The 58,062-nt window shown below is 35.3% G+C and overlaps 1 protein-coding gene across 1 annotated transcript; it reads left to right on the top strand.

The window, feature by feature from the left end:
- Positions 1-425: 425 nt before the first annotated feature.
- On the top strand, positions 426-50,943 carry LOC149072417 (serine/threonine-protein kinase VRK1-like). Its single transcript, XM_089246815.1, has 2 exons — positions 426-1,466; positions 50,836-50,943. Exons 1-2 carry the CDS (start codon positions 426-428, stop codon positions 50,941-50,943), a joined length of 1,149 nt encoding a protein of 382 aa, XP_089102941.1.
- The last annotated feature ends 7,119 nt before the right edge of the window (positions 50,944-58,062 follow it).

Genomic DNA, 58,062 nt, shown 5'->3' with positions numbered 1-58,062 from the left:
ATAAGTCCCTCGAAGGTCACAACGTGGACATATGTACATGTCCATTTTTGTTTAATTTTGCTTATTTTTTGTGCATTTTTGCCTTCTATCGGTCTTTCTTTTGTATTTTGTTACGTGTTCTGCCCTGTGTCCAAAAATAATCAGTAATAAATTCAATTAAATAAAATGTATTTTCACACGGCAGTATCTCTCGCATGGTAAATCTGGTATAATATCAGCCAATCAGGGAATTATTAGATTTTTCTATCGCAAGTTGATCCGTTGCAAAGGCAAACAACACGTGAAGCCCACTTAAGCCCCAGATGCATTATTCCGGCTGCCGTCGGAAAAGTCAGACGCTTCCAGACGTGCTCTCGTTTGATCGTTTGGTAATTTGATCTGCCAAAATTTTGTGTGTGTGTTTGAAATAATTGCCAAGTAAGCTGATGGCGGATGATGAGATGTACCAGCCTCTACTCCCGAGGCCGTCGAGCGATTCCACTTTTGCCTCAATTCCAAAAGGATCGATGATATGCGATACGTTCTACAAGTGGTGGAGAATCGGAATGGAAAAAGGCCATGGTGGCTGTGGAACTGTGTACGCAGGCCAAGAAGCATTTCCAAGTCAAAAGCGGAAAAAGAATGATTTCCCGTACTGCATCAAGGTCGAACCGGTTGACCGTACTTCGTGCCACACCGAAAGAAGAGTGTACGAGGAAGCCGGGGTCCGAGAAAAGATAGATTCCTGGGCACAAGAACATGGATTACATCATCTAGGAATGCCAATATGCCATGGTTTTGGATCGTTCGAAATGGATGGAGAGGTATGGAAATTCGTTGTCCTTCCTCTTTATGGCAGAGACATGCGCTACTACCTAAGGCAATTCGGTCCGTTCGAGTTGAAAACTGTCTTGAATGTTGGCCTTCAAGTCGTGGACGTGATCGAGTATCTTCATTCGTTTGGGTACGTCCACAGCGACATCAAACCCGCAAACTTGTTGCGGGGTCGATACGAAGACAACGACTACCAAAACATATACTTGGTAGACATGGGTCTGGCCTTGAAATTCAGGACAGAGGAAGGAGATCACATACCGTATGAATCACAAACTGAATTCAGCACTCGCCGTGGTACAATGGAATACATGAGCCGTGATGCTCATTTTGGAAGACCTTACACCAGGAGGAGCGATTTCGAAAGTCTTGGATATACTCTCATGACATTGCTCAAGGGTTACTTACCCTGGAGCGAACTAGAACTTAGAAAACAAGTCTTAAATTGCAAAATGGCAAACATGATTCTTTCCTCACAGTTCATGGAAGAGATGTTCAGCAAAAACGTTCCTCCCGGATTCCAGGAGTACTTCGCGTACGTTTCCGACTTGGGTTTCAAAGAAGATCCGGACTACGATGCTGTTAGGAAGATCTTCCAGGATGCTCTGAAGGTAGTAGATCCTAAACCTGACGGGATGTTACGCTTCATTTCGGTAAGAAATTCACCGAAAATATCTAACCGCATTTCGAAGCGAGTATTCGAACTATTGGGTTCATTGTTCGAACGTATCGGCAATTCTTTCGCGAAATTGACAAAATGTTTCTTACGTCGGCAGTAAATAACCAGAACTTGCCGAAAACTGGACTGTTCACAACCATCTTTATCTCTCTGGAACTATAAATATAAGTGACTGATGTTTGATTTCAAAATGTAAGCTATATTTCCCACACGTCATTCATTTTAATTTTGCCATAGTGCTCCAATCATGTTGGAAAGATGTTTTACAGTACAGCAGGACTGGACAAATCGCAAAAAAAATCTAGACTCCTGAAAAAAAATTTTTATCACCAAAAACATTTTCACGCAAAGAAAAAGGTCCAAAACAATGCGTCTTTTGACTTTCTTCGGGCATAATGTTTTTTGATGCGTTTCTTTGGAAATTTGTAAAAAATTGAGTATTGGAGATATGGGAAATTTTATACTGGCGTAAGATGGTATGTCTAATCAAAAATAAGTATGAAAAATTTGAAAGGTTGTTTCCATGTTATTGTTTGGATAATGCGAGTTTTCATTAATCCGAAGGGGTGTCGGTCCCGTTCGCCTCTGTTTATCGAGACTCTACTGTATTTGAAATGATTCTTGTTAATTCCAAGCTTGATTGATAAATATTATGATAATTTGAGGATAAAATGTGTTTTGGGAAAAGAAACATTTTGGTAATTTCAACTCAAATAATCTCTGATAGATATTAATGGAAATTGAACAGTCAATTTTATATGATCTGAGTGAATCAGATATTAATTATCCTTGGTATTTTGATGAGCTAATTTTTATTGAACTCTCATCAAATTGAAGCGTTTAAAAATTTGAGGAATTTAATTGCAGTCACTGTGGTTATTTTTTTGCTATTTTCGTGGGAGACCTATATATTTCTGTGGTGTTAAGCTAGATATCATGTATTTTCGGTATAATACATGAATGATTTTCTTTTAAATACTGTTGTAAAACGTATTTTAAAAATGTAAAAACTGTTTTAAATATGTTGACTATTTTGAAATGTGTATTAACTATTTCAAAATGCGTAATGATTATTTTTTCATACCGATATAGAAATAATAAATAAATAATAAAATGAATTCGATGATTATGTGTAATTATTTTCGATTGAATCCATTTCATATTATTAAAAGTCACTTAACTCTTACGGGCCGATGAAACTGAAAAAACGATTTTGATTAATTCTGAATAATTCAGTACCTAAAAAAATTATTATGTATTTTGTGAATTTGTGTTTGTAAATTTCAAATATCTGAGAAAATATGGCCATGTTACGATTATTAGATTTTTGAAGAAAACGGTTTTTAGAAATTCTAAAAAAATATTTAATGATAAAACCCTTGAAATGTCTTTTAAAACAAAAAGAAATATAATTATCTACTCTCAAATTATAAAGTAAATTCAGAATAATTTATATTTTGATTGAAGCAATTTTAATGAGATATGGTAGAGAGTATGGTATGGTATGAGTAATGCGGTTATCTTAGCGTTTTAACTGTGAGTTTATTCCCTAGAATTTGAAAAGAGACGATAAATTAAGCAAATTTTGATAGAAAATGAACTGTAAAAATTCATATTTTTTAATTAAAAATATAAATAATCCAATCTAATTAATGAAGTAACCATGTATATTCTCAAGAACCTCGGAAACGACCAAAATTTCATTCATACTCTAAAACTGAGAGTATTCCTGACTTGAGCATTGACAAAACGCTCCATAAACTGCGAATGCAAGTTTTTTCGAGAATATAATTCTGACTATCGGGCTCACCACAGGTTCTTGAGCTTATGAGCTCAATGGTCTCGGGCCCATGAGTGAACCACCGAATATAAAGAAACAAATTTTCAGTTCCTAGCTGTTCATTATGACACATACTAGTTTGTTTCTGAAAATTAGAACGTCTCAGAAATTTTCGACAGCAGTTCAATTTAGGAAGCTGAAATTTACAGCATGGCTGTTTTTTGTATTGCCATCTTCTAACCTGCCGCGAGTGATTCACGTGAAAATGCACCGCAAGCCGCTCGAATGATCTGGACATGTGTCATGGGCAATTTGAGTTATATGGATATCGAGATCACTTGATTTTTGTTGATACAGTCAACCCTCGGTTTACGAACTTGATTAGTTCTCGAAGTCCATTCGTAACTCGATTTGTTCGTAAACCGAAACAGTTGTAAAAATCAATGTAAAATTAAAGAATCCGTTCCCGACATCCCAAAGTTTTTTATGGCCCGCATTCTTCTAAAAGTTGAGCACCCTTAGGCAGGGCCGTCTTAAGAGCATCATGGGTCCCCGGGTCAAGTGATTTTTCTGAGGCCCTACCAGGCAAATTCTTGAAAATTCCAACCAGATTTCATTTTTGTGAGGCCTTTTTTCTCTTGAGGCCCCCGGGCCGTGCATGGGTGGGCCCATGCCTTAAGACGGCTCTACCCTAAGGGAAGAACCTTTAGAAGAGTACAAAATTTTTTGGTTTTCTACTGGCAAAATTTCTTCCTTTCTGTTTTTTGGCCCACTAATAAAAAAAAAGTTTCCCAATCACTCTCTTAGACGATGGAAATGCAAATTTACATATTTAACTGCAATTTTCTTTGCATTGCGCTGGTTTTAAACTTGACTGTTCAGAAAGTGGAAGATGAGCGAAGAAATTGCGAAATATTTTCCAAATGCGCTCTCTAGATGGCAGCATCGTCAGATACTTCGCGTTAACCTTTAAACGTTCTGTGTTCCCAATTGGTTTTATTAATTAAATTTTTTTTTTCCCTGAAAGTATGAGATTCCAAACTTAATTACAAAACAAAAATTACAATTTTTTCTGCACTTATGTAATAAATTTACTTTTTGCAACGTACTGACTATCTGCCTCCAAATGACGAATTTCGTGAAAATTTTCGAAATTGTGATTTTCTTTGTTCATTTGATAATGCAGTCTAGAACATAAACCTGTTATTGCCAATTCAGTAAAATTAATTTTAATTGTCTTGTTTTGAGAATAAAATTTTTTAATGTTATTTTCACTTCATGACAGTATGACCATACGTCCCGTAGTTGCCGGGACAGTCCCGGTTTTTTCTGTTTTTCTGGCTGCCCCGAAGTTTTTGCAAAACAAGGTCGAGGTCTCTCAACACTATGATATGTTACATACTTTAACACTGGCATTTTTTATTAAAGTTAATTAAAATTTTTCAAAATTTTTGGGTTTTTTGATAAAAGTTGCACGTTGTTGAAGTTGAAATTCAAAAAGAAAGAATAACCAACTATTAAAATCCTGAATGCCCATGTTAAATTGTATAAAAATATTCATAGTATTTGAGAAAAAAGTGAGTGTCTAATGTGAATAGAAAATTTTTAAACGTTCCTTATATAAAGGAAGGAGATTTTCCCCTAGGAAAGCATGAAAAGCCAACGTGCACCAACACCCTTAAAAAGTTTGTTAGGCCACGATTACACTATAAAAGTTTTATAAAAGACCTTTTACAAAACTTGAAGAGAAAAAAACAACCAATAAGCCTATTGTTATATTCGCTCGAACGTAACCGATACGCTTAGTGGTTGCAATTTTAAAATTTTAAAGTTCTGTAAAGGATCTTTTATCAAACTTGTATAGTGTAATCCCGGCCTTACACAGGGCAACCTATGAATATTTCCTGAAAAGGACACTGGGACTGAATAAAAGATTTTTAAGCATTCACCAAATTCACCAACGATGCTTGGGTATTATGCATAATCACCGGTAAGAGTGATAAATTCATCAAACTAACCGAGAGGATAGGTGATTATACATAATAACCGATTTATCACATTTACCATAACATATGCACTATTAATCGCATCTGAATACCTGAATATCGAACGTCACCTCGACGGTGGTATTAACTTATCCGAGAATGCTAGTGTTAATGCGCATTACTTAGACGAGTTTAGTATGTTAGTGTCCCATCAAGGTACGGTTGGATGCAATTAATCAAACATGTCACACTCTCCGCCGAGTTCTGAGCATCTGTGCGCGTTTTGCATGGACATGAGGCCGTGTCATCTATCAATGTTGATTTGTCCTATTAAGTTAATGCGTTGAAACCGAAGAATGTTCACGAATCCACATCATCGTTGAGGCGTAAATGTTGATTGCTCGTGTTATTACGACCATGTTGGAGTCTAAAACTGGGATTTATCGCTGTTTACAGCTGAGACGCACTAGTGGGCGTGTAACAGGTGCGATTGCACCGGACCCGCGCTTTGAGCGGGGCTCCCGCACTGACGGTAATGGAAGTGAAAAAGCATATACCCCACATTGGAGAGTTGCCAAATTAACCCTTTTTTCATCCGAAATCATTGAGGAATCACAAAAAGTAGATTGTTTGCTTCAAGTGAGTGAATGCATTTTTGTTTCTAGTTGTGGGCCAAAGGGACTCAAAGCCCCTAATCAAGCAGGGGTTCCCCAGATTAGTGAAGGTTTTCATAAATTCTAGAATTAATTCTTTTATCAATTCTGGAGTTAATTCTTTCATCAATTCTGGAGTTAATTCTTTCATCAATTGTGGAGTTAATTCTTTCATCAATTCTGGAGTTAATTCTTTCATCAATTCTGGAGTTAATTCTTTCATCAATTGTGGAGTTAATTCTTTCATCAATTCTGGAGTTAATTCTTTCATCAATTCTGGAGTTAATTCTTTCATCAATTCTGGAGTTAATTCTTTCATCAATTCTGGAGTTAATTCTTTCATAAACATCGGGATTAATTCTTTCATAAATTCTGGAATTAATTCTTTCATCAATTCTGGAGTTAATTCTTTCATCAATTCTGGAGTTAATTCTTTCATCAATTCTGGAGTTAATTCTTTCATCAATTCTGGAGTTAATTCTTTCATCAATTCTGGAGTTAATTCTTTCATCAATTCTGGAGTTAATTCTTTCATCAATTCTGGAGTTAATTCTTTCATCAATTCTGGAGTTAATTCTTTCATCAATTCTGGAGTTAATTCCTTCATCAATTCTGGAGTTAATTCTTTCATAAACACCGGGATTAATTCTTTCATAAATTCTGGAATTAATTCTTTCATCAATTCTGGAGTTAATTCTTTCATCAATTCTGGAGTTAATTCTTTCATCAATTCTGGAGTTAATTCTTTCATCAATTCTGGAGTTAATTCTTTCATCAATTCTGGAGTTAATTCTTTCATAAACACCGGGATTAATTCTTTCATAAATTCTGGAATTAATTCTTTCATCAATTCTGGAGTTAATTCTTTCATCAATTCTGGAGTTAATTCTTTCATCAATTCTGGAATTAATGGTTTCATAAACACCGGGATTAATTCTTTCATAAATTCAGGAATTAATTCTTTCATCAATTCTGGAGTTAATTCATTCATCAATTCTGGAGATAATTCTTTCATAAATTCTGGAATTAATTCATTCATAAATTCTGGAATTAATTCTTTCATAAATTCTGGAATTAATTCTTTCATAAATTTTGGAATTAATTCTTTCATAAATTCTGGAATTAATTCTTTCATAAATTCTGGAATCAATTCTTTCATAAATTCTGGAATTAATTCTTTCATCAATTCTGGAGTTAATTCTTTCATCAATTCTGGAATTCTTTCATAAACACCGGGATTAATTCTTTCATAAATTCTGGAATTAATTCTTTCACCAATTCTGGAGTTAATTCTTTCATCAATTCTGGAGATAATTCTTTCATCAATTCTGGAATTAATTCTTTCATCAATTCTGGAGTTAATTCTTTCATCAATTCTGGAGTTAATTCTTTCATCAATTGTGGAGTTAATTCTTTCATCAATTCTGGAGTTAATTCTTTCATCAATTCTGGAGTTAATTCTTTCATAAACACCGGGATTAATTCTTTCATAAATTCTGGAATTAATTCTTTCATCAATTCTGGAGTTAATTCTTTCATCATTTCTGGAGTTAATTCTTTCATCAATTGTGGAGTTAATTCTTTCATCAATTGTGGAGTTAATTCTTTCATCAATTGTGGAGTTAATTCTTTCATCAATTCTGGAGTTAATTCTTTCATCAATTGTGGAGTTAATTCTTTCATCAATTGTGGAGTTAATTCTTTCATCAATTCTGGAGTTAATTCTTTCATAAACACCGGGATTAATTCTTTCATAAATTCTGGAATTAATTCTTTCATCAATTCTGGAGTTAATTCTTTCATCAATTCTGGAGTTAATTCTTTCATCAATTCTGGAGTTAATTCTTTCATCAATTCTGGAATTAATGGTTTCATAAACACCGGGATTAATTCTTTCATAAATTCTGGAATTAATTCTTTCATCAATTCTGGAGTTAATTCATTCATCAATTCTGGAGATAATTCTTTCATAAATTCTGGAATTAATTCATTCATAAATTCTGGAATTAATTCATTCATAAATTCTGGAATTAATTTTTTCATAAATTCTGGAATCAATTCTTTCATAAATTCTGGAATTAATTCTTTCATCAATTCTGGAGTTAATTCTTTCATCAATTCTGGAGTTAATTCTTTCATAAACACGGGATTAATTCTTTCATAAATTCTGGAATTAATTCTTTCATCAATTCTGGAGTTAATTCTTTCATCAATTCTGGAGTTAATTCTTTCATCAATTCTGGAGATAATTCTTTCATAAATTCTGGAATTAAATCATTCATAAATTCTGGAACTAATTCTTTCATAAATTTTGGAATTAATTCTTTCATAAATTCTGAAATTAATTCTTTCATAAATTCTGGAATTAATTCTTTCATAAACACCGGGATTAATTCTTTCATAAATTCTGGAATTAATGGTTTCATAAACACCGGGATTAATTCTTTCATTAATTCTGGAATTAATTCTTTCATCAATTCTGGAGTTAATTCTTTCATCAATTCTGGAGTTAATTCTTTCATCAATTCTGGAGTTAATTCTTTCATCAATTCTGGAGTTAATTCTTTCATCAATTCTGGAGTTAATTCTTTCATCAATTCTGGAGTTAATTCTTTCATCAATTCTGGAGTTAATTCTTTCATCAATTCTGGAGTTAATTCTTTCATCAATTCTGGAGTTAATTCTTTCATCAATTCTGGAGTTAATTCTTTCATAAACACCGGGATTAATTCTTTCATAAACACCGGGATTAATTCTTTCATAAATTCTGGAATTAATTCTTTCATCAATTCTGGAGTTAATTCTTTCATCAATTCTGGAGTTAATTCTTTCATCAATTCTGGAATTAATGGTTTCATAAACACCGGGATTAATTCTTTCATAAATTCAGGAATTAATTCTTTCATCAATTCTGGAGTTAATTCATTCATCAATTCTGGAGATAATTCTTTCATAAATTCTGGAATTAATTCATTCATAAATTCTGGAATTAATTCTTTCATAAATTCTGGAATTAATTCTTTCATAAATTTTGGAATTAATTCTTTCATAAATTCTGGAATTAATTCTTTCATAAATTCTGGAATCAATTCTTTCATAAATTCTGGAATTAATTCTTTCATCAATTCTGGAATTAATGGTTTCATAAACACCGGGATTAATTCTTTCATAAATTCAGGAATTAATTCTTTCATCAATTCTGGAGTTAATTCATTCATCAATTCTGGAGATAATTCTTTCATAAATTCTGGAATTAATTCATTCATAAATTCTGGAATTAATTCTTTCATAAATTCTGGAATTAATTCTTTCATAAATTTTGGAATTAATTCTTTCATAAATTCTGGAATTAATTCTTTCATCAATTCTGGAATTAATTCTTTCATCAATTCTGGAGTTAATTCTTTCATCAATTCTGGAGTTAATTCTTTCATCAATTGTGGAGTTAATTCTTTCATCAATTCTGGAGTTAATTCTTTCATCAATTCTGGAGTTAATTCTTTCATCAATTCTGGAGTTAATTCTTTCATAAACACCGGGATTAATTCTTTCATAAATTCTGGAATTAATTCTTTCATCAATTCTGGAGTTAATTCTTTCATCATTTCTGGAGTTAATTCTTTCATCAATTGTGGAGTTAATTCTTTCATCAATTGTGGAGTTAATTCTTTCATCAATTGTGGAGTTAATTCTTTCATCAATTGTGGAGTTAATTCTTTCATCAATTCTGGAGTTAATTCTTTCATCAATTCTGGAGTTAATTCTTTCATCAATTCTGGAGTTAATTCTTTCATAAACACCGGGATTAATTCTTTCATAAATTCTGGAATTAATTCTTTCATCAATTCTGGAGTTAATTCTTTCATCAATTCTGGAGTTAATTCTTTCATCAATTCTGGAATTAATGGTTTCATAAACACCGGGATTAATTCTTTCATAAATTCTGGAATTAATTCTTTCATCAATTCTGGAGTTAATTCATCCATCAATTCTGGAGATAATTCTTTCATAAATTCTGGAATTAATTCATTCATAAATTCTGGAATTAATTTTTTCATAAATTCTGGAATCAATTCTTTCATAAATTCTGGAATTAATTCTTTCATCAATTCTGGAGTTAATTCTTTCATCAATTCTGGAGTTAATTCTTTCATAAACACCGGGATTAATTCTTTCATAAATTCTGGAATTAATTCTTTCATCAATTCTGGAGTTAATTCTTTCATCAATTCTGGAGTTAATTCTTTCATCAATTCTGGAGTTAATTCTTTCATCAATTCTGGAGTTAATTCTTTCATCAATTCTGGAATTAATGGTTTCATAAACACCGGGATTAATTCTTTCATAAATTCTGGAATTACTTCTTTCATCAATTCTGGAGTTAATTCATTCATCAATTCTGGAGATAATTCTTTCATAAATTCTGGAATTAATTCATTCATAAATTCTGGAATTAATTTTTTCATAAATTCTGGAATCAATTCTTTCATAAATTCTGGAATTAATTCTTTCATCAATTCTGGAGTTAATTCTTTCATCAATTCTGGAGTTAATTCTTTCATAAACACCGGGATTAATTCTTTCATAAATTCTGGAATTAATTCTTTCATCAATTCTGGAGTTAATTCTTTCATCAATTCTGGAGTTAATTCTTTCATCAATTCTGGAGATAATTCTTTCATAAATTCTGGAATTAAATCATTCATAAATTCTGGAACTAATTCTTTCATAAATTTTGGAATTAATTCTTTCATAAATTCTGAAATTAATTCTTTCATAAATTCTGGAATTAATTCTTTCATAAACACCGGGATTAATTCTTTCATAAATTCTGGAATTAATTCTTTCATCAATTCTGGAGTTAATTCTTTCATCAATTCTGGAATTAATGGTTTCATAAACACCGGGATTAATTCTTTCATTAATTCTGGAATTAATTCTTTCATCAATTCTGGAGTTAATTCTTTCATCAATTCTGGAGTTAATTCTTTCATCAATTCTGGAGTTAATTCTTTCATCAATTCTGGAGTTAATTCTTTCATCAATTCTGGAGTTAATTCTTTCATCAATTCTGGAGTTAATTCTTTCATAAACACCGGGATTAATTCTTTCATAAACACCGGGATTAATTCTTTCATAAATTCTGGAATTAATTCTTTCATCAATTCTGGAGTTAATTCTTTCATCAATTCTGGAGTTAATTCTTTCATCAATTCTGGAATTAATGGTTTCATAAACACCGGGATTAATTCTTTCATAAATTCAGGAATTAATTCTTTCATCAATTCTGGAGTTAATTCATTCATCAATTCTGGAGATAATTCTTTCATAAATTCTGGAATTAATTCATTCATAAATTCTGGAATTAATTCTTTCATAAATTCTGGAATTAATTCTTTCATAAAGTTTGGAATTAATTCTTTCATAAATTCTGGAATTAATTCTTTCATAAATTCTGGAATCAATTCTTTCATCAATTCTGGAATTAATGGTTTCATAAACACCGGGATTAATTCTTTCATAAATTCAGGAATTAATTCTTTCATCAATTCTGGAGTTAATTCATTCATCAATTCTGGAGATAATTCTTTCATAAATTCTGGAATTAATTCATTCATAAATTCTGGAATTAATTCTTTCATAAATTCTGGAATTAATTCTTTCATAAATTTTGGAATTAATTCTTTCATAAATTCTGGAATTAATTCTTTCATAAATTCTGGAATCAATTCTTTCATAAATTCTGGAATTAATTCTTTCATCAATTCTGGAGTTAATTCTTTCATCAATTCTGGAGTTAATTCTTTCATCAATTGTGGAGTTAATTCTTTCATCAATTCTGGAGTTAATTCTTTCATCAATTCTGGAGTTAATTCTTTCATCAATTCTGGAGTTAATTCTTTCATAAACACCGGGATTAATTCTTTCATAAATTCTGGAATTAATTCTTTCATCAATTCTGGAGTTAATTCTTTCATCATTTCTGGAGTTAATTCTTTCATCAATTGTGGAGTTAATTCTTTCATCAATTGTGGAGTTAATTCTTTCATCAATTGTGGAGTTAATTCTTTCATCAATTCTGGAGTTAATTCTTTCATCAATTCTGGAGTTAATTCTTTCATCAATTCTGGAGTTAATTCTTTCATCAATTCTGGAGTTAATTCTTTCATCAATTCTGGAGTTAATTCTTTCATAAACACCGGGATTAATTCTTTCATAAATTCTGGAATTAATTCTTTCATCAATTCTGGAGTTAATTCTTTCATCAATTCTGGAGTTAATTCTTTCATCAATTCTGGAGTTAATTCTTTCATCAATTCTGGAATTAATGGTTTCATAAACACCGGGATTAATTCTTTCATAAATTCTGGAATTAATTCTTTCATCAATTCTGGAGTTAATTTATCCATCAATTCTGGAGATAATTCTTTCATAAATTCTGGAATTAATTCATTCATAAATTCTGGAATTAATTTTTTCATAAATTCTGGAATCAATTCTTTCATAAATTCTGGAATTAATTCTTTCATCAATTCTGGAGTTAATTCTTTCATCAATTCTGGAGTTAATTCTTTCATAAACACCGGGATTAATTCTTTCATAAATTCTGGAATTAATTCTTTCATCAATTCTGGAGTTAATTCTTTCATCAATTCTGGAGTTAATTCTTTCATCAATTCTGGAGATAATTCTTTCATAAATTCTGGAATTAAATCATTCATAAATTCTGGAACTAATTCTTTCATAAATTTTGGAATTAATTCTTTCATAAATTCTGAAATTAATTCTTTCATAAATTCTGGAATTAATTCTTTCATAAACACCGGGATTAATTCTTTCATAAATTCTGGAATTAATTCTTTCATCAATTCTGGAGTTAATTCTTTCATCAATTCTGGAGTTAATTCTTTCATCAATTCTGGAATTAATGGTTTCATAAACACCGGGATTAATTCTTTCATTAATTCTGGAATTAATTCTTTCATCAATTCTGGAGATAATTCTTTAATAAATTCTGGAATTAATTCATTCCTAAATTCTGGAATAACTTTTTAAATCAATATTTTTCATAAATTCTGGAATAACTTTTTAAATCAATTTTGGAATAAATTCTTTCATCGATTCTGGAATTGATTCTTTCATCGATTCTGGAATTAATTCTTTTCACAAATACTGGATTTTTTTCAATTCCGGGATTAATTCTTTCATGAATTCTGGATTTCCCAACAATTCTCATCAATTCAAAATTTCGATTAATTTTTGGGTTAACTTACTGACATAATTGTACTGATGCATATTTTTTTTGTATGGATATTTCCTGTATATATTCTGTAAATAAGCTTTGGATTTTTGGGATACCTATTCCTCTTCCCAACATACATAAAATCGGGGCTGAAGGGGAAAATTGTTAGGACGCAAATGGCTTTTGGCGTTTGGTAAATGTGGCCGTGGTATATAAGGACTAGTAATGGGTGGTTTACATCCACAGCATTACGCCGCCACGAACCGCTCAAAAACTAGCTTTTGAAGTGTGGCTCCTGGTAAGTAAAACGCCTGGAATATACCAAGCAGACTCATATCGCCATTCATCTTATAGTGGTAAAACCAGTTATCTATTTAAAGTTACGTCTAATCGTTAAAAAACCGTCATAGGGAACAACTATTGGCAGTTGCGATAATTAAATCATTCATAAATTCTGGAACTAATTCTTTCATAAATTTTGGAATTAATTCTTTCATAAATTCTGAAATTAATTCTTTCATAAATTCTGGAATTAATTCTTTCATAAACACCGGGATTAATTCTTTCATAAATTCTGGAATTAATTCTTTCATCAATTCTGGAGTTAATTCTTTCATCAATTCTGGAATTAATTCTTTCATCAATTCTGGAGTTAATTCTTTCATCAATTCTGGAATTAATGGTTTCATAAACACCGGGATTAATTCTTTCATTAATTCTGGAATTAATTCTTTCATCAATTCTGGAGTTAATTCTTTCATCAATTCTGGAGTTAATTCTTTCATCAATTCTGGAGTTAATTCTTTCATCAATTCTGGAGTTAATTCTTTCATCAATTCTGGAGTTAATTCTTTCATAAACACCGGGATTAATTCTTTCATAAACACCGGGATTAATTCTTTCATAAATTCTGGAATTAATTCTTTCATCAATTCTGGAGTTAATTCTTTCATCAATTCTGGAGTTAATTCTTTCATCAATTCTGGAATTAATGGTTTCATAAACACCGGGATTAATTCTTTCATAAATTCAGGAATTAATTCTTTCATCAATTCTGGAGTTAATTCATTCATCAATTCTGGAGATAATTCTTTCATAAATTCTGGAATTAATTCATTCATAAATTCTGGAATTAATTCTTTCATAAATTCTGGAATTAATTCTTTCATAAATTTTGGAATTAATTCTTTCATAAATTCTGGAATTAATTCTTTCATAAATTCTGGAATCAATTCTTTCATCAATTCTGGAATTAATGGTTTCATAAACACCGGGATTAATTCTTTCATAAATTCAGGAATTAATTCTTTCATCAATTCTGGAGTTAATTCATTCATCAATTCTGGAGATAATTCTTTCATAAATTCTGGAATTAATTCATTCATAAATTCTGGAATTAATTCTTTCATAAATTCTGGAATTAATTCTTTCATAAATTTTGGAATTAATTCTTTCATAAATTCTGGAATTAATTCTTTCATAAATTCTGGAATCAATTCTTTCATAAATTCTGGAATTAATTCTTTCATCAATTCTGGAATTAATTCTTTCATCAATTCTGGAGTTAATTCTTTCATCAATTCTGGAGTTAATTCTTTCATCAATTGTGGAGTTAATTCTTTCATCAATTCTGGAGTTAATTCTTTCATCAATTCTGGAGTTAATTCTTTCATCAATTCTGGAGTTAATTCTTTCATAAACACCGGGATTAATTCTTTCATAAATTCTGGAATTAATTCTTTCATCAATTCTGGAGTTAATTCTTTCATCATTTCTGGAGTTAATTCTTTCATCAATTGTGGAGTTAATTCTTTCATCAATTGTGGAGTTAATTCTTTCATCAATTGTGGAGTTAATTCTTTCATCAATTCTGGAGTTAATTCTTTCATCAATTCTGGAGTTAATTCTTTCATCAATTCTGGAGTTAATTCTTTCATCAATTCTGGAGTTAATTCTTTCATAAACACCGGGATTAATTCTTTCATAAATTCTGGAATTAATTCTTTCATCAATTCTGGAGTTAATTCTTTCATCAATTCTGGAGTTAATTCTTTCATCAATTCTGGAGTTAATTCTTTCATCAATTCTGGAATTAATGGTTTCATAAACACCGGGATTAATTCTTTCATAAATTCTGGAATTAATTCTTTCATCAATTCTGGAGTTAATTTATCCATCAATTCTGGAGATAATTCTTTCATAAATTCTGGAATTAATTCATTCATAAATTCTGGAATTAATTTTTTCATAAATTCTGGAATCAATTCTTTCATAAATTCTGGAATTAATTCTTTCATCAATTCTGGAGTTAATTCTTTCATCAATTCTGGAGTTAATTCTTTCATAAACACCGGGATTAATTCTTTCATAAATTCTGGAATTAATTCTTTCATCAATTCTGGAGTTAATTCTTTCATCAATTCTGGAGTTAATTCTTTCATCAATTCTGGAGATAATTCTTTCATAAATTCTGGAATTAAATCATTCATAAATTCTGGAACTAATTCTTTCATAAATTTTGGAATTAATTCTTTCATAAATTCTGAAATTAATTCTTTCATAAATTCTGGAATTAATTCTTTCATAAACACCGGGATTAATTCTTTCATAAATTCTGGAATTAATTCTTTCATCAATTCTGGAGTTAATTCTTTCATCAATTCTGGAGTTAATTCTTTCATCAATTCTGGAATTAATGGTTTCATAAACACCGGGATTAATTCTTTCATTAATTCTGGAATTAATTCTTTCATCAATTCTGGAGATAATTCTTTAATAAATTCTGGAATTAATTCATTCCTAAATTCTGGAACTAATTCTTTCATAAATTATGGAATTAATTCTTTCATAAATTCTGGAATTCTTTCATAAATTCTGGAATTAATTCTTTTGTCAATTCTGAAATAAATTCTTTCGTCAATTCTGAAATAAATTCTTTTGTCAATTCGGGAATCAGTTCTTTCATCTCAATTCGGGAATCAATTTTTTTCATAAATTCTGGAATAACTTTTTAAATCAATATTTTTCATAAATTCTGGAATAACTTTTTAAATCAATTTTGGAATAAATTCTTTCATCGATTCTGGAATTGATTCTTTCATCGATTCTGGAATTAATTCTTTTCACAAATACTGGATTTTTTTCAATTCCGGGATTAATTCTTTCATGAATTCTGGATTTCCCAACAATTCTCATCAATTCAAAATTTCGATTAATTTTTGGGTTAACTTACTGACATAATTGTACCGATGCATATTTTTTTTGTATGGATATTTCCTGTATATATTCTGTAAATAAGCTTTGGATTTTTGGGATACCTATTCCTCTTCCCAACATACATAAAATCGGGGCTGAAGGGGAAAATTGTTAGGACGCAAATGGCTTTTGGCGTTTGGTAAATGTGGCCGTGGTATATAAGGACTAGTAATGGGTGGTTTACATCCACAGCATTACGCCGCCACGAACCGCTCAAAAACTGGCTTTTGAAGTGTGGCTCCTGGTAAGTAAAACGCCTGGAATATACCAAGCAGACTCATATCGCCATTCATCTTATAGTGGTAAAACCAGTTATCTATTTAAAGTTACGTCTAATCGTTAAAAAACCGTCATAGGGAACAACTATTGGCAGTTGCGATAATATTGACTTTACAATCCATACAAATATGGTGCATGAGCCAATCCTGGGTTTCTAGGAGATCTAGGCTGAAGTTATTTTGACTGACTTTGCCATGAAAAACCGTTTTTGAGGTGTGGTCAAAGTGATTTTGTACAAAAGTGATAGGATGACCATACATCCCGTATTCGTCGGGACAGTTCCGGTCTTTCCCGTTTTTCTGGCTGTCCGGACTTTTTTTTTGCAAAAATGTCCCGGTTTTTCACGTATTTCCAACGAAGCCAACTTAACTTTTATTCTTCAAATCAACAATTAAAATTAACTTCCAGACTTAGAAATTACATTACTATAATTACGATTACAAATAATAACATTTATTTCACGCATTTGTCATGCTTTTTTTAAAATTCACTGCAATTTGAGACGTGCTTCATTTTCCTCGATTGGTGACTTTTCTGTGATTTAAGTGCGGGTTGGCGATTTTGCTTACTTTTGGCATCATTTTTGGTGACTATTGGCAATGTCCCGTATTTCGAAGCCCAATTGCACGTATTTTTCTCGAGCAAATATGGTCAGCCTATTTTATAATGGTACAGTGAAACTTCGATTAACCGCCATTCGCTTAACCACCAGTTTCTGTTTTACGGAAAAAACAACCCCAGGTTTTAAGGTCCAAAAAGGTCGGATCACTGCTACAGTTTGTGCATGTGATTGCCAGTTCGTGACTCAAGTTAGAGCTCATATGGACGAAAAGCAATTGGCGCAGGAAGCACTGCTGTTAATGGACATTGCTCCGACACAACCCTCTTGTGAACTCAAAAGTGATGAGGGCAGAATAACACGCCTCTTTCTCCCAGCGAATACAACTCCACTTATCCAGCTTATGGACCAGAGCGTAATTGAAAATATAAAGTGACGTTACAGAAAAGCTTTTATCGAAGGCTTGCTTTCATCTGATGATATGACTGGCAAAGAATTTTGGAAGGGATACAACATAAAAGACGCTGTTTTCAATGCCGCCACTGCCTTGGCTGGCCTTATATTGAAGTTTATATTGATCGTTTTGTATGTGTGTGTGTGTGTGTGTGTGTGTGTAAAATTAAATAAAATATGTATGTATTATTCACTTTTTTAAAAGATTTCATTTCCATTTTCTTCCCAAGCCCGCAGTGAAATCACGTTACTGTACATATTTATTAAGGAATTTCTGTTATCCGGTTATCCGTCGCAGCCCTGGTCCGGACGGTGACGGTTAATCGAATTTTTACTGTAATAATTTTTTTGTGCGCAGTTTAGAAAGATGAAGACCAATGATATTCATTCAAAATACAAAAATAAAACACCAGTTCCAAGGCCAATATAGCCCTTCGTCAGTGGAAATAGCCTCTTATAGAGCAGGCCACTCACTGAATTCAAAGCACGTGATCGGGGGGGGGGGGACCAGAAGCCGACGCGTGATAGTGATGATGGCTGAGTAATAGGCCAATAGTAATTAGGACCAGATAGTTGTCTGGTGTTTTATTTTTTGTTTTTGAGCGAATATCATTGAACTTCATCTTTCTAAGATGTCTTTGACTAATTTTCCCGTAAAAAAACAGGTTTTTGAGTCGTTTGGCGCAGCGTAGCGCTGCGGGGGGGGGGGGAGGTGAGGCTTCATAACGTTTATTGTCTCAAGGCACCTTCTATATGAACTATAAAAAAAAAATGTTTGATGGAATGAATTACAGTTGAATGTGAATATAATATATACAGTAGATCAGGCATCTTCAACCCGTTACTCGCGAGCACCACGGTACTTCCTAAAGCACACAGAGTGCTCGATGCTTGTGACCGATTTCGTTCTCGCGAGCACTTGATCAATGTTCCAATTAAATTTTTTTGCGCAACGTGCGTGTGCTAGGATAAAAAATCACCCTGATTTCATGCATTCGTATTTGCCAAAAAGGGTGCTCTTCTTTTCATGATGGATATGGGGAGTGCTCGCAACAAGAAAAAGGTCGAAGACCTCTGCAGTAGATGAATGTAACTTCAGATACCACGAATTTCTCGCAGTAAAATGCCGATATCTCTCTACTACTTGATATGCTGGGATAAAACTTTCCAATTTAATTTCGAAATTGTTCAAAGTAGGAAAAAAAATCTTTTAGGATGCGTTCTCTCGAATTTTCTAATGAATTCATTAGATCAAATGTTACTGAGAATCTGCAAATACTTGTGTAAACTGAAGGAAAAAAAAGGGAATCATCGATTTTTTTGTCAATTTCTCTATTTCTCTTTCAGCTCTGAATGAATCAATTTCATTATTTTCCACTTCGTAAAGGAACCGCAATTAAATTAGCTTGAGATTGGACAAGAAAATATAAAAATGTGAAGAACATCCTCATAACTGCGATTAATCTTTAGTAATTGAATTACTTCATGCATGTGCATCGATGAATAATTATTCATTGAGAGGATTCCCAATTACAGCATAAGCGCTTTGTTTTTAATTATTTTCGTCATTTTTCTTCATTTTCGATAACGTTCTAACATTTTTTTTTTTTTTACCTTGGAAACACATTGACGCTTTATATTTCCGGAATGTGCAAAAAAAATGAAAAATCCAAAAAATAATTTTATTTTATTTTTTGCTTTTCGGGTAAAAATGATTTACGTTTTTATGTTTAATATGCGTTTATTTTCGATTCTCAATCTGCGTGTATATGTTTCTGATAGAAATCTACAAATGTAGAAAAATCTTCATAAAATTCATGATGGAAAGGACACAAATTAAACGAAAAAGACTATTTTAAAATTTTCTTAAAATTTACCAGAAAATGGTCAAACATTCTTACTTTCTCATGACGGATTTTGTGCAAAAATACCACGTGAAGAAAACTCTTTTGTGCTGACATGCAGGAAAGAAAACCGGTTTTGAGGACGGACCCTCACTCAAAAATAAAGGATCACGTGATCGTGACCTCAGGGTTTATAATCGTAGAAGTTCAGTTAACGGCATAGATCTGCGATCTTCACCTTCTGGTCCTCGGACCGGCACCGTTTCTTGGGTATTTTCCGCCAATTCGAAAAATATTTCTACCAATTCATATAGTCCCTACACACACAATTTTAGATTTATTTTATATACAGGGTGATTCAAAACTCAACGTACAAACTTTTAGGGAAGGTAGAAAACACAAAAACAAAACAGAATCCCATAGGAATGTGTATGACCGGAAACCCCAACCGGATCAGCTGGAGGATAAACGAAGATGCAGAAATGACAAGCCAATAATGGGTGGAAAACGATTATTATTTAGCGATCGATACTTTTACACGAGGACAGTACGTGTGCTCGTTAAGTTCCACAACAAGTGGTCAAAGTTCTTACCATCCACAGTTATGCACAAATAAATAAATAAAATATTGTGATACACACACATATATTCCTATATGATTCTGCTTTGTGTTGTTGTGTTTTCTACATCCCCTAAAAGTTTGCACGTTGAGTTTTGAATCACCCTGTATAAATATTATACATTCTCTGTATTATTTTTCTTTCTGTCTTAGTTATCATCTGCTAGTTATATTTATTTAGTTTTTTGCCGGTCCGCATATTAATCCTCTCATTTATTTTTAACCAGTCCGCAAATTAATTCTCCAATTTATTTACTGCCGGTCTGCAAATTAATTCTCCCATTTATTTATTGAAGGGCCGTGAATTAATTCTACCATTTATTTATTGCCGGTCCGCAAATTAATTCTCCTGCTTATTTTTAATCAGTCCGCGAATTAACTCTCTAATTTATTTATTGCCGGTACGCAAATTAATTCTCCCGTTTATTTTTAACCAGTCCGCAAATTAATTCTCCCATTTATTTATTGCCAGTCCGCAAATTAATTCTCCCATTTATTTACTGCCAGTCCGCAAATTAATTCTCCCATTTATTTATTGCCAGTCCGCAAATTAATTCTCCCATTTATTTTTTGCCGTTCCACAAATAAATTCTCCCGTTTGTGTATTTGCCCATCCGCACAAATTATTTCTATCACCTTATTTTTTGCCGTCCGCAAATCATTTCTCCTACTTTTGTTCTCTTCTCCTATTCATTTATTATTTCTCCTATTTACTTATTTTTACCTCTTCAAATTATATTTCCTATTTATTTATTTTGTGTCTCGGTCCTCAAATTATTCCTCCTGTTTATTTCCTGCAGGTCCGCAAATCATTTTTCTCCTTTATTTACTTATTATTTGCAGTCCTCAAATTATTCTTCCCGTTTATTCATCTTTTGCCGGTCCATAGATTATGTCTACAATTTATTTTTTTGCCGGTCCGCAAATTATTTCTCCTATTTATATTTTTTTCTTGCCAGTCCTCAAATAGATCCTCAAATTAATTTTTCTGCATATTTATTTTTTGTCGGTCATCAAGTCGCCCGTGAACATTTTCAAACCAATGAAGTGGCCCGTGGACATTTTCAAACCAATGAAGTGGCCCATGAACATTTTCAAACCAATGAAGTAGCCCGTAAACATTTTCAAACCAATGAAGTGGCCCGTGAACATTTTCAAACCAATGAAGTAGCCCGTAAACATTTTCAAACCAATGAAGTGGCCCGTGAACATTTTCAAACCAATGAAGTAGCCCGTAAACATTTTCAAACCAATGAAGTGGCCCGTGAACATTTTCAAAAAAATGAAGTGGCGCGTGAACATTTTCAAACCAATGAAGTGGCCCGTGAACATTTTCAAACCAATGAAGTGGCTCTTGCACTCTGCAAAAATGAATTTCAACACCGATTTTCCGTCCACAGAAATTTTTTTACAAGTACATATTTTCAACAATTGACCTTCAAAATAATTTTTTTAGTCCATTTCTAAAAAAAACCAAAAATGAAAATTCACAAAACAAAAAAAATTGAATTTGGGGGGGGGGGACACAAAAAATGAGATTAAGGTAAAAATATAAAGAAATCTCTTCGGGGAGAGACACGAGAAATTTCTCGAACGTGGAATTTCAAAAGCGATTTCTTTAATCCCTAAAATAAATAAAAAATTTCCGAGATTTTTTTTTAAAGATTTATTTTGTTATTGTTAATGCGGAAGTTTTTAATCAGATCAAATTTTAACGCGAGAGACAAAAAAAAAAAAAAGCTGCTGCTCTTCTCAATTTTTATTAATTTTTTTAAATTTTTCTTTACGAATTTATATCTTTGTAGTTCTTAATGGAATGACTGAACAAATAAGATTGGTCTTGTACCATCTTACCGATACATACCATGAAAGAAATCAATGCAATACCAAAAAGATTTGGTTTTCAATGTTTTTCATGTGTTACACATAACATCTTGGAGAAAGAGAGAGATCCTTTATTTATTATTCAATGTTTTCCGAGGAATCAAAATCAAATATTCATTCCAGTAAATATGATAATAATCAGGGGAAGAAGAAAATTTATTAGTGAAAATGTAAAATATATATTTTTCACGAAATTAAATCTCCAAGATCAAAGGGATCTGGATTCGAGAATGACATTATTTACGAATCCGACCAATACGTCGTGTGTTGAAATATCTAAACATAAGGAAATTAGATTGCAAGCTTAAATGTCATTTTGGAATTATTTTTAGTTTTATATGTAGATCGTACATGCTCAATCTCTAACCCGCGGGCTGAATGTGATCGTCGGAGCTTCTGGTCCGATCACGTGCTTTGAATTCAGTGAGTGGCCTGCGCTATAAGAGGCTATTTCCACTGACGAAGGGGCTATATTGGCCTTGGAACAGCTGACTGGCGTTTTATATTTTTTGAGCGTATGTATCATTGGTCTTCATATTTCTACACTGGGCAAAGAAAATATTACCATTATAAAATCACTTTAGTCACACCGCAAAAACCGATTTTTGACTGCGTAATCAGTCAAAAATCACTTTAGAAAGATGAAGATACGTTCAAATGACGATTTTTTTTGGAAAATTGTCGAAAATAGTTTTTTTTTTTTTTTTTTTTTACCGAGCACAACTCAGGTCTATCGCCACAGGCAATTTTCTACCTAGTGAGTTGTGCCGGAAGTGTAATTGTGCGTACCTAACAGTCTGAGTGCGTATCAAGTGTTGTGTATGATTTTTCAGTGCTGCCATCTATATCTCAGAAGTTATCTATATCTCGAAAGTAATTTTATAAATTCGTTTGGAAAAGAATGTTTTACACAGAATCCAAAACTATCTGACTCTTGTGCATGCAATAAGTAACAACAAAGTTATGGCTGATTTATAAATCATCTGGAACAATGGTTTCGATGGCAACAAACAATTTTCAAACGCGTGTTTTTTTAAGATTCATTTTTTTCGTTACTTTATTGCACGCGAAAACAAATTTCGGAAAAAACTATGCGAGATATTCTCATGAAACTATATTCAACAGTGTTCCAGATAACTTTAGCTATGTAATAAAGTAGAATCTCTTAGCCATATGTTAAGAATTTAATATTTTACAGCTGCTTGAATGAAAAAAATTGATTTTTTTGTGAAAATTCTCACGTATTGTTTCACGAAAACTTTCATATCATCGAGAATATTTTATGTATCTTAAAACTTTTAATTCATATTGCACAGATAAGGCCGGTATTACACTATAAAAGTTTGGTAAAAGTCCTTTTATAAAACTTGAAAAATGCAGCCAATAAGATCATCGGTTGCATTTTCTAGAATGTAACCAATAACCTTATTGGTTAGATTTTTCAAGTTTTATTAAAGGGATTTTATCAAACTTTTATAGTGTAATCCCGGCCTAAATCATAAAAATTTCAGTATCAAAACTATTCAAATAAATTGCTTGGTTTTCAGTGTACAATGTCTGGCGTAAGTAGTGAAAATGAGCGAATTTTTTTCAGGACATAATTTAGAACATCTCAGAAAGTTCTAAAGATATTTCAGAAATTTCACTGGATTTCTCTATTTCCTGTAGTATTTTGATTCAAACCGCACTTGTTTTGTGAGAGAAAATCAGTTTTCAAAAACAGTGCCCCGCACGTAGTCAGTTGCCATGTGACCCGCGGCATAGCTACATATAACTTGAGCACATGCGGCATAGTTCAACAACATTTGAGCAGTCCGTAGCATAGCCGCTGTGGTGGTCGAGTGGTCATAATGACGGACTCGTATCGCGAGGATCCGGGTTCGAACCCCACCGTCGCCATAGTGGTGGTCGGCTGAAGGTGGCTTCCTGTGGTTTCCAACATCGAGGCGCAAATGCGAGCCGATCTCCCCATTAAAAAGTCTCGCCACAGCGAGCAACAGGCTTACAACGATTAATTATTAGAAAAACTGGTCGCAGATGGCAGCACTACACATAACAAGCATTGCACAGAAACGAACTTCACACGCCCGGTTTCACTACACGCACGTACCAATTCGTTAGAGGTTCCGCAGAGGAATATGGACGAGGTACATGTGTGGTTTAGTAGTAGTAGTAGCCCGTAGCATATTTATAAATCACTTCAGTGCCCTGCGGCGCTGTTGCAGATCATTCAAGTGACCTATGACATATTAACGAATCCTTTGAGTAATTCAATACCCAAGAGAAAATTGGTTTTTAATGTTTTATGTTACACACATAATATCTTAGAGAAAAGGAAAGAGATTCTTTATTACAAAAAATGTTTTCCAAGGGATCAAAATCAAATATTCATTCCAGTAAATATTGTAATAATCAGAGGAGGAAAAAAATTTATTACTAAAAAGATAAAATATTTTTCACGAAATTAAATCTTCAAGATCAAAGGGATCTGAATTCCATAGAGAATGACATTATTTACGAATCCAATCGATAGTCTCTTCGTTGTATGTTGAAATCTAAAACAACTTGCGAATATTTAACATGGTAAAAAGCTTTCTTATGTAGAAATATTAAAATATTTTTATAGACAGGGTGGGCGAAAAGTCCGTAGAAAGTTTAAAAATTCATAAAAACCGGAAAAATAACCGAAATAAAAAACGGTTTGCAGGGTTAGCGTCGCTAGCTCACGGGAATTGTTTCAAGACGGGGGGGGGGGGGGAACTAAAAAACCGCCAATAGGAGGAGCTATGGGGATATTTGAAATCCCGGATGTATCGATCCGGTCAATCCAATCTGTCGGAACTGAAAGATACGATCCGCCGAGAGGCGTCATGTATACATCCGGACCTGCTGCACTCTGCCGTTGCTGGATTTGTGACTCGCCTGCAATGTGTTATCCCCTGTGGTGGTGCTGGTCATGTGGAACACATACTGCTGTAATAAACGATTCGGAGGCATTCTGTTCGTTACTTGCGTATCTTTTCTTTGACTTGTGTACGTCAGCGCCACGTGTCGGCTGTTTTTTTTAGTTATTTTTTTTCCTGTCGACCTAGCAATGCTAACCTTTTCAAACCGTTTTTCATTTCGGTTATTTTTCCGGTTTTTATGACTTTCAAAAGTTTCTACGCGGACTTTTTTTTTTGCCCACCCTGTATTATTTGTCTATTCATTTACTTAAAAGTTTTACCCCATATATTTGATTGTATATGCTATCTTATGCCAGTACAAAATTTTAGATACCTCTATATGTTTTTCAGAAATGTCAAAAAAATTGCATTAGAAACAGCTTGCACACATGAAAAAAAATTGCATGAAATCAACATAGATTCAAAATAAAGAAAAGCGAGTCACTCCAGTGATCAGTAAATATGTTGCAGAACACGGTTAAGTGATCCGTAAATATATTTCGGGTCACTCAAGTGATCTGGAACCGTGCCGCTTAGGTGATCTGTAAATATATCGTGAGTCAGTTAATGAATCTGTAAATGTGCCGGGGTCAATGATTTTGAACACTAGCGCAGATTATGCAGTAGGTATACCGCGAGTCACTTGAGGGATCTGTTTTATGTATGCCACTTACTTCATTTTTACAAAACTAATTTTGAGATCGTGGGCCTAATCAGATGGCTCTGAGGGTCCCATTTGTCCCGCGGACCATAGACCGAGCGTGCATGATGTCGTGGAATAATGGTTCAGCAGGCATAGCTAACTTTTCCCTCTAAAGGAGGGTTTTCCTAGGAGAAGAATTTCTGCGCCAGGTGCAGCGTGAAAACATTGATTGGTTAAAAACCTGAAATTCAGGTTTCTTTTTTGGCCAATCACCGTTTACACGGTGACCAATCATCGTTTTCACTGCTCGCACCGTAAAAAACCTGCTCCTAGGAAAACCTGGCTTTAAGCCGGGGTTTTCCCTAGGAGTAGAACTTTTGGGTCGTGTGTAGCGTGAAAACGCTGATTGGTTAAAAACCTGAAATTCCGATTTTTTTTTTTGGCCAATCAGCGTTTTCACGCTGCGCGCGCTGTAGAAACCTGCTCCTAGGAAAACCCGGCTTTAAATAGAAATTATCGAGCAATGTACGTAGAAAGAAAAATTTGGATAGTTAATAATTATATAATAATGATGATCGAGTCAGTTTTTGAAGTACGATATACTAAAGTGATATATTCTATAGACAAACGTATGTCTGTGCCATGTATGCTCCAATAATGTAGCGTGGGACAACACTTCATTGATCTGGAACCGTGCTGCAGATCATTCGAGTAATCTTTAAGTGTGCAGCGGGCCGCTTGAATGATCTGCAACTGTGCCGCGGGTCACTCCTGATCGGAAAATATCGCTCGTAGAACACTTTTAAATAATCCGTAAATATTTCCCGGTTCCCTGAAGTGATACTTTAGTGATCGTGGCGTGGGATACTTTAGTGATCTGAAAAATGTGGCGTGGGACACTTTAGTGATCTGAAAAATGGGGCGTGGGACACTGTAGTGATCTGGAACCATGCCGCAGGTCATTCAAGTGATCTATAAATGTGCCGCGGGCTGCTTGAATGATCTGGGACGGTGCCACGAGTCACTCCACTGTGATCGAATATATCTCTCGTAGAACACTTTTAAATACTTTTCGGAGTGCCTCAAGCGATCTGAAAAATGCGGCGTGGGACACTTTAGTGATCTGAAAAATGGGGCATGGGACACTGTAGTGATCTGGAACCATGCCGCAGGTCATTTAAGTGATCTATAAATGTGCCGCGGGCTGCTTGAATGATCTGGGACGGTGCCACGAGTCACTCCACTGTGATCGAATATATCTCTCGTAGAACACTTTTAAATACTTTTCGGAGTGCCTCAAGCGATCTGAAAATTGTGGCGTGGGACACTTTAGTGATCTGAAAAATGTGGCGTGGGACACTTTAGTGATCTGAAAATTGTGGCGTGGGACACTTTAATGATCTGAAAATTGTGGCGTGGGACACTTTAGTGATCTGAAAAATGTTGCGTGGGGCAATTTAGTAACCCGTTACCATGCCGCATGCCATTTAAATGATCTGTAAATGTGCCGCGGGTCACTTCAGTGATCAGTAAACGTTCCGCTGGTCAATCAAGTGATCTGTAAATGTTCCACGGATCACTCGAGTGATCCGTAAATATGTCGTGGGTTACTCAAGTGTTCTGTAAATATGCCGCAGGTCACTCAAGTGATCTGGAAATGTGCGGCAGGTCGCTCAAGGGATCCGTAACCATGTCGTGGGTCACTTGAGTGATCTGGAAGTTTTTCGCGAGCCACTTATAAGATTTGCTCATATGCCACTTAGTTAATTTTTACAAAACTATGTTTGAGATATCGCGGGCCTCATCAGATGACTTCGAAGGAAACATTTCCGCGGCACCATAGATTGAGCATGGTCACATTGTCCATGATCTATAACTTGGTCATCGTCCATGAGCTATAACTTGGTCATTTTCGGTGGTGAAATTATGCTTTTTTGTGCACTATGCCAGTGTATGAATATATCACCCGACAAGAGAATTAGAAATTTTAAATTAAGTATTTTAAGTAAATAATAATTATAATAATAAATAGTGAATAAAATTCAGCATTTTTATAAATTTAAATTCACACATATGAGAGAAAATTGAACTATATTTATAATATAGACCCTAGCTAAGCAGACACAGCTAAGCTAACTTTTCCCCTTAAATGGAAATTATCGAGTTACGCACGTAGGAAGAAAAATTTTTTGATAGTTAATAATTATAATAATGATCGAGTCACTTTCTGAAGTACGGTAGTATAATAAAGCGAGATATATTCCATAGATAAACGTATGTCTGTGTCATATATTTGAAGATTTCCGCCATCTTTTCTTCTCCGAAAACTTTAGCGAGTTTTCGGAAACTCATCCATCATCCGCTTCAAATTCAGCTCAAGCAATAATTTTCCTATCGAAAGGTAAAACTTTTGAGAAAAAAAAAAAAAAACAACAAGAAAAATGCAATTTCCATATGAGGTTGTTATTGGCATCGAAGAACTCCATCCTCTTTATAATATCAGATTCATACTTAACGCACCACCAAGCGAAAACGAATCAGTTCTGATCACTCAGTGCCTATTTTTACTTTTGAATATTTCATGGCAAAAATATATTTTTTTATAATAATTATAACTAAACCCTTGAATCAAAAATGAATGCTTATATAGATACGTATACTTTTCTCTTCTAAGGCCAAGATTTGCACTATAAAAGTTTCATAAAAGTTCATTTATAAAACTTGAATAATTTCAGCAATAAGGTTATCGGTTACACTCGAGAAAATGAAACCGATAGCCTTATTGGTTGAATTTTTCAAGTTTTATAAATGAAATTTTATGGAAATTTTATAGGGTAATACCAGCCTAAGGCCGGGATTACACTATAAAAGTTTTGTTAAAGTTCTTTTGTGTGAAACTTGAAAAATGCAACCAATATGCGCATCTGTTATATTCGAGCGAATGTAACCAATAAGCTTATTGGATGTCTTTTTCAAGTTTTATCTCAAAGAGCTTTTACAAAACTTTTATAGTGTAGTCTCGGTCTAAAAGATCATTTTATAAAATATTTGATTTTTTGTTTCCTCAACTTTGTATAACGTAGCAAATTATAATGATGATTATTTTTGGCTGTGACATGTCTAAAGATATTTCTGTCATAATATTTTAGTCTTACTCCGATGTCGTGTTTATACAGTAAAAACCTTTCAGGTGCTCCACCCCTCTTTCATGACCAAATAATAATTTCCCTTTGTACAATTAAAGTATGCATTTCAAAACCCCTAATTAACGGTCAGCCCTCTTTTACGGACGATTTTTTTGCCCCGCCGGTGACCGCAAAAGACAGATTTTACTGTATTTACAGTACATACATCTGGTTTTCGTTTTATTTTTGTGATAAGAAATCAAACTTGACGCTGAAAGACATAAAAATAAGATTTCTATTGATTCATTATAGGTTATTACGAATTAATTTTGTTACGAAAGATGACATCTTTTGTTGGTGTTAAAGATATTGTAGTGCGTTTTATTTCAGTATTGGATATCCCACGTTTTAATTCAAAAAGGCATTTTTTAACACGTTCAAAACAAGCACGGACTCAGAGAGGGGCGATCGAACCTCCCAAGGGCCGAATGATGTAGGGGAAATTTTTTCTGTCCCGTAAAATACGGGATGATCCGGCGCACTTACATAATAAGTCTCTTCTCCGACATATGGCCTTAGATTCACCTACCTCCTCTGTATTTACAACTGAAGATATCTGCTTGTACTTGCGTCGCGACACTAGTTTATTACCGGTGCAGCGTATGATAAGAGCTCTACGGGTCATGAAGGTAACCCATAGAGACTTGGACCAGTGTTTCCTAACTGGGCGATATCGCACTTGTGGGTGGGGAGATCAAGGGAATGGTAAAAGCAACATATATGACAAGATCTAATGTGCGTTGGCTTAGGCGGTGGCGAAAAGAATTCATTTTTTATGAGATGATCGGGAAAAAATAGGTTTGAAAGAATGTAAAATAAGAAGTATCTTGTTGCTCGTGAGCACCGTGGTGCTCCCTGAAGCGTTAAAGATTGCTCGATGGCAATCTTGAAAATGTTGTGTAAACTATTAATACATTTCAGTATTTCACCTAACTTTATACTGTATTCCTTTTTGATCTTTCTAGCGCATTTTGCACAGCTTTAAAAATAACTTTTGTGTAAACGTAATTTACGTTATTTATTCGTTAATTTATTTCTTTTGAATTCGAAATTCTTCAAGTCTCGTATTATGTCCACGATTTAATTCTAGTCCACGTTAGCTCGGAAAATCGGGGTTCTATTGTAGTTGTTCTTCAACAGTCACCAACGTAAAAAACTGTTATCCAAAGCTGAGGTGCATGTGGATAGGACACCATGTTTCCTCTCAGTTTCTTGCATCAATTTTCATCGGCAGTGAAATTGCAATTTAGGAAAATATAACTAATAACGGTAAAATAGAGTAGCATTTTAAGGAGAATCTAAGTAACATTAATCAACGCCAATAGGTCAGCTTTGTATTTCTACGACCTCCAGCCAAAGGAAACCAAAATACGTCACAGAACAGAACACATATTTAACCTACAAAATAATTACATCCAAGATTAATTACAATCAGTTCAACAAAGGTGAGAATATGAACATCAATTAAATGACAATAAAACAACCCCGACTGTTTTGAGGCCAAGTTATTGATGAAATACAAATTAGAGAGTAATTACCAGTAATTTCCTAACAGTTTACGTTCTCCAATACAGTAGAGTGTATTTTTAACAAGACTAAAAGGAATCGAAAGCCGATGAACAGAAGAACACCCATGACGACTTTGATTTGCCGAGTCATTAATGCCACTCTTGGGATTACGAAATCGACAACTGCTAATGAGAGCCAATAATAAAGAAGGCTTAGTGGGCTGAGCTAGGGCTCGCGTTGGCGAAAATTCCATTCCATGCGATACTTACACTGAAATAATCGCTCTGTTGTTGTATGCCAGAGACGTATTTATTCCTTTTGAATATACAGGGTGATTCCATAATTCCCCTTGCAGCATTTTCCTGCAGAACCGTTGATTCTGGAGGCATAATTCCAATTCGGAAAGGGATCCGAATAACGTGTAAAACTCCGATCCATCATTCATGTTGCAAAGGGTAGTATACAGTGTGCCCTGTAAGTACTAATTCGGCCTTTATCATATAAACCGTTCGTCGTAGAGAGGTATGGTTCTAAATTTAAAAAAATGCTCAAAATATGTTTAAAAAAATCACATTGTACCAGTTTTCAGAGTGAAAACACAGTGTGTCACAAAATAGAAGATCTAAATTTTCATACGGTCCCCCGTCCTAATTTCCAATTCAAAACTTGTTGCCCCGTCTCTTGAGAGAGAGAGTCCAAGAGAATGTTGTTCTTTCCCAGTTTTTCTCCGATATATTTTTGACTATCTCTCAAGATATTTGACTGCAAATATCTCAGTGAATATTCAAGTTAAAAACACGGACTGTTTTTCTGTTGGGCTCAGAAGACACATGGCAACAGCCCTTTAAATTAGAAGACAAGGTGAACGTATAAAAATTTAGAGTTTTTATTTTGTGACACACTATATTTTTACATTTTGAGAATTTTTAAATAGAAATAATCACCTACGACAAACGGTTAATGAGCGAAAAGCCGAATTAGGACTTACAGGACACCGTGTCCTCAAACCCCAATTACGATATTGATGCCGTGTCTATCCTGTAGTCAACAAAAATGTTTACCTTTCTAAGTGCAATATTGATTTAGATATTTTTGGATTGAAAATTGGAGAAAAGTTGGAAAAGAACAGCATAAACGAGGGAAAGAAGCGTTGTCCGTTAGTTTATGCCCGTATTTCACAGCATAAAATGTACATCGCGGCTCCTAGGGGCGTCGTAACCTTTGTGAGGGTCATCACGGCGAGTTTGGAGATATTGATTAGTGTGTCCATATTTGTGCTTTGAAGTAGTTGTAAGCGAAAACATCTATTCTGGATATGTGGGTAAAAGTTTTGGAAACACTGGTTTATGCTGTTCTTTCCCAACTTTTCTCTGATTTTGACTTAGCGAATATTGTGGTGAAAAACATGATTTTTTTTTGTTGGGCTCCAAAAATACAGGGGAAAACTTTTTAATTGGAAGTTGAAGGACAGGGGGACGGTATAAAAATTTAGTTTTTTTTTAATTTTGTGACACACTGTATTTCCACTCTCAAAACTGGTACAGAGAATGATTTCTAAACACAGTTTGAGTATTTTTTGAATTAGAACAATACCTCTACGACGAACTGTTGATCAGATAAAGGCCGATTTAGGATTTATAGGACACCCTGTATAGGCGTATTTTGAACTGAAATGACACAATATGGGAGAATGGTTATAATGGGTTTTTGGTCATTAATTTGCATGTATATTTGAATGTAGACTACCTGATCAATATAATCCCCTGTAATCATTTATAATACAGGGTGGGCAAAAAATCCGAAGAAATTTTAAAAATTCATAAAAACAGGATAAATAACCGAAATAAAAAACGGTTTGCATGGTTAGCATCACTTGGTCACGGGAATTTTTTTAAGACAGGGACAAAATAACTAAAAACCAGCTGATAGGTGGCGCTGACGTACACAAGTCAAAGAAAAGATACGCAAATAACGAACATAATGCCTCCAAATCGTTTATTACAGCATTATGTGTTCCCTACCACCACAGGGGATAACACAATGGAGTCGAGTCACAAATCCAGCAACGGCATAGTGCAGCAGATCCGAATGTATACATGACATCTCTCGGCGGATCGCATCTTTTAGTTTCGACAGATTGGATGTACCGGATCGATACACTTTTCTTTAACTTGTGTACGTCAGCGCCACCTGTCGGCTGTTTTTTGGGTTATTTTTCCTGTCTTAAAAAAATTCCCGTGACATAGCGATGCTAACCCTGCTAACCGTTTTTTATTTCGGTTATTTTTCCGATTTTTATGCATTTTTAAAGTTTCTACTGACTTTTTGCCCACCCTGTATATCTAACTTTGGTAAATGGAAAGTAAAGTTGGATGGGAGGTTTTGTTTTCCCCGCTTTGAACAAAAATCATGTTTTCTTTCTTGGTTTCAGCCATAAAATGTTATGAGCAGGGTTTTTCATTCCTTATCCGGTTTTTTGACGTTTTTTCTTTTTTTTAAAAAAACATCGTTTTTTGTGTTTTAGAGAAACTTTTATAACCGAAAAAATAAGAATTTCAAATACTCTTGTTGGTATTGTTTGATGCCGGACTATATAGTCCAAGACTGTGCAATAAGTTGATAAATTCAGAATAAGTTCTAGAGAATGTTACCAAAATTTTTCACCAGGGATAATCTATTTATTTGTTACTGCCAAAGCCCGAAGTTGGCCACATCGCGAAGTGATCAGTGCAGTTGACCAGGCCAATGTCCGAAATAAGGGCTTCCGCGGGGCAGTAGCCGGCCCCTATACATTGATCCTTATGCATCCCTTCGGGGTCATCGCCCCGTTGGAGAATTTTTTTGTGATAATTATGGCCAATTACAATTATAGCTAAACATAATAATTATTGTTAGCTACGGCAACCCTAACGATCGAAGGAATTTGAATATCGATATCTTAGTGATACATGTATAGGGATCGACATATGGGGGCCGGCTAAAGCCCGGCTAAAGCTAGAATTTGGGACATTGGCCGGGTCAACCGAGCTGGCTAACTTCGGACTTTGGCAGTAACATATGTACAGGGTAGTAAAGGGGGTCCCTATGCCAACTTTAACTGGCTTACTTTATATTTTTAAAATATTTGAATTATTCGCTTTATTCACAATAAATATGTATCACAATTTTAAAATATTTGAAATATGTGTTTTATTCACAATAAATTAGCAATTACATTTTTTGAGAATTACAAAATTTTTACAACTTTGTATTTAATTTTGTTCCGCCATTTGTGGTGCGTGCTCTAAATCATTGGCGATAAATGCTGACAACTTCCAAGTTGAATATCTCGGTTAATAATGCATTTACAAATATGCAATTTTTTGTGAATGACAACTCACAATCGCATTCACATTTCACTAATTGCATTTTTTTTTCAACACACCGGGTCACCATGAAAAGTTATTTTTCTATTTCTTATGTATCCAAACATTTGATAAATTTAAGATATTTTCAATAACTACATGTATATGGAAACTTTTTGTATAAATACAAATGCTACAACAGACAGAATGCCCAACGAGATGACTCAAAAATGATGACCATAAAAAATACATATGTCGAATACATATCTAAACTATATGAAAAATAAAACAACCTAATAAGAGCAGTAAAATAATCCAATCATTATGATGAAATATAATGCCTATAAAAATCATGGTTATCTCATCTAAGTATGGATAGCTTCTCGATTTATCCCAATACGTTTATCGTATTTCTTTTCAAACGTGTCAACTGTGATAGAGTTCACGACCCCCGGACGTAAGATATTCCATTTATTCACAACCCTAATAAAAAAACTGCGACACAACCAGGGGCGTAGCCAGAAATTTCGTTCGGGGGGGACCACTTTCATTTCGGGGGGGGGGACCAAAGTGACAGAACAATGGATTTGGCAATCTTTTTCCCTTTTTTCGGTCATTTTCTCACATTTCGGGGGTGGGGGGGACCAGACCCCCCAAGTCCCCCCCCCCTCGCTACGCCCTTGGTCACCACTACCCAGAATTGTCCCTTACCAAGCGATACTACTCAGTACCTCCTAGAGATAGAAGGCCTCTGCACTGTTTGCCATAAACGTCATTCATACTACCTAGCAAGTTTGCCACATTTTGAAACACGGCATCGTATTTCGTTTCTTCTTATTTTGGCGTAGAATCTTCCTGATTGGCTCACAAATACCGCATAGTGATTGGATGTGGGGCACAGAAATCGCTAATTCTGAGCCCGATCATTCATTTTCCTCACAACGATGATACTGGCACGAGCAGGGAATTTTTTTCCCCTGAATATTCTGAGGGAAAATGGACTACTTACTGACGTCACAAGCAGACTGCAGAGGTCTTCTATCTCTAGGAGGTGCTGTACTACTTCTTCACAGCTCAAGCCCCGTGTGACATCAAGAGCACGCGTGGCTCTTCTCTGCACCCCCCCTCGACCAAGTCAACGTCCCTCGCTGTAAGTATGACCTCCAAAACCTAACAGCATTCTACAATCCAGGACGAATTAAGCCCCGGAAAAGTGGGCGGAATCACTTTAGGAGAACGCGAATAGACCTTTTTGCCGAACATTCTATTCGATTTTTCGACCACCGCTGAAAACAATGTCCAGAAAACCTAATCCGCTCATCAATAAGAGTTCCTAGATCGGTAAAATTGTAATTGCGATGTAAATGAAGGTTTATGTAAATGTAAACATTTCTCTATAAAGTCAACCGGTACATAGATATCCGCTGTGAAAACAATTCGGTACAGCCTGTATAAGAATGTTCATTAATTAAACTGAATGTTTTTCTCCAGAATAGAAGTTCTATTTATCCCGGAAAGTAACTGTTTCTATACCAAGCAATACAGCAGACGGACTCGCAATGCCGATTGCAGTGAAGAGTCTGTATTACCTAAAAGGACTCGCTAGTATCCCCCGTTGAGTAGGTAATGGTGTCAGAAATCTCTCGGAAGTTTCAAGATAAAAAGCAAAAAAGAGTCAGATTTTTTTTTTTCCTGAAGTAGTTTGCTTTTCCCGAAGAGACAAGGTTTTCCTCTTCAACCTTTTGTCAGGAAAATGAGAGTCGCTCTTTCGAGGAATTCACAAAAGCGAACAAGAGGCTATCGAATAAGAATAATAACTCTATTACTGATATCATTTAAGGAATTGGTTCCTATCAACTCGTTCATTGATCGATTTCGTCTTTTTTTTGAATAGACTCTATTGATTGTTTCGTCAGTTACTTAGGCCGGGATCACACTATAAAATTTGGATAAAAGATCTTTTGTAAAACTGGAAAAATTCAACCAATAAGTGCGTCGGTTACATTCGAGCAAATACAACCGGTTATCTTATATTGGTTGAATTTTTCGAGTTTTATCAAAGAGCTTTCACAAAACTTTTATAGTGTAATCTCGGCCTTAGGCTGGGACCTCGGCTGGGATTGAACTATAAAAGTTTCATAAAAGTTCATTTATAAAACTCCAAAAATACAACCGATAAGGTGATCGATTGCATTTGCTAGAATGTTACCGATGCTCTTATTGGTTGCATTTTTCAACTTTTATCAAACTTTATAGTGTAATTCCGGCCTTAAGCTGGGAACTTTTACACTGTAAAGTTTGATAAAAGTTCATTTATAAAATTTGAGAAATGCTAGTTATCAGCTTCGAATGTAACCGATAACCTTATTGGTTGCATTTTTTAAGTTTTATAAAAGAACATTTTCTAAAACTTTTATAGTGTACTGCCTAAGTCATTGTTGGACACTTTTGTAAATTTTTATTTGGATTTGCATGTAAAGGCGACCAAATATAGGAGACCAAAATATTGTGTGACGGACTTCTCTGAATTGCATTTTGTCTTTATCTGCTCCATAACTGCTGCTACTGCGTACGTAACCCCAAAGCAGGAATATGTGTGGATTCACATTTACTGGGGCTCGGTGGGGACCCGCGGTAGTGGACCCATATTCTTTAAAGGTTCTGCCATTATCTGTCATGTAATATACAGGGTGTCTCGTAAGTGCTAATGCGGCCTTTATCTCCATCAACTGTCGGTCGTAGAGGTATGATATGAATAAAATTTAAAAAAATTCTCAAAAGGTGTTCAAAATATACCCTGTACCAGTTTTGAGAGTGAAAATACAGTGTGTCACAAAATAAAAAAATCTAAATTTTCATACGGTACCCTCGTCTTCTAACTTCCAATTAGAAAAGTTGTTGCCTTGCGACCACCAAGAGTGCTCAGTGCTCTTGCCTGATTTTGTGTTCACGAGCACTTGATCAACGCTTCGATTAAACACCTTGCATTTCATTTGAAAGATCACATTTTTCCAGATTTTAGGCATACCCATGTCAAAGTTGCCGTCAGGGGTGCTCTTCGTTTTATGACGGACATATGCAGAGCTCACGAGCTGAATACACTGCTCTAATCCCTACATGCTTATTCTACGGCCCACGTGCCAAATGTGGTCCTCGGGATTACCTAATGTGGTCCGCCCACCTCAAACCTAATTTTGTAAAACTGAACTTAGCGATCTGTAATTGTGCCTCTTAAGTGACCCGTGCACAATTCCAGAGTATTTAGGCGACCCATGGCACATTTTATGAACACTCAAGTTTGTCACAGTCACAAATCATTTGAGTGACCCGCGGCACAATTACAGAACAATTAAGCTTTCCGTGGCACAATTACAGAACAATTAAGCTTTCCGTGACGCATTTAGAGATCCCTTAAGTGACATGTGGCACAGTAATAGAGCACTTAAGCTGCTCGCAGTGCAGTTCTACATCACTCAAGTTACCGTTGGCACATTCTCGGATTACTTCAGTGCCACATTCTCGGATTACTTCAGTGATCTGCGGCATTATTACGAATCACTTGAGTGACATGCGGAACAGTTCCAGAGCACCTCAGTGTTCCTGACACATTTCCAGATCACATGAAGGATCCACGTAACACCCAGAGAACTTCAACCTTATTCCAGTCACGAGCACTGCCTGTACCCATCACCAAAAAAAGAGCACTCTTCAAGTAAATGCTTGCCATACGAATGCGCGAAAAATCAGGATGATTTTAATCCTTAATGCAATTCCTCCCAGGTGTTTAATTGGAACGTTGATCACAAGTGCTCGCGAGCAGCGGGTTGAAGATGCCTGACGTAACATTTAGAGATCACTGAAGTGGCTCTATAGAAGATTTACCAATAGGAAGAATGTTAGTACACTTGCCCAAAAACGAGGGAAAGGGCTTTCTCGTTTTTGGCATACCGAGTAAGACAGCACCTCCTAGAGATAGAAGGCCTCTGCACTGTTTGCCATAAACGTCATTCAGACTACCTAGCAAGTTTGCCACATTTCGAAACACAGAATCCTATTTCGTTTCTTCTTATTTTGGCGTTGAATCCTCCCGATTGGCTCACAAATACCGCATAGTGATTGGATGCGAGGCATAGAAATCGCCAATTCTGAGCCCGATCATTCCTTTTTCCTCACAACGATGATACTGGCACGAGCAGGGATTTTTTTTTCCCCTGAATATTCTTTTATAAAGTATATTTTATAAACTTTGGTTAATGACGTAACCATCATTCAAACCCGCCTACCCCCCCCCCGTCCTCAAAAGTCATCGAACGCCCCCCCCCCCCCCCATCGATACTGACGTAATACTTGAATGAAAGCTAACGAGATGTGTAAAAAATAAATTCACCTTTTTAAATTTGCAATATTTTTGGCCATTTAGTGGGAATGAATATTTGATACGGGCTCTTTAGATAAGACATTGGAAAATAAATCAAATATTTCTTCAAGATATTATTCTTGGGGAAAAAAAAATCAAAAAATCAACATTTTTTTTCCATAAATTCTATTATTTTGTAGCTGGTATCTGTCGAGAAATACAAGAAAAAAATCCTATTTGACTTCTCCTTGTTCTAGCCATTCCATTAAAAGGAACAAAGACGTATAAATCCGTATAAAAACTTCAAAAAAATAATAATAACAAAAAATTCCGTGAAAAGAAGCATTTATATATTTTTCCCTCTCCCATGTTAAAATGTACTGTGATTTGATTAAAAACTTTATGCATTTTAAGGAAACAAAACAAAATAAATTTATAAAAATCATCGAATTCGGAAACGAAGAAACAAATAAAAAAACGAAAGGATTAAAGGAATCGCTTTTGAAATTCGACGTTCAAGAAATTTCTCGTGTCTTCGAAAATTTCTTGTATATTTTGGATTTTGATGTAATTCTTTTTCTCCATCGATATTTGTTTTAAAATTTATTTTATTTACGGAATCGACTAAGAAGTTAGTTTGAGGGTTAATTGTTGAGATTTTGTGATTTTAAAAAGGTTTCTCCCAGAGGTAAATGTATTTTGAGCAATATACAGGGTGTCCCGTAAGTGCCGATACGGCCTTTATCTCAGCCACCGTCCGTCGTAAGCTATGTATATACTCTAGGTCCCTTAAGGGTCCTTCGCACTATGACTGGGTGCAGTCATCCTCCTCGGGGTAGGGCCGTCTTAAGAGTATCATGGGCCCCCAGGCCAAGTGATTTCAGTGAGGCCTATCTGATAAATTCTTGAAAAATTCAACTGCTTTTCATTTTTCTGAGGCCTCTATTCTCTTGAGGCCCCCGGGCCGTGCCCGGGTGGACCCATGCGTAAGACGGCACTGCCTCGGGGAATCAATAATTTATGGCTTTCAATACAATGTCCATAAAATAATGACGGAACGGGGGTTTTTTCTCCCCCACCAAGTGTCTTACTTGGAAAATTTCCGAAAAAAGTACGGTTTTTCTTGAAGCCGGTTGCCGATAGCATCCTGCGGTTTGCGGCTTATGGTCCAAGAAAGACTTTTTATTATCTTTTACTTTAATTACCTGAGGAGGATGACTGGACCCAGTCGTAGTGAGAAGCGGGCTTTATTTCCATTGGAAACATCCGTCAATGCCAGCGCCTACCTCCACATCGTTGCTGACCACGTGCACCCGTTTATGGCCATTCCTGATGATGATGGTGATTTAAAGCCGGACAATGCACCCTCCTCAGATTGGTTTGAGGAACATGAATCAGAGTTTCGATTGCTTCAATGGCCTCCCTCAGTCCCCCGATTTCAACCCAATTAAGCATTTGTGGAGAGCGGTTGAAAGGTCTGTTAAAAGCTCCGAAACACCACCTTCCAATCTAAGGGAATGAAGAGCAGTCATTTCGTTAGCATGGGCTAATGTTTCTCCTCAACGGTTTCAGCGACTTGTAGAGTCCATGCCTTGAAGAATATCTGGTGTCATCAAAGCCAGAGCAGGTCCCACACGAAAAGGGGCACCGGAACATATATGCTCGTGTTGCTAAAGCAACACCAATATCATCATTCAAATATAGCTCATCCCCCCCCCACTCAGTTCGGGCAATGGGATATCTACCACAAACGGGACATTTTTGTTGAATGGGTGACGTATGGTCTTCATACATATTGAAATGAACAGTATGTTCATTACTCGACCAATAACAAACATTTTTGACTTCCGGCGTCCTTGCACGCGATATTAGCGGTGAGTAGCAGGGTGTTCCTAATTTTTTGGACACTGGGTGTGTATTGGTATTTGTGTCTTATATGCTCACATTTGCGTATTATAAATTTAATTTGTGTAACATGTTTATAATGAAATCAATAGGCTTTTTGGATATTATGAACAGGAAAAAAAGTGTCATTTCTCTCCACCGGGAATCAAACCCAGGACCTCTTGCATACCGAGTTAGCACATGATTTATTTCTGAATTATTATAGTTCTGAATTTTCACTGGCGCTGGGGGGAATTATTTCTTTATATTATTGTTAATTCATCACGTTTAAATTTTCGTTAGTTTACTCTCTGCTCAGTTTAAAATTGCATTCAGTTTTGCAATTTTCAACAATTTTTGCGTTAATTTACATTTAGTTGTGGGTGTTTAAATTCTTTTATAGAAATATGTCTCATCATTCCTGGACATTCTGAAATAATAGATGCCGATTTGCCTCCCAAATATATAAAATTTGAAAAAAAAGGAGTCCTAAACATTTTAGTGGCCCAAAATTTTTGAGACACTCCTCTGGCCCCGCTTTTATGTACATTCACACCGGGCCCCTCGTCTGGTACATATATATACGGGCGGCCCTACCCTGCCCTATATATATATTTATTTTTAAAAAAAATTATACAAACCAGTAAATCAACTTTAAACTTCCTTTCAACGTCGATAGATGGCGCGCGTTTCAAGACTCAAACGAGACCTCATCCGTACACCTCTCCTGTGAAACATCCGAATAAAAATTTCAAGAATTTCAATTCCGTGAAAATGGAAACTTTCTTTGACTGATTTCACGTTTGAAGGCCATATATACAGACATGTCAAAAAATTCGAATCGCAGCAGGTTTTTTCATGGTTTTTTCTCCAGGTTATTAACACAAAAACCAAGAAAAACTGCTTTTATATTTGTTCCATCCACCTGACGCAAATTATAAATGTTGGGAAAAAATTTTTTTTTTTGGGGGGGCTCCAACGTAAGAAGAAAAATTACGGGAGTAATTAAAAACAAAGCGCTTATGTTCTAATTAGGCGTCTTCTCAATGAATAATTATTCATCGATGCATACATGAAGTAATTCAATTATTAAAGATTAATCACAGTTTTAAGGACGTTCTTTTCACTTGTTTTTGTTCTTCTACTATCTTAAGCTAATTTAATTGCAGTTCTTCTTGGAATTAAATTAAAAAAAAAAATCAAAGTGAATCATTCAACGCTGAAAATCGATTTTTTTTTTTAACGCTATGATTTACACGAGAATTTGTGGATTTTCAGTTGAGATTTAGTTTTTGAATCGTTCAGTGACAATCCGATCACGTTCTAAAAGAGTTTTCTTTGAAGATTCTCTTAAAAGAACCGTCTTGAAAAGTGTTACTCCAGCAAATTACAGTCCGTTTCGAAAGTTTAGACCAGAGGTCTTCAAACTTTTTCTAGTCGCGAGCACTACCTGTACCCATCATTAAAAGAAGAGCACCCGAGGATAATTTTAATCCTTCAATGCAATTTGTACAATGTACAGTGAAACCTGTCTAAGACGGATACTGTATGAGACGGAAATCTGCCTTAAACGGAATCAAAATATAGTCCGTTCAATGATTAGTGCTTTGATTTGCACCTTTATAAAACGGAATATTATTTCATTACCTTGACGTTCCGTCTCGTACAGGTTTCACTGTATTCCGTTTTAGGGGGTCATTGAAGTATTACGTCAGCATCGATGGGGGAGGGGGGTTTCCCGATTTGCTGACTTTTGATGACAAGGAGGGAGGGGGGTTTGGATGATGCTTACGTCATCAACCAAGTCCCTACAGAGCCACTTTAGTGGCCTGTAAATGTTTCACGGCTCTTCAAGTGCTCTGGAAATGTGTCCGGGCCACTTGAGTGCTTTGGAACTGTGCACCGCATCACTTAAGTAATCTGAAAATGTTTTGCGGGTAACCTGAGTGATGTAGAACCGCACTGGGAGCCGCTTAAGTGCTCTAAAACTGTGCTACATGTCACTCAAGGGATCTCTAAATGTGCCACGGATCGGTTAAGTATTCTGGAACTATGTCGCGGGATACTTAAGTGATCTTTGAATGTGAAAGTTATCTTTGAGGCCTACATCCGTGATTTGAAAATGTGCCACGGGCCACTTAATTGCTCTGGAATTGTGCCACGGGTCATTTAAGCGATTTTTAAACGTGCCGCTTAGTTCATTTTTACAAAATACGGCTTGAGGGAACAAGCCACATCAGATAACCTTCAGGGCCACATTTGGTCTGGGAGTCAAGGGTTTACCATATATGGTTTAAAAGGTGGGTCGCGCGAAATGAATTTCCTAAAGAGAAATTTTGAGTTCTTACCGTTTAAATAGCACTGAAATTGATTATAATAACATAAAAATGTATTTTCTTTCGAAATTTTTATTTTTTAGAACTATCTTTTCATTAAAAAAACATTTTTTTTAGCTTGGGAGGGGAGCGAGAGGCCTGATCCCCCTTTGTCCCCCCCCCTCCCGCGTACGTTTCTGACCCCCTCCAATATGCATTAGTAGGTAGGTTGCTGTGCTGACGAAATTTTGCTGGCAAGTAGGGGGAGGGGGCCAAAAATGACTAGGTGCAGTGCACCAGGATGTGAGGGCCATGTAAGCATGTTAGTGACCAAAATAGTGACTTGAAGACACAGGCGTAGTAACAAGGATGGGGTGTCAAGCCGGTTTTTGCACAGGGAGGCGAATTCGACGAATGAATGGTCAAGAGAAAAATCAGAATGAAAGAGGGGACACAAAATTCGCGTAGCCGTCAGGCGGCAGAACCATAAATGCGCCTCTGTTCATACCATTAATACTAATTCCGGAAACCGGTTAAAAAACCGGTTTTACCGGTAGTTTTATCGATAACGTAAAAACCTGTTTCACCGGTCTTCGGACATTTAAGCCGGGTTTTCCTAGGAGCGGTTTCTACAGCATTTGCAGCGTGAAAACGCCGATTGGTAAAAAAAAAAAAACCAGAATTTCAGGTTTTTTTTCTAACCAATCAGCATTTCCACGTTGCACACGGCGCAGAAATTCTACTCCTAGGAAAACCGTGGCAAATACACACGCGCGCTGGTAAGCGTAATATTTAGTCATTGAAAATTGCCAAGAAAAATTCACGTTTCACGATATCCCCAAAAAAAAAAAACAACAACACACATCGATTATTTCTCAATTTCGTGAAATAGTTTCATGACTAATAAAACAGATAATCCTTTTTTTTTTAGCTTACGGCCTTTCAATTATTTCGACGCCGTTTTATTTAAAATAAAAAAATAAATAAAAATCCATGCGTATATTTTTTCCGGATCGATTCCAGAATCGCAGTTAATTTTCATTTTTCTTTAATCCCAAAAGGATATTAAAAAAAAAATATTTTTTTTTTCGGATATATATATATATATATCTCGCAAAAAACTAAGCTTTTTCATCATTTTTTATCCTCGAGATTTTATTTTTTTTGTTTTTATCGTGCGCTTGAATGAGACGAAATGAAGGAGAAAAACAGACCATTACAAGCAGCGGATGAATAGCAGAAAATAGCCAAAAAATAAAGAAGCTCTGATGGGACACATTGTGTTCAACTAACTGTGAATAAATTATTTTCTTTTACGGGTAAGAAATCCATTAATACCCCCCCCCCCCGTCTCCATTTGTTTTATATAACCTACAGAATCTTATGAAGAAACGAATGAAATAACACACATCAAAGGAAATCTTATACAGGGTGTCCTATAAGTGCTAATGCTGCCTTTATCTCATCAACCGTAGACGTATGATTTCAATTTGACAAAATGCATAAAAGGCGTTCAAAAGTTACCCTGTACATGTTGTGAGAGTGGAAATACAGTGTGTCACAAATTAAAAAATTCTTAATTTTATATTGTCCACTTGACCTCTAGCTTCAAATTAGAAAGTTGTTACCCTGTCTTTTACAAGTCCCACAAAAGAGACCCTATGTTTTTAAGTGAAATATTCGCATTCAAAAATGGGAGAAAAGTTGGGGAAAAATAGTGTGATTGAGGGAAAGGAGCGTTGTGTGTCTGTTAGTTTTTGCTGTTATTTCCAAATTTTTCTCCAATCAGAAAACTGTTGGCTTGTTTCTCCCGAGGAAACAATTATGGAACCGTATAAAAATTTGTATTATAACAATTATGGGAATCATTCAGGGTGATTCCATAATTACCCCTTGCCGTTTTTTACTGGTGAACCGTTACTCCTAGAGGCATACTTTAAATTTTAAAATGTATTCAAATAATCTGTAGAGAGTTCATGTTGCAAGGGATTGTATAGCTATTAACATAAAAATGTTAATTTTTTATACGGACACCTTGTCCTAAAAACCCCAATCAGAAAGTTGTTACTCTGTCTTTACTGAGGCCAACAAAAAAAATTTCTACGTTTCCAAGTGCAATGCCACTGAGATATTTGAATTGGAAAATTGGGGAAAATTATGGAAAGAACAGCATAAGTGAGGGAAAGAAGTATTGTCCGTTAGTTTACGCTGTTCTTTTTCAGACTTATCCAATTTTTGACTTCAAGTATCTCAAAGAATATTTCACTTGGAAACGTGGATTGTTGGCCTCAGGAAATACAGGGCAACAACTTTCTAATTGGGGTTTTTTAGGGCAAGGCCCCCGTATAAAAAAGTTAACATTCTTATTTTGATAGCTACATAACCTCTTTGCAACATGAATGACGTATCTGAGGTCTTGGATACTTCTTCTAAGTGGAACTATGCCCCTAAGGCCAACCAGTAAGAGTGATTACCAGTACAGTCAACCCTCCAAGGTGAATTATGGAGTCAACCTGTATATACAGAGTGCATCGCAAACAGGGGGTATCGCATTTTACTGCCTAATCCTTGATCCTAGAGGAATGCTTCTAATTATAAAAAAATTTTCAAATAACGTGTAAAACTCAGATATGCCATTCATGTTTCAAAGGGTTGTATAGTTATTAAAATTAAAAAAAATCAACTTTTATGAGCCCAAAACCCAATTAGAAAGTTGTTTTTTATATTTCAATAACTATACAATAACTCGCAATATGAGTGACATACGGGGTGATTATAAAAAAACTATCCCGACATATGGGCCCCTAACTATCATACCATTCACAGAAACTGAATGAAATTTTGGCGTAAGGTATTTTGAGGTATGCGCTCAAGAATGATATGGAAAAAAACAGTGTCACTCTAAGAGTTACGGTTACAGTGAGAAAATTTCAAAAATATCAAACGGCAACACCAAGTTTTTTGTATTGTAATGCGATCTCCATACTGAAAAACACGTTAATAGCGTTAAATAGCGTTGGAATGGCACCTGTAGCACGAAAATCCCCGGAGCTAGGCAAGTAAAAAGGACTTTGCCGTGCACCAGAGCATTAATGTTCGTTTCATTCGTCACACCGTTTCTTCGATCCCAGCCTAATTAGTCCTCCACAAGGTCATGTGGAAAACACAATAAAATGCTTTATTTTATGCTGCTTCTCTGTCCTTATTGGTTGTCCTCACTTTTAGCCTATCTACCGCCGGTGATTTTCATGCTACAGTTGCCGTTCGAACGCTATTTAGGGTTTTTAACAATGGAGATCACATTCCAATACAAAAAACTTGGTGTTGCCATTTGATATTTTCGAAATTTTCTCACTGTAACCGTAACTGTTAGAGTGACACTGTTGTTTTCCATATCATTCTTGAGCGCATACCTCAAAATACCTTATGCAAAAATTTCATTCAGTTTCTGTGAATGGTATGATAGTTAGGGGCGCATATGTCGGGATAGTTTTTTATAATCACCCTGTATATGGAATCTACACGTTAATTGAATATTTTTTCTAATTGTAACTATGCCTCTAACATCAACGGTTCGCCAGTAATTTGCGGCAAGCGGAATCATGGAATCACCCTGTATATGCAATATAGAATACTCAACATTGGGTGTTTTAGTCAGAAAATGTTTTTAATGTCTTTCTGTTCCTTTAAAGGTTCAGAGATAACGAATTTCCTGTCTGCATTCAAAATTCAATTTATCAACTTTGGATTCGTTCCTTGAAAAGATCATTCTAAATTCATCAATTTGTTTTATCGATCTGTTCCAACGATCATATGCTTCGGAGTCGAACCACAGTGAAGACCGTTGTAGATCTTAGATTAAATGAGTTTTATACTTCATCCATCTTTGAGGATGACTTCGGCACATTGAGAAGGAATCAATCCTATACATCGGAATAGATACAGAATGTTCAGAAATGATACGAGCGCTTTCGGAGACACGCAATTCAACATGTTATGTATACTGTAAAGTACGAAGGTTTTAACAACTGGATGTTGCGAAGATATATTTTGGAAAGAGAGAAAATTCAACCGCCCCTGCCTGAGACCAGTGCCGGACCAGACCAGTGCCTGAGTCTGGTCCGGCCGTCCATGTACGGTCCCTTTCAGTGTACACGAGCTCCAAGGAAAGACTGAGAGATTCGGTGCCTCTGTAGTCTAGTGGTCTAGGGCGTTCACCCGGAAAGTGAAAGGCCGTAGGTTCGATTCCCCGCAGGGGCAGTTGAATTTTCTCTCTTTCCAAAATATGTCTTCGCAACATCCAGTTGTTAAAACCTTCGTATGATAGCGGAGAGTGACGTTATCCTTGTATATACTGTAAAGTGTTGTCTTCTCAGTACTCAGTTTCATTAATTAAATGTAAACTTAGAAACAAACTGAATTAATAATTTATATACAGGGTGTTTATAATTATATTTCCTGTACTCTGTGTGATTAGTTTTTCTCAAACACTACTCATCAGAATACATCCAAATTTTCAGGATATCTTAAGGAGACCCATGGGAAATATATTTATGCAATAAAAATAGTTCAATTTCAGACTACCAGAAGAAAACGTGACGCTTTTTTATTGGATTTTCCTTTTTCACAGGGTCCATATAACGTATATACCAAGTTCCAATGGAATACGCCAACTAGAACGGGCGCTACATAGGTCTGAGTAGTTTCAGTATACTACTACTTCACCACACGCACACTCCGGCCACATCACTATACTGCAATTTACTGCCATTAACGTGTTGGGGTGGAAATGAAGGCGTCCTCTATAGGTGGTTGCCTCAAGCTCATTAGGGGAAATTTCTCGTTATCTATATTCTTCCCCCGGTTCGATCCTGGAGGCAACCTTCACGGTGGTAGACGAGCACCTTACCACCACGCCACTCGAGCGCAGTTTCATAATACTGGCACTACTCAGACCTATGTAGCGTCCATTCTGGTGGACTGTTGGCGGTGAATTTTCCGTAAACCGGTTGAATCATGCCGACTGCGTACAATTATATACTTTGCCATTAATTCATTTAAGAAATATTCTATTGTTATAAGGCCTGAGGACGCAGCAGTGGCCGAGTGGTTAGTGTGATGGACTCGAAATCAATGGGAAGTTAGCACGTAGGATCGAATCCTGCCACAGCAGTCATCACCGAGTGGTTAAGCCGTGGGAATCGAAATCCATTGGGGAATTCCCGGGTAAGTTCAAATCTTGCCGACTGCGTGCAATTACGTGCTTTTCTGTTAATACATTTAAGAAATATTCTATTATTAGGAGGTCTGCGGATGCAGCAGTCGTGGGCGATGGATTCAAAATCCATTGAGAAAATTCCAGGCAGGCTCAAAACCTGCCGACTGAGTACACTCATACTTTGCCATTAATGCATTTAAGAAAAATTTTATGGTTATTAAGTCGGTGATCTCAAGCAGTCGTGGTTAAGAAGATGGATTCAAAATCCATTGGGAAATTCTAGCGTAGGTTCGAATCGTCCCGACTGCGTGCAATTATGCTTTGCCGTTAATACGTTTAAGAAATACAGTATTGTGAGGTCGTAGAACGCGTCATTCGTGACCGAGTGGTGATGGCGATGAATTCGAAATCCATTGGGAAATTCCCATGTAGGTTCGAATCGTCCAGATTGCGTATAATTACCCTTTGTCGTTAATACATTTAAGAGATATTCTGTCGTTATGAGGCTGTGTTGGTCGTGGCCGAGTGGTTAAGGCGGTGGATTGCAAATCCATTGGGAAATTCCCGCTTATGTCTGAATCCTGCAGATTGTTATTTTGCCATTAATACATTTTCGAAATATTCTATTGTTATGAGGTCTCAGAACGCAGCAGAGTAGTCGTTGAGTGGTTAAGCCGCTGAATTCGAAGGTCGTTGAGGAATTTTCCCGCGTAGGTTCGAACTAATATCAATTGCAACGGTTTTAATAATTTTTCATTCATTTAGAATCAAATTATCAAGTCTGCCTGGGACCACCTCTGTTCCGCGGATCATAGGTTGAAAAACGCTGCATTAAAACATAAAAAATAATTGCTAGAAAATATTCAGTCGGACTCGCTTATAACGAATACTGATAATACGAATTTTTACATATAACTTTTCCCGCGTATCCCATGAATTTCTTACTGTTTACCTATATTATTTTAATTGCTTATAACGAACACCAATTTTAGCAAAGTACGCCTATACCGAATTTTCGACCTATTTTCAAACATGCAATTGTCACGAACTTCTTTGTAATTTTATCTTAATCTTTTTATCGGTAAATTTACCTTTCTACATCTGATAATGTCTCCTTGAAGGACATTCTAGTAGAACTGTTTTGGGTACTGCAAAATCTTATTTTTTCCTACTTTTTCTGCTGTTAAATTTCATTTTGTTTGTAGAAAACCTCATTTGGAAAAAAAGGATTGAGGTGATTTACTCCCAAGAGAGAGAATCTAACCTCTAAACCACATTCAATGCACAGTCATTCTCAAGCTAGATTCGGACGTTGGTTGTGGTGATTTGGTTTCATCGTGTGCAAATTAAGGTGTGTCATAAAATGATAGACACACCTGTACTTTTCGGTTTTTCCTAAATATAAATTTATCCTATAATAAGAGCTGCTATATAACACCATACCTAGCTTGTATCAAATCTTTCTCAGAATTTTTTTTTTGTTTTGTTGAAATTTTAAAGGATGAAAAAATACTGAATTTCCTCTATGCCGGGATTACACTATAAAAGTTTTATAAAAGTTCGTTTATAAAACTTGAAAAATGCAACCAATAGGCTGATCAGTTAAGTTCGCTCGAATGCAGCGGATGTGTTTATTGGTTACATTTTTCAAGTTTTATAAAAGAATTTTTATCAAAGTTTTATAGTGTAATATCAGTCTTAGAAACTGAGCTGTACAGTTGATTGAAAGCCAAAAACGGGAAAAGAAAGTGAGGTATCGAAAAAAATTCGGGATTACGCGAGAATTTCGTTTTCCTCTTTGAATGGTTCGGAAAAAATGAGACGAAAACATTTTCTGGTACCCACGTATTTACTAGAAGAACACGCATTATATTTTACATGCTTGTTTGGCAGAAATTATTTAAACGCAAAACACATTCAGGGTCCACAATAATTTAAAAAGAAAAGCAATGATCGACACATATTTTTTTATGATATCATCAAATATTATATACGTGGTATCATTTTATTGATTGAAATATCAATTACGTGGGGTTTTAATTAAAATTTTATAGTCTTCATTAAAATCTATTATTTTAATCTATTGATTTTAGGAATGCTCAGATCACTAAAAATGCGTATCGCGCATGCAAAATGCTTTATTTTGCTTAATCGCGTCATTTTTCGAGTCGGTATAACGAAGTTCGCGTATAATGAATAGTTTCGCTGTTTTTTTTTTCCAACTTCGTTATAAGCGGGCCCGACTATATTTGTTCTTAAGCTTTAAGGAACAGAAAATATGCGACAGTCCTCACAATCGAATGGCATATTAAATTCCCTGTCTACTTGATCGAACAACGTAATACATGTAGTTTCCACAGTCCACGTGTGTTCCAATTACAAAAGCAAAGTCACTTCCAAGAGGCAACACTATGTCTATGCGTCTCTGGCCATTCACTCGGTAAAAACTCTATTAAAAGCGTTAAACTGTAGCTCACCGTCAAATTAACGTTATCGTCCGCTCGTGAAACGCCGCTTGGAAATCTTGAATTATTCACAGATACGCACAACTATGATATTTCTATACATCATATACACCAGTATTTTCATGCAATTTACTGAGTGAAAACTTCATGCAAATCAGCGGCGGAGTTGTAATTAACTTTACGTTACGGAAAGTACTCGTAATCTTCACCTCAAAAGCGACCCTGAATTCGTGGAAACCTTTTGTGCTCTCACTTTCTATCTAGAAATTTTGAACACAACGCAAGCAAAATTATTTCGCTAGTTATGATAACTTCGAGTAATTTGGTTACCATTAATTAAATTTAAAAAACACTCGAACACACTCGTTCAAAATTAAACCAATTTGTAAGGAATTAGTGTATACTAATAGAAGAAAATAATGTTTAAGAAAACTATACAATGTATTAGTAATTGTCATGGTTGGTGACACAGAAAAAACATCCAGGATAGCCAATTTGTTAGAATGATTTCTAGGCACCATTTTCTGGACAAACTGTGATAGAAGACCCTCGGAAGATTAGAGTCATGCCAAATGAGACATTGCTAGATGGAATTCATCCATTCAAGGTCTTCGCTTGCTGTAGATGATATCGGTTACTGGGCACGGCACAGCACAGGTCGATAAGATACTTGCCTAAAGCAGTACTTTAGTTGGACGTACAGACTTTCATGCATTTGAACATACAGGCTTACAGGTCTTAGGAAGTGGAATCATAACTGCTCATGTCTAGTAAAATGATATCCTTGTTGTTAGCAGATGCGTCTGCGTGTTCACCGGACTTTTTAGATCAATAGAAGTCTGTTATTTTCAAAGACGAATTCAGATTTCACTTACAGTTCGATGACATCCGTTAGTGTTTATATTGATGATTGTATCTTTTTAGTCAGAACACAGACCTCCATGCCTTTCTAAGTGGGACGAGGTGTGGATCCAGAGGAAGAGTGGCAATGGGATCGGTTGCCCTTCTCAAGAGCTGAATAATATAGGATGATTGGTCCTATAAAATATACAGGATGATCCTATAAAATATACAGGATGATCCTACAAACCTTCACAATTAGTCACCTCTCCCTCCACGCCTGCATGGAACTATGATTATTTGAGTCTGTAGAGATGATGTCTTTGATGTTTATTTACGCTCTTAAAAAATTCGGTGCAGTAGATAAAAATTTTATATCAGAAGTTTTTAATTTTTTAATTTTTAATTTTATATCAGAAGCTCGACCACAAAGAGCTTGTATCGTGGAAGAGTATTTTCAACAGCGAATAATCCAGTGCATGGAGTGGGGAAACTCGAACTTTCGACCTGAATCTCAGCGATCATGTTTGGGGCCTTCTACAGAAAATTGCTGGTGCTGTTGCTGCCAATCCTGTTCCTCAGACCCTTGCCACATTTACAGCAGATTTGCAAGAACAATGTCTTTCATTTCCCTTTCTGCTCCCTGACGCCATCAATGTCAGCATTGACCATAGAAGCAGATGTTGTAATTGTTGCTCGAGGTTATCGCACTCCACATTGAAGATACTTTTCCGATGCATCCAATTTTCTTCAATCTCATACGCATTTTCCAATTTCAAAAATATGGCCACTTTCTAGCTATTTATTTCCTTGGCATTAACCGACCTACAGTATGATGTATCCGTTGGATAAGTTCCATAGAAACCAACCCGATAACTTTTCAAGATGTCTCTTTTCAGGCGATTCATCTTTACATTTATGGAAAACGTATTCCAACTCAATATAAATTCCAGTTCTAAATAGTTTAAAGTTCATGTAACATCTTAACGAGAGCTCTTAAAAATATCCTTCAAGAGATTATGTTTATAATATCTATTGCAGAAAATGTTTGAAATTATTGAGTTTCAAGTTTAGGATTATCGATTTTTCGAGACATAATCAACGATCATACACCATTAAAGAAAGATTTTCACTTTTTTTTAAAAATAAATAATATAATAAAAAAGACTTTATAAAAGAAAAGCTTTCGGTGTCGCTCTCTCCAGAAAATTCCATTCACAATAAAATGAAAACAGAGAATCTTTTCCCGGAAATCGTTTCTAAGATACTAGATCAAATTTCCGGGATGAGCACAAGATTCCACCGTTCAATACAAAAGCATCAACATCAACCGGTACCTTTTTTCCTTAAAAATAAAAACAAAAATCGTCTTCGTTCCATTCTTATTTCTTTTCCCACCGTATCCAAGCAAGAGAATAATTTTGATTAAGATTAACGATATGTGTGTTTTATCGCTTCTTTATTCCATAAACTTTGTGTTCGTGAGAGGATATAACGTATACTGGATAGAGAATCAGTATGCGTATATTTTCATTGTTATCATTACGTAATTATCTCGCAAGTGCTGTACTAATTACATGAAAAAGGAGCCTCATTATTGTCTTGAATTCAGTACCGTACAGTCGGGCTACTTTTGCCCATTTTTCAAACTTTCAAGTTAACTTTCCAATAAACCAAATATTACTATTTTAAAGTTCTGGTTACCTTTTTCTATATCGATAGACTATCTTGTATTATGTGTATGTAAATGAAAAACCGATTTTTTTAATTTAAGCTAGTTAAAAAAAATTAAAACATTATTGGCCAATGCTACCCTTGTATATGCCTAAATTTGACCTACTTCGTGCCTATCCTAAGCATTAAATGAAACGCTAGAGCATTTATTGAACATAGGCTCGTGATAAAACTTCAGTTTTTAAAGAAAACTTATATTTCAACTTGTATTGATCACAAAAATAGCAATACTTTCATGTTTTCCGAAACTTTTAATTAACAATCTTATGTCTTGAAAATTGACCAAAAAAGGCCTCTTTTAACAGGCTTTGAAGGCTTAACTATTGAAACCCATAATAAAACATTTTGCCAACGTGACTAGCCAATGCTAGATCCTCCTCGGCACTAAAGACCTTCGGACGACTTGGTTTCTAGAAAATACATTTTTAAGTTTGTTCTAAATGATGCTTTGAGGTACTTTAAAGTTATCTGTAGCTTGCCTTTGGTTTATTCAACAGATCTAATTCCATCTAAACAGTTTTTTGAAGGTGTTATTGCTGTAGTCTGCATTACTTTGACTTCCTGGCTAACACTTGTATTTGTACGCTATCTTTCTAGTCTGGAAACAAAAACTTTAAATACGACAGACATTTAAAAACTAAAAATAATTATTCAATACATAATTATATTTTTAAGTGTACTCACAAATAAATTTCCAAGAGTTGGAAATTTGGCCTATTAAAATGTTAGGCCAAAGTAGGGTGTATTTTTAAAGTTAGCAGAGCTTAAATTTTCAATTGATGTTTTCGGAAAAAATGAATGATTAAATGAAATTTTAATCATACTACATTTAAAAGCATTAAATTATGTTACTAATTTGCTATATAATAAGACTGTTTCATCCCTTTGAAGTTATTCTTGTCGCCTTGGCTCAGTGGGCGTGGAGCTACTGCGTGACGTCACCGCCCAAACACTTGGTAATAACGAGGTCCAAGGCTTCTTAAAGCAACACCTAATCCAAATGAAAACAAAAAGATATCAAACAATTATTAGAAAGTTCGAAAATTATCTGTCTCGTGTTGGCTTTCAATCAACCCCATAAAAATTAACTAACGTACGTAATTCAACTAAAATGGGGATCCGAGAGAAATATTCTCAGAGAGAGAGAGAGAGAGAGAGAGAGAGAGAGAGTGGAAGTTACATCATAAGCAAATGCAAAAATTCTTATTTTAAATTTTGGAAAAACAAAATCATGCAGATCTCAATGGCAATAATCAAAAAGATAATTTTGGAAATATTTCAGTAGAATAGGCAGTACACAGCGATTGCAAACTATCGTAATTGACAGGGTAGCTAAGCGGGCGCACTTGGTTTTGTTTGAGCAATGAGGTCGCGCATGACGCCAGCTGGTACCGACGCCGGCTCGTCACGAAACCGCCCTTATTATATAGCCCTGTCCTTTAGGTCAGTGGTTCTCAACCTTTAAATGCCCGCGGCCCGATGTATTTACTTTTTGAGTGGAAGGCCAGGTCATAAATTCAACTAATGGGAAAAAAACGAAATGAGATTAATCACTCACGGGGCCCAGTATCTCAGATCTCAGAGGCCCCGCATAAGCGGATACAGGCTTTTCGTACTGGGGGCGGGGCGGGATCCCCCCTCTCCACCCGCCCGCTCGCTTTTGCTAGTATTACACATTTATTAAGGGAACGGGTGCCCCCCCCCCCTATATCCTCCTACGGCAGCCCGGCGGTTGAGAGAAACACTGCTTTAGGTCCATAAACCTTCGTCAATTACATTGCATTCATTTCAATCGCACAACACGCAGTTGAAAGAAACAAAGCCCTCTTTCTCCGTCCATTCATTCACGAATACTAAACCAGAGAATATGCCAGATAGACAGTTCTCGGTCATTAAAATTAGCTGAGGAATTAAACACAGAAGGGCTTAAGCCTGCATTATATCCTTAAGAAAAATATACCAAGAACACAAAACAAAGGAGAAAAAAAACCGATTACGTACCAACGCAATCAAGTTCCAGCGATTAAGAACATATCCGTCATCAAATTCGATAAAGAATCACGCTGGATCTAACGATTGGTGGAATATCAACAAAAGCAAAAACCAAAAAATGTTCCTTTTTCTCATTTTCCTTTCTTTAATCTCTAATATTTTAACAGGCTACTACAACTACTACTAAAAATGAGTAATTTTTTTGTGTGTGTGGTGTGTGGTGCTTTTCTCTGCAATAATGATAATCGATTCGACCACCAACCAGGCTCGATATGATCATCGGTTTTGATACCTCATTCCATACTCTCTGAAAGGCGATTCTTTTATACGAGTATGAACACATAAAGAAGATAAAATAAAAATAACTTGGAACAAAATGATTTTGACAACAGATGGTTCAACTCGCATGGATCCAACCATTTCTCGTCGAGTTTATCGGGCCTTGCTTTATCTTTTCACTTTATTGACGGCCGTGATCACAATAAAAATATCCGCAACCAATAGGAAAAAAAAAAAAAGAAGAGAATATGTATCGACGAGATGTTGGTACACAGTATAGTCGGCACAGTCGACGCCGTTTATTATAATCGCGGGTTATGTTATCATTCGGGTATTATTGTCACTTTTTCAAAGAACGGTACAGACCAATATCATAACATGGGGGGGGGGGGAAATCCTCTTCAAACGTGGGCCAAAACTGGAAGGAAAAAAAATCGATTTATTTTTGTTTATTGTATGTCAAAATGTCCTTTAAAAAGAAAATTAGTTAATTAATTAATTAATTTAGGCAGACATATTTACTGGATTAATTTGAATTAATTAACTTTACCCATACCTCAAGTCTTGACTTGACAAAGGAATCATTAAAACCATTAATAACCGTTATAAATGAAACGAAGAGGTTAAATTGATTGGGATTTCGGATAATGTTATCAATTTTTTTTTGCGCATTCTGAAGCTAGCTTTTAACCGAACTTATTTTTCCCTCCCGTAAGTTTCGTTATCAGGCTGCAAGACTATGTGGGAGGCACTACAAGACATTCCCTCCCCTGCTTTGTTGACAAACATTTCCGTATTTATTGTCGTAATCGGTCCGTAGTATTCCTATGACCCATGTACGCATGGAGCTGCTTTTACAATGACCAATGGCAAATGTGTGGCAAAAAAAAGTTCTTTCCTTCAGCTGTTGATCAGTTTCTTTCAGTTGACCAGATTCAAATTTCTTTTTCCGAGAGACTTTCCTCAAGGGTATGACATGTATTTTACATTTGACAGCGTATCGTAATTCGTGATATACAGTTCCATTCTAACGCCTCCCAATGGCGGAATAAAAAAAAGCAGGATTTCAGCTTAAAGAAGAAAAAGTCCCGTTTTAGAATAAAACTTGAAAAAACAAATTGGGGTAAATTGTGTTATTGGGGTTACGGCCGTAAGTTTTGACGTGAATACGTACTTTGTGGGCCCTAAGCCTGAGACCCAGACCGAAAGAGGTATTAAAACCGTAATGGTACTATTGGATTTACAAGATTCCTCGAAAGATTGGTTATGTTTGGATATGAACAATTAAGGAAGAAAATTCAACTCTGCCTTCACAGGGAATTGAACCCAGGTTTCTCGTTTTCCGGGAGAGTGCTCTTCTAGAATGCTTCTTCGTTTGGAGGGTATATATACAGTAAAACCCCTCTTAACGGTCACCCCTGTTTCACGGCCAAATAAAAATATCCCGACAAAAAGCCTATAATAATGTATTTCGAACCTCTGTTGCACGGTCACGCTCAGATACGGTCACGGACACCATTTTCATCATTGATTCCATTGGACTAAAACCTCTGTACGGACACCAATAGTAGCAATTTTGGTTCGAATTATGACAGCAAAAGTTTAGAAATTTGATGAACTTTTTTTATATTTGGCTACTTTTGAATGAAATTTTGGCATGAAGTTTGTTAATGTTTGGCACCTCTGATGTCCGTTTGGAATCTGAAATCATGTGTTGCTGATTGTTCTCCTATATTTTACATTATTCCCCGCTGTTTAATATAGCCAGCTCTAGTACGATCTTTACTCTCCATCACTAAGAGCAAAAATTTTTGTTTCAAATACAGTGAAAAACATAAAATTGTGTGGAGTTTGTGCTCTTGCAAATGAACTCAGCGCATTGATTAAATATATTTTCCTGTAAGCGCAATGACGGAAAATCATTGGGTTTTAATTCTTTCAGATCAAAACTCATTTTGAAGGAGATAAATATTCATTAAAACCCACCACACTGTGACTGATGATTTTTTCCAAAAGATTTTAATTCGCGTGTGTTGACGCAAGAATGGCGACTTCTTCATAACACGCTCGAACATTTTGCATCCAACGATGTGGATAAGAAAATCAATTGTCCCGTTTTACCACCAACCATTTACCAACGTCCCGTTTTTCTGAACGGCAGGTATGGTCTCCGTACTTGTAACACGTACGTGATTTTTTTTTTTTTTTGTCGGATATTATTCAGTTATTATTATCAGATACCGAGTCCCGATGTGATCACAAAATGCGGCGTGGGCTGAATTTGAGAAATTTCGCGTACTGGGTATAAAATAACTATTAATGTTCCAAAACTTTTACGATTTTTTTTTTTTTTTGGTGAAATTCCAGAATATTTTGAAGAATGATAAAAAAGTACGAAGTTTTCTATCTAGATCGATGCTCTGGATAGAAGTATTATTATTTCTCGCTTGCAATAAGTTGACCGTCCAGTAGATGGTCTTCGGTACCTTCACGTACAAGAGGGAACAGTATTTACCCTCTTAAAGGCAATATCACTCTTTTATCCCCTCTTAACTCTTCTTTTTTGGCTTGTTTCCTATTTTTGTTCGTTATTTTTTCCCACAATTGATTCTTGAAGCTTACGTGACAAAAATAAGGAGTTGGTCATTTCCTCCGTAAAAAGGAATAAAGTTTCAATAAATCGTGAGAGATACTCTCTCTCTCTCTCCATGTAAGTATTGTGTGGAGAAGTTTATTCCCTGTTTTGTTACATTTATATATACCTTCAAGACACATATTCTTCTTTGAAGTATCGGTAAAATTAAGAAATATAAAGTGAAATGTCTGTCTTAGAAGATTTAAGAAATAAAATATTTTTGGTAATACGATCTAAACTTTCTGGGAGTAAAAGATAAAAGATGGTTGTAACTACGGCGTTTTATCTTGTTTGGAAGTAATTTGGCCAATTAGACCTTAACAAAAGACTTTGGAAGACTTTGGACAAGATTTTTGGAAGGTTTTTTTTGAAATATTCTTTTTGGAAGTCGTTGATATTGCCAACTTAAATAAGTTAGAACCACGTTTCTCAACTTTCCTGAACTCAAGGGCCAGTAGAATGCCTGAAACAATTCTACGGACAAATTATGTCCCGTATTACGGGGGCATTCGTGTATTTTTGGTTGTTTCGATTCTTTTTTTCTTATTCCTTTGTCTCGTTTTTTTCCACGATTCTTATTCGAATACGCAACACGGTGGAACCGCCTCCTTACGGACACTCCCGGTTAACGGACACCTCCCGTTAACTGACTCTTTTCTGATTGTTCCCCG

Source organism: Pholcus phalangioides, unplaced genomic scaffold (genome assembly GCF_987345545.1).
Source record: "Pholcus phalangioides strain wild (caught in Gottingen) unplaced genomic scaffold, Ppha-v1.0 ptg000017l_1, whole genome shotgun sequence".
In the NCBI taxonomy this organism is placed as follows: domain Eukaryota; kingdom Metazoa; phylum Arthropoda; class Arachnida; order Araneae; family Pholcidae; genus Pholcus; species Pholcus phalangioides.
Note: the sequence above shows the minus strand (reverse complement) of the source record. Positions and strands in the feature narration are given on the sequence as shown.

Excerpts from the sequence above, each read along its gene's own strand:
- LOC149072417 (XM_089246815.1), top strand. The coding sequence starts at position 426 with ATGGCGGATGATGAGATGTACCAGCCTCTACTCCCGAGGCCGTCGAGC. Across the intron at positions 1,467-50,835 it reads GGATGTTACGCTTCATTTCG|TCAGAACACAGACCTCCATG; the intron begins GTAAGAAATTCA and ends GTATCTTTTTAG.